The following is a 72089-nucleotide window of genomic DNA, read 5'->3' as shown; positions in this document are numbered from 1 at the left end:
TTATACACAACAAGGGGATCCATCAACAAAACAAAAAGGCAACCTAGTGAGTGGAAGAGGATATTTGTGAATGATATATCTGATAAGGGATTAATATCCAAAATATATAAAGAACTTACACAACTCAACACCAAAAAATAAACAATCTGATTGAAAAATGGGCAGAAGACATGAATAGACATTTTTCCAAAGAAAACATACAGATAGCCAACAGAAACATGAAAAGATGCTCAGCATCACTCATCATCAGGCAAATGTAAATCAAAACCACAGTAAGATACCACCTCACACTAGTCAGAATGGCTAATATCAAACAGGCAAGAAATAATGAGTGTTGATGAGGAGATGGAGAAAAGGAAACTCTTGCTCACTGTTGGTGAGAATGTAAATTGGAGTAATCACAGTGGAAAACACTATGGAAGTTCCTCAAGAAACTAAAAACAGAAATACCGTATGATCCAGTAATTCCATTCCTGGTTATTTACCCGAAGAATATAAAAACAGTAATTTGAAAAGATATATGCACTCCTATATTTATTGCAGCATTATTTATAATAGCCAAGATAAGAAAGTAACCTAAATGTCCATCGATAGATGAATGAATAAAGAAGATACATATATATATATATATATGTACATGTGTGTACATATATGTATGTATATATACATATACACACCATGAAATATTACTCAGCCACAAAAAGAATGAAATCTTGCCATTTGCAACAACATCATGGACCTAGAGGGTATTGTGCTAAGTGAAATAAGTAAGACAGAGAAAGACCAATATCATATGATTTCACTTATATGTGAAATCTTAAAAAACAATCAAAAAACATACTCTTGAATACAGAGAAGAAACTGGTGGTTGCCAGAGAGGAGGTGCAGAGGGGTGGACAGAATAGATGAAAGGGGATTAAGAGGTACAAACTTCCAGTTATAAAACAAATAAGTCAGGGAGACAAAAAGTACAACATAGAGAATATAGTCAAAAACATTCTAACATACTGTTTGATAGCAGACTGTGACTACTCTTACAATGGTGAGCACTAAGTAATGTATTCACTGTCAAATCAGTCTGTTGTGCACCTAAAACTAATATAACATTGTATGTCAATTATATTTCCATAATAAAAAATTAAAACCTAATGTTTGTAAGAAATAAAACATTAATTAAAGCAATAGATGTGATAGTCAAAGAAAAGTTGCACTTTCTACAGTAAATTCTGTCACAGGGACACGATCAATGTGTACACTCCACAAATGTGAACAATTTAAAAATATATCTAAATATATAGCAGGGAGCACCCAGTGAGTTACCAAGGACTATTCTGAATTTCTGAAATATGTCTTCTACCTTGTGGTTATATGGATATGTTTGCAGGTTACCCTATGTTGGCAACAGTAGCTCCTCCCCTAAGGACAACTTTGATTAGCCAAAGAACAATGGTATAGGTATTCAAGGTTTGAATGACTCCCTTGAAGTTTAAGTCTCTTTCTAAATTTTTTAAAACTCTATTCATATGCTCTCTTATATTAAACATATAATATAAACAATATCATTATTCCTTGATGTTTCGTGGCCCAACAGTCCAGAGCACCATTAACAACATTTATCACTGACTATGCTACAGATGTAGTTGTGCAATATATACTACTGAATTAAAATCATGCTGAGAATTTGAGGTATATGGCATCTATTTTCCTATTTCTTTTTTTACTCATAAACTGGGGAAAATTATACCAAATATGCTTACTGGAATGCTCTAGTTCACCCAAATTTTTCTTTGCAGGATGTGGATTTTATGGGATCCTAAATATGAAATAAACAATGGAGACTGAACCAGAACAGGCCTCACTAACTTCCCCATAAATTTGGGTTGTTCAACAGGGCTGACTTTGTATTCATTGTAGATGGTATGGTAAAACACTGACTTTTGCGTGTTTGTTGTTTTTTAAAAGAAGACTATTAGTATGGGTGTTCATCTGGCAGAAAATGCCATTCTAAGCCAAGAGTCAGTTGGTATAAGAAACAAAAGTGCAGTGTTAGGAAAACAGTGACTCTCTTCTGAGGAAACTAAGAACGACGAAGTTGAGAACTTCTTCAAAACTATTCTTGGGGCACCTGGGCGCAGTTAGACATCTGACTCTTGATTTAGGCTCAGGTTCTGATCTCACAGTTTGTGAGTTTGAGCTCTGCATAGGGCTCTGCACTGTCAGTGCTGTCCTGCTTCAGACTCTCTCTCTCTCCTTCTCTCTGCCCCTACCTCACTTGCTCTCTCCCTCCCTCTCTCTCTCTCTCTCAAAATAAATCAAAAACTTAAGAAAAAAACACTATTTTTGACAAAGTCTATGTTTTCCTTTGATATGTGTATCCAAGTCCATTCCTAGTTGTGAGGTGCTCTGGACAAATACTTTTGTAGGGTCTCTGTCTATATAAACAATTAGATTTAAAAAGTGTTACCAAATGTATGGGTCTGTATGAGGTAGAAATAAAGACTTAGAATAATGGGTAAAGAAGAAGTAGTTACACATTTGTTGTCCAATCAATAGATATGAAGATTCATCTTAGTTTCCAGGTATCATTTCTTCCTATGCACGTTAAGGAACGATCTCTTCATGTTATTTATCGTCTAATAGGTCATTTTTTAAATAATTTCATGCCTCACACTACATGAAAAAAGTAGTAATGCCATTATTATACATAAAGCCATAGCTCTTCAGAATGTACTTGTATCGAAACAAGATAGATCTTTCTGCTACTGAAGTTCCCTCGCTGCATTTATTTGGTTATATCATCACTCATGACACTGCATCACCTAATGGCTTCACTGTGCCATCAAAGGTTTTAGCTGCACTTCATTAACGATGACCACACATAAATGCAAGTCTTATCCCTCGTATGCAGCAAAGCATGAGTTATCATTCGTCTATCATTTTAATCTTACCAGACAGAATTTTATACTTTAAACATAGGATAACACATCTTCTAAATGTGTCTTCCTTCAAAATCTCTAACCAAAATCATTGCATTTGTAGAATGTAATACCTTCCATTGTTGCCCTCCACATGCTGCCACCAGTGGGGAGAATTGGTAAGAGCCCCATGAGCTGAGCAAGAAGAATGGTCCTATTCATCTAAGAAGTGTCCCCCCCGTTTCCAACAAGGCTTACGGCTAACCCAGGAAATATGTCACCGCATCAATCACAGGCAAGAGTGAACTTTGATCAGAAGGGCTATTTGGCAGTGAGAAACAATGTTCTGGAAAACTCTCCAAGGAGACAGGCACAGCCAGTCCCAGAGATGTGTGTGACACCCAGTACAAAGCCTGAGGCAAAAGGAGTAGGGTAACTTTCCTGGACTACAACAATGTAAAGGGTGCTTGCTGCCACCCAGACACCATCTGGTGCTGCAGATCAGAGGAGACACCTGTTCTAAACGTGGACAGGTGAGAACTGACTCTGTGGCCCACATATACAGCTCAGATCTAAGGGTCACAGATGGACTATCAGGAGCCTAGAGCCCTGAACTCATCCTATGTCCAAAGTGAGTAAGATTCACCCAAAACCTATAGGTCAGCACTGTTCTGTTGTTCAATCTCATGTGATCCCATGAAAGAAATATTGTGATCTGAACTCAGGGTACCTGGCCTGAATGACACTCCTGGATCCTGTAGGTCCTAGCCTCTATTCTACCTTTTTTTTTAATGTTTATTTATTTTTAAGAGGGAGAGAGAGAGATTTTGAGCAGGGGAGGGACAGAGAGGGGGGCGGATAGAGGATCCAAAGTGGCTCTGCACTGACAACGAACCCAATGGGGAAGTCAAATTCATGAGCCATGAGATCATGACCTGAGCCAAAGTTGGCCGCTTGACCAACTGAGCCACCCAGGCGCCCCTCTAGAGATGATCTTTAAAATTTGGTAGAAGGCATTTTAAAGTGCAGAGCAACCAAAGACACAGGTTAGAAAAGCAGGGGCTCATACTTGCTGGTACTATATTTTCCTCCAGTTTTTAAAAAAGCCCTTAGATACAAGCTGGGTCTTCCGATAGCATATCCCTTTTCATCTTACTAATCATTGTATTTTCAAACATATTGCCAGAGAGTAGGCTACCCGATAACATTAGAATAGCCTTCCTGGAAACAGTCATGTCTTATATTTCTGCTCTGCTCTGTAAAACCTGGCCCAGGGCTAGTCACAATAAAGTCCACAAATACTTCTTGGTACATAACAGCTATTTACCAAATACAACAAATACAGTTAACAGGAAAACTGTAGAACTGCTAAACAAGAAGTCAAGAGTCACTGATACTATAAAGGTAATTGTTACTGGAAAATAAATTCATAGTCAGAGCAGTCATTCTTCATCATAGAGATTTCAGCCTAAAGAAAATAGTGCCATACACCAATTCTCTGACTGAAATGAAAGGGCTGGGCTGATATTACATTTCCTAAAATTATTCACCAAATGAAGTCCTCTATTATTTCTCTTCCCTTTCTCTATTTTCATTATTGAGAGCATGCACATCTTCTTCTTCCTTTTTTACTACAACAGGTACAATACTTCCTTTTATGTTCAATTTAATACTGACCTTTCTCTATGACTAACCCTACTCCACAGTGACCTTTTAGAATTGAAGTATCACTTTTTATGTATGGTCTATACCACATTGATTCACACCGATATGTCTAGGAATATGCAAGAGCATTGTGGGTATATATGTATATTGCATATTATTTAGATACATGCATATATATATATATATATATATATATATATATATGCATGTGCCATCCCCACAAGAAAATTATATGATTTATGCTAATGAGCACATTGCTTATAAAGCATGAAGCACTTTCCCAGAAAGAGTAGGAGCTGAGAAAAGTCTCCTACATTTGATTAAACTTTGATTTCACCGTTCTATATCTGGCTTTTGAAATCTTTTGAGAACTTTGCTGCTTATTAAAATGCACATGAGATTTAAGAGTGATAGGAATCAATAATTATCAATATCACATTTAAGCAAATCTGTGGTAATAAATGGAGTGAGAAATTGAACTAGTGTAGATTTTCCAGGTGATATATTTTCCTGGGATCCAGGTCCCAGGTGATATATTTTCTTCCCAATAATTCTTCCCCAGCACAAACCAAAATTATCACCAGTCATCACCCACTACCTATCACTACTATAACCAGCACAACCAAAGATGCTCGATTATTAAGTCTTTGGGCACTGAGGCCACATATTAATCATATCTCCATCCTTGAGCAAAGAGCACATAGTAGTGCTCAAGAAATATCAGTTGGGGAATAAATGAAAATCTATATTGTTTTGCCCTCTTAAACTGATCCGGCTGTATCTGAGTCAGCACATCAGAGCTAGCATTGTAATTTCCATTTTTCCAGAAATTTTATCAGAAGTTGTGGGGTCATAATAATTACCTTGCCAAAGCTGTGAACATTACACAGGAAATCTCTTCCATGGTTCTGAGGCTACACAGCTCACTTTACTCATTCTTCTCAAGGGAAATTTAGCAAGAGGATATAGGTGGCTTTTCTTTTCAATCACTGCTGTGGAAAAGATAAAACAATGCAATCATGAGTCACCTTCATTTATGAAAATATTACATCAAGCCCAACTGGAACAAATGACCTTATTACTTAGAAAAAGAGGTGACTGTGACACACTAGAAAATGTGTGGGTCAAAATTAAAAAAAAAAAAGGAACATGCAAAATTTATAGTTTGTGGTAAAATATTAAGTCATTACAAAAATACTCAGCATAACCAACAGTAAGTGGTTAGAAAATGGCCATAAGGTAGTTCAGAGAGTAAGACACTGTCATATGCTTCTTAAAATTTAGAACATCTTCTGAAATGTGGTAGCGTATATCTTACTTTGTGTTTAAGCTATATAAACATGTGGAATATAGAATGCTACAGCTTGTGAGGCACGTTCTGATTATACAAAAATAAAGAGCCACTGAAATGAAAGGATACTTTTCATCCCTATTTCCAGTTCAAAACAAGAAGGTAACCTTCCATACCATCAGGTGGATTCTGGAAGATAATTATTTTGCATGCTCAGTTCAGGTTCTTAATTCCAACGCAGCAGGTTACTACAGGTTTTAGAGGAGAAAAGAGCCAAGATACATAAACTTTATTGTTATTGTTGCCCATTTGACAAGATACTGTCCCAAATGAATGGACATTGGCCATTCAGATGGAAAACAAAAGCCTGTTTATCAGCTGGTTAATTGCTCTCAGATATGAAATAAGATTCCCAGCAGTAAAGCTCCCTCACACTTCCATTCCTCAACTGAATTATAAGCTATCTGCGAACAGAACTGTTTCCAGCAACCAAGTGTTTATCAGGATGAAGCACATCTGCCACAGATGACTGCTGACCTTTCAACTTTGGTCAGCACTTTGGCAGCCGGCATAGTCATAGGAAAGGGGGATGGATGCAAGTTTCCTGGCATTCTCATTTTCATCTTCCCTTGTGTGGCTGAACTCTGAAATGAGGAGGTAACTAAGTAAAACCAGCACGCTGCAAATATCCCTTTCGCAAGATGAGTCTGGTGAATGCACTTACTTCCCATCACATTTTCTAGATTGGGGAGGACAGGGGGTTTTTGCAGTTAACTCATCTTATTAGTTTCTTTTATAACTTACTGTATCAGCTTATCACTGGGAAAGATTATTCATTGTATAATTGTTCAAAAGAATGGTTACTAATACTAATACAATACTTGACAGCTAGATCATCCAAAAATCACCACAGAGGCTCACCATACCAATGGAAAGAGATTTAAATACAGGGCTTTGTGGGGCGCCTGGATGGCTCAGTTGGTTGAGCGTCGACTTCGGCTCAGGCCATGATCTCACAGTTCGTGGGTTTGAGCCCCGGATTGGGCTCTGCGCTGACAGGTCAGAGCCCGGAGCCCGGAGCCCGGAGCCTGCTTCCGATTCTGTGTCTCCCTCTATCTCTCTGCCCCTCCCCCACTCACACTCTGTCTCTCTCTCTCCTTCAAAAATAAATAAACATTAAAAAAAATAATGATAAATAAATAAATAAATATAGGGCTTTGTCTTTCCTCAGTGGAATTTTTGGACAAGCTGGATAATCAGTAAAGGGTAATTTTAAAAAGGTAAATGTAGGAACTCTTATACTAGCGGAGAAGCCTTAACTCTGATAATAAACCACTATTAAAAATAATACCAACAACAACTAACTAAATACCTTTAATAGATCCTGCACTGATAGCATTCTTATATCAATTTTCTGTTAACCTGTGGCTTTTCCCGCTTTTGTATAACCTCAGTGCACATGGAACACAGGTCTTACAAGATAGCCTTCTGGATGGGTCTGCTTACCTGGCTCTGACTTGTTTCATCTACAGAATAATGACTGCATTCATGTGTACATGTAACCCAGGCATACAATTTTAATAAATATTAAATTATCTCTTCTTCCATCTGTCTCTTCCTTCCTATAAGCAAATACCTGGCCATCTACTGGCCAAGGCTTTAGTGGTCCTTTTAACAGATGATGCAGTATAAAGGCAATCCCCTGTGCTTCCAAAACTAATCATTGAATCAGAGGTTAGTAAAGAGATGGCTGCTCCCTAGTGACCCCTCAGTTTTGGAAGTCCCCTCCCTTTCTTTGTGTGTGAATTCCATGCCACTCCCTCCCTTCTACAAAAGTGAGGGGAGTCCAATCATTCTTTTTCCTGGAACACCATTAGACCAGGAAGTTCTATCTAACACCTTAATTCTGTCAATTAGATCTTCACTGCTAAGACATTGGGAGGAACTTGCATGACTCAAGAACAACTGTCCCCGTGATGACACTGTGACCACTTTATCTCAGCTGTTGGAAAGTTACTTTGGTAATCCTGTCCTTCCTGAGTTCTCTTGGATCACGGGCTGAAGCCTGGTCTACAAGTGTCCTGTTAATTGTGTGAGCCTCCATCCTCACCTTCATATTCTTCCAATTAGTTCCCTTTCACTTTTGTTAACCAGAGTTGGTGTCTGTTACTTACAAGGAAGAACCATTACTGACATATAATGCATGTAATCATGAAAGACAGTTTATAAAGTAAGATAATAGACGTGATATTCGGGAATGGCATAGACAAAAATCCCAATGTGTTTTAAGACAGGAAAGTGGCAGTGGCATCAGCTAATCAGGAACGGATAGTAGAGATAGTGACGCAAGGTTTCAGCAGGTGTGGTCAGGTGGATGATAACCAGTGGGCAGGGGGGAAGCGGCAAAATGTGCCTAAGGCACAATCAATAGATAACTTCCATGAAATGGGGATTACCTCAGAGTATTCTTCCTGCCACAAACATTTCTTTAGTATTTTCTAGTGTGGGTGCTGCTGGAACCCAGTGTTAATGTCAGGTACCTGCCCCTGAGTTGCACAAAGTCCAGTCTCTCTTCAAGTAGAGAGGGACACTCTTGGAGTGGGCTAATAAAAGATTTTTGACTGCTGTCCCAAAGCTGTTCTCTGAGGAAGTAGTGTCTTCTCCAAAGTAAATCTTTGATGTCACCAAAGCATTATTTACAGGTGGAAAAGGGAAATAAATGCTAGATTTAAATAAATGCATTTAAAACTGTAATGAGCAGACGTTTGCAACCTTCAAGGGTAGCACTCCATGAAAATTGTGAGAATTTCTAGCTTCAATTGGTTTTCACTTTAACACTTGAAGTAAGTGTAAAAGCATTCATAAAAAAGATATATAACCTATATGTGAAGAAAAATTTAATTTTACCATTGTGATAGCTTTATATAGTTTTCTGAAAAATCCTTACTCATACGTCTGCTTCTTTCTGACAGATATTAGCCAGTTTTTATTATTTTTTTTCCCTTCAGGACCCAGGTAAAGCAAAAGGGATTTCTATGGACCATCCTACTGTGAACACAGTTTATACCTTCTTTCTATATTTTGCTCTAATAATCAGTATTTACAATTTCGTTAAATGTAAAGAGCAACTTCCTACTTGGTAATCAAACTGAACCTTCCCACTGGAGGAACATGGGTGGCAAACAGCCATATGTACCGTAGTGGAACAGCTTCCCTATAGGGCACAGTTGAGGAGATACACGTGATTAATCATCTCATCTAGTGCGAAGTAGGAATACCCACCATAGACTACCTGTGCATAATTCCAAGGGTTGCTGATGAAGAAAACTTCTCCACTTCACCCGAACTTGAAACAATTGTCAAGAGTGATGTTTTTTCATGGCTGGAATTACACAGTGATGGCCATCTGGATATAATATAATTTATTGAGTCAATCTTGTACAGTTCGCATTTAGGTTGATTCTATTTTAATGACCTGGATTATCTGACCATTTGTTTTGGATAAATTCCAAGCAGTAGAATCGTTAGTATATACACATTGTCAAGGTTTTTGACCTATAGGGCATTTAATTTTTTTCCTTCAGAGAAATTATACCGATTTATACTCAACCAGCACTGTGCGAGTCACTGCTCCATTGTCTTCCGAACTGCAGTCCTGGAGCGCAGGTGGAGGAAGAACACGGTTGCGTCATTCCAGTTGTTGCATGAATATCTAACCTGAGTTTCCATCCTCAGACAGAAAAGTGATAAAGTTTAAATTGCTAGGTTTTCAAATCCCTCTTTCCTTATTTCTCAACATTTGTTATATTAAGATAAACATCTCCTTCATAAGTTTTAAATGATATAAATTTTCGATTTATATTTTATTTCATTTTTCTATTTAATAAGCTTCACTAAAATATCACCACAGAGTTTCGCTTCCCAGTGTGAGTTTCTCCATTCAACACCTACCTATTCAACTATCTATCTATCTATCTATCTATCATCATCATCATTTTTCTATTTATGCAAAGGGAAATTCAGAGTTTGGATATTTCCCACCTATACTCATCCTCACATCTGTGTCTGCTCATTTCATTCCTCTTCCAGAAAAGGCCCTTTCTCCTTTCCCAGACCTATTCTAAACTTCCTTTCCTTCAATTTAGAGTACAAGTCCCCTTGTCTGCCATGCCACTTCCCTGGCACCTGGCTCTCAGTAATTATTTGCTCAAATTCTCAACCCTGACACTACATCATTATAAGCTACAGGATGAATATTGGCTAAAATACAGTGAGTAATGCATTTAGGCTGAATAGATTTCAGAAGGAAAGCATTTATCACCTAATATTTAAGAATGACTGTCAGCTGGGTATTTTATCACTTGAACACCTTTCTCTTCATCATCAAAGAAACTAACAGTTTTCATAAGAATAAATAGCACAGAAAATAATCATCATATTCATAAAATAAGTGAACCATTCTTTCATGATGATGATAATCTACATAGATTTTTATATTTTTAAGACCCTGAGTTTTTTCCTTGAACTCTTAACCAGAAATTGTCAAGATAGGGCTGACCTATGGGTCACTATTTTTCAAAATAATTGGAATTCCTCAACTGTATAGTGGGTACCTTATTAAATATAAATGAAATGAAGAATTAAATATCTTCATTTTGAAAAGGCTTTAGTATGAAGTAGTTACTATTCACTACATAATTCTTTCTACTTTCTGACTATCATTAAGAAAAACTTTTCACACAGTTACTGAAGAGTAATCTTTAATTTTGGGCCATTTGAACTCTCCCCGAGAAAAAACTAAAATAAATAAATAAATAAATAAATAAATAAATAAATAATAAATAAGATAGAGATCTGTTCTTTTAACATGCACATATTTAATTTCATGTGTTAAAAGTTAACAGTTGGCCTCTTGTTTCCTCTCACATTCAATCTTTGGCTCATATCAGTGTCCCACATAACTTCCATGCCCTAATAACCAAAAGCAATATTAGATTAATCTTGTATTCTAAAACAATCTTATCTGTGACTTTCAAGTTTCATAGCTATAAACCTATTGGTATCAATTATGACAGGAAGATTTTTAAATGTATTGTTTACCTTAGGAGATTTTTCACGAAGACCATTATCAAAGGCAGTAGAAATATAGCCACTATAAATAAAGACCATACAAAAATACTCTTCAGGTGTTGGATATAATCATTTCTGCTCGACCTTCTAAAATAAATATGCAAATGCTGCAGTTTAAGGTATACCTACTATAAGTAAAAAATGAAAACAGAATTCAACAATCTTGTTCACTTATTTGTGCAATAGATTTCATATGCAACTGGGGAAAACTCTCATATGATCAGTTTGTTAAATAGCCTACACATAGATTTCTTGAAGACTGACTTGAAGTCTACATAAGACGAGTGTTTCCTGTCAAGTATTCTGCATTTCTGAACTTAAAAGTAAAACAAAAGATGGTTCATATTTCATTGTGAAATATACAGCATTCTTTCATGTTCAACCTTTTAAGATTTTTTTTTCCTTCATAGCAGGCAAAAGATAAAAGATGCAACAAGGAAATTAACTTTCTCCTGTTTTTCTTGTTTTATTTCACTTGCACTCTCTTCCTTCTCTCTTCATCTCTCTCTAAAGATTGGAAATGTGTAGTAACACCTGCTGGGGCGGTAACAGCAGTTGAGCTTTGCCTGAATAATGCCCTGTGAGTGCTTAGAGGGACACAGATCACTGTCTCCATACTCCTTCCGCTCATCGCATGGTTACACCTGGCATCAGAAGGTTGGCCACAATGAACTGTCTTCATGCCCACCATGGCAAGACCTCGAAACTTGGGGCTCTGGGCAGTGGTGTCCCTTCCGTAGCCCAGCGGAACTGAGAATAGAATCTTTGTCCTTCCACCACAGATGGTCAACCGACTGGAGTGTGCCAGTAATCTGAGAAGGAGGCCAAGCTTATTTTAATTACAAATTACCCCGTCACTTCACGTTTGTTATCTCTCTGTACCTGTAGTTCATGCAGCAGACAACTTAATACACATTATTTAAATAATCATCAAAACCTTCTCTGTTTCGGCACTTTCCACCTTTCTCTGGAAAGCCTGCACGTTTGTAGGGATTTATAACTGCAAGTGCCTGAAGTCAAGTTTCAGTTCTAGCAAATGTGGGGTAGATGCGACTTTAAAACAAACTGATCAGACATTGGAACAACAAAGACCGGAGGATTAAGGCAGTCTCTGAAGATGAAAGTGTAAAGAGATCTTGGGGGAAAATCGCTTGAGAGAAGCCTTTTAAAAATCAAACAGAAAAACTCTCATCAGTGGGCTCCTGCTCCTTTTTTAGAATTTTAGCAACATGTGCAAGGGGTTTTATTTATCAAGTCAGATCTCCCATTCTTTAAATATAAAAAAAAAAAAAAATTTAAGTGAAAGCCAGGTTCATAACCCTTCAGCAGTTTCCCCAAAGTTACTTAGCACTATTGTCACTAGAAAAACATCTCATAATTTCAGAACATTTTCCAGCAAGAAATACACGGAACTGAAGAGAAACCCATGTGCCCATGTGGAAATACTTAGCTGCTTCTCCTATACTGAACTGTGCACATTCACAGAGAACACATGACATATTTCCTTGTTATGTATACACTTTTTTTTGTTCAACAATGCCAAAAAGTGATAACTTGGAGACTGAGAATTATACTGACAGTCACCTGTCATTCATTGTCCTTTATTCTGACAACCTCAGGCATTCAGGCATGGATTTATGGGTTTTGCCCCCTTTTGCTTTATTTTTAAAGGAGTTGGGGGATGGGGGAAAATATCAGAGGATTCAGTCCTGAATAGACTTTTGTTTTGCTCTTTCTTTTACCTCTTGACTGTGTCAAATGCAGTGTGTCCCTCATGCACTTTCTCTCTTTAGAGAGCCTCGGCTGGGCCAGCTAGTTAGTATTCAGAGACAAGGCAAAGAGGATAAAATTCTTCTCTCTGCTTGCTGAGACTGCAAATAAGCAATTAGACTAAAAGCAATGTATTAGAGAAAGAAGGCCATCGCAGACATCATTGTTGACTGGAACCTGCCAATATAACTTTAAAATTGTAAAAACTTCATGGCAAGGAGAAATAGTCACTTAGAGGCACATAAGTTGGTTAAGACACTAAGTCCGTATTCGCTACAGACATTTCTGCTGTGTAATGTACTCTGTGAACTGTAAGGTTTTCCATTTAATCTTGTTTACTTATTGTAATGAGAAACAAATGGTTGAAATTAGCAATGGTGATAGAAAATTCAACCTTTTATAGTATTGCGTGTTATGAAAACATTTTCTAGATTGGCATGTTACTCCCATTTTCATTTGAGCACACTTTAAAGGACTGTAATGGAGGTCTGAAGGTTACAAACTGTTTTATGTCTAACCGAGTAATATCATAGATCTCTGCTGAAGAGTTAGATGAGAGGTTTAAAACAACATATGCCAGCCTTTTGCTAGGTATCAATGCTAGCATATGAGGTAGTGCTTAAGAATCTTCTTCCTCCCTTTAATATAGAGATTGCATGCTGGGTTCTAGCGATTGATGCATTTCCTGTGCAAATGCTCAAATGCAGCTACTCTGTTAATTACATTGGGATTGCCTAATTCCATTTTGTGATAGACCAATCTCCAGTGAGCCTTCACGATTGTCCAAATGATGGGAGGTAGCAAGTAGACCTTCCTGATTTGATATATTTAATCCATCTCTTTTTCCTTTTTCCTCCCTCATCCTTCCAAGCCACATTTCCCGAAAGTTGAGAAATGCTAGCCTGATGAATTTATTTTTACATTTTCTAAGCCAGGAAAAAGAAAGGAATCTGGATTATTGACATTCTTTACCGGAACTACAGTAGACTAGAGTTAGCAGAAAAAACTGCTAATCATCACAGTTTTCGTGTTGGAAGCAATTTGCCTATAATTAGTAAGTTGATAAATACCAACAAAATGGGTGCTAAAACGAACAACTCTTGTGCTGAGAGACATTTGACTCTACATTACACTTTGCATTTTTATATATGCAGCATTACATTTTGTTACAAAGAGCGACAACTTTAGTGGCAGCTGAAATGCTCTAATCTGTCTTCTGAAGGAAAGCAGACATACATCTTAATATAACGACTTCTTTTATAAAACGTATCTTTTTTGGAGGAGTAAGCAATGCAAGGATAAGGAAAGAAGTTGGTGTTTTATTTATTTTATATAAAATGGTAGAAGACAGAAGACTTGTTTTGCTAGAAAATGAAATGCCATAGCATGGAAGATTAAACGGTACCATTGACTTCAGGTGTATTCTTCATTGGTAATACCAAATGCATACTTGTGTGTAGATATTTCTTTACTACATTTCGTGTTAAATGATCATCATATGATCTTGCGTTTCAACCGCATTTAGAATCAAGCACATGGTCATTCTTGTTCGATCCAAACAAGGAAAAGTGTGTTGTACTAATATGTGAGACAAATGTTTAATTCAAATAAGCAAGACATGGTATATTATATCTTTAAAATCAAATATCTTTATATGTCTGAAATGTTTTAATAGAACGCTGGCTTTTCAAAGGTCTAAATCACAATAGGTATGTTATAAGTAATGAATAAAAGAATATGATAGCTTTATCCATGGTATGCTGAAATTCTGACTCGCATTGTTATCAGAAAACATAATACCACAAAATATTCAATCTATGTGATCTGATAGAACAAAAGAGATTATCCTAAACAAATTGTGAGGGTGTAAATTGAAAAAAAAAAAATTTCTTTATGTGAATGGGATTGGGAAAAAAACTACACCTTGTTAGTGCTTTTTAAAAGTCTGGTGTTTACTGGGGTGCCTGAGTGGCTCAGTTGGTTGAGCATCCAACTTCGGCTCAGGTCATGATCTCATGGTTTGTGAGTTCGAGCCCCGAGAAGGGCTCTGTGCTGTCAGCTCAGAGCCTGGAGCCTGCTTCAGATTCTGTGTCTCCCTCTCTCTGACCCTCCCCTGTTCATGCTCTGTCTCTCCCTGACTCAAAAATAAATAAAACGTTAAAAAAAATTTAAAAAATAAATAAATAAATAAATGTAATAAAAATTTTAAAAATAAATAAATAATAAAAAAATAAAATAAAATCTGGTGTTTACAGACCTAATTTTAAGAGTATCCTTATCTACAGCTAATTAACTTGATTAGTACACGAGATTCTCTGAGATCTTGCAGAATCTTTATACTAACAGACCATGTGGTAAATGGATTGATTTCTAGTTATCAAGCATCTTCTAATATATCCCTTATATTCTTGCATTTAAATACATTTGACTAAGTTTGCTCTTCATTTCCTTTTAACAGTATGCCTTTTGTACTCCTACATACTGAATGAGACAGTAAGAAATGACCACCGGCAAAACAAATACACGTTTTCCTTCCCCTCTTCAGAACATTCTATAGTGGGTGGTAAAATATTTAAGCCATTTCAAAGTCATGTGAACTATCCCAAATATGTCAGGAAAGAAGAGGCTGCAATTCATTATTTTTCTGCAATGAATCCACATGAAAGAAAATAATTTTAAAGGCCTAAGTAGCTTTGTTTTCATTTACAGTTCATGTCATTAATTTCACACCATGAGCATTTTGCTTATTTGAGGTACAGCATACCTTTGATCAGTAGCAGATTGACCATTATGCAATAAAAAGGCAGAGATTTTGAGGAACTGTGTATTGCAGTTATTTGTGAAGTACATCTTCCATCTCATTTATTATTATTGATATCATTATTACTTTTATTATCATTATTGTTTTCCTTCATATCCATCCCGGTTGAAGCCTGGGCTTGAATTCGTTGGGCACATATGGTTTTAATGATGATTTATTATATGATGGGCTCAAAATTAATTTTGCAAATGTAAATTTTTCATGGTATGTTATTTGGTAAAAAAGGTAAATATTTTCATATTTAAATTTAACTTTATAACTCCTTTTTAAAAGCCTTTCTCTTACCTATTTTCCAAATTCAAGAGCAAGAGAGTTCGAGATTAAAGAGTGAAGCTATGCAGTTTGGATCTGGTCAATTTTGCTGCCATTTTTTCTTCACCAATATTATTTGATTCATGGTAGGTCCTCTTCCTTCCACATACGACTCCATTTAAGAGACAGCAAGTGCTGTTTAGCCTATCTTGGTGGAGTATTTATTCCTTTCTAAAACAAAGTTACCTATAGTGAGCTGCAAGTGTCTTTCTTTGTGCTTGGTTTCTTCCCAACCTTTTTTTGCCATTCAAAAACAATGCTGACACATGCATGAAATGACAAATAGCATTAGTGTAATAAAGGAGTTAAACCAAACCCAAAGCACGGTCATATATTAAATTGTTTTTAAAAATACTGACCTAAGCACCTCTATGAGATGTTATTAGTAAAATGTGAAGAAGAAGAAAAAAGACATTTGGAAGTGAGATGTGCTCTCCTTTGTCGCCTGTATAATTGCTGATTTGCCATCATGTTTGCTTGCGATGCCTTTGTCAGATATTATTTCATGTCTCTTTGTCAAAGGAGAGGTTTTGAAGCCTTTTTTCTGCATCTGGGCAACTGCTGTTCAGGGCTCAGACCAAGCCTCCCAGGGTTACAGCAATGTGTCCAAAAAGCTTTGGGTAAAAAAATCTTTTAAGCAGCCCCTCATTTCCACTCACCAGGCCAATGCATATGTTTTACCAAAAGAAAACTTCTAACATTTCCACATCGGCTTCAAACACCGTAAGTGTAACGTAGTGTCGAATTTTCATTAAGACCTAGTGTTGAATAATAACTTGCTCACCCCCCTACCGAAGGAACGCAATCAAATGCAACTGTTATGTCATCTTCCCTGGTAAGTGGTGATTTTCGAGAATTTGATGATTTATAAGGCTTTTCTAAAAATACTTCGCATTTGTAAGTAGATACTTCCCAACACATAGTAAGTCCATACAGAGTCAGATGAGTAAAAAGAAGTTTCTTTTTCACCCATTTACTTCATCCTGGGGAGTTCAGCAAAAAAAAAAAAACAACACTATGGTAAAGCTTTTCATATCAGCAAGCAAAAACAGGAAACGAAATAATTGTAGAATATACAATAATAGGACTATTTTCTGCACAAATCCAACTAGGAGGAGAACTATTCAATTAGGCCTCACGGTTACTTTTAATGAGGGTTGTTGTGGAATAAGTGGAAACATCTGTTACCATGAACCACCACAGTGGCTACACAAGAGAAAAACAGTTCTCTTTTCTATTGATTGGGACTGGTCTTCACGGAACATTCTTATTAGTATGCTTAGAACAACCATGCAAATCTCTAAACCAAATTAATTATTCTTGGCATTCCCAAGAGATAATCCCACGGTCATTTTTTACCAAAGTCAGGGAGCAGGGGAACCCTTTTTCTGTACATATTTTACTATGGTTAGTGATGCCTAATTGTCCTACTGTATGCTGCCTTATTTTACCAGCTACAGACTGAATTCATTCCCATTCTCTCCTTAAAAGTTTGAAACCCCCTAGTGACAGGAATATTAATGTGCCAACACTGTCATATCTATTTCAGCTCATACATATGCAATGTCTTTGTTTTCAAAGATTTATGTCAGACTTTGCTGAAGTGAGGTATTCTACCATTTTAGATAATAGCATGCCAAAGTGATGTTATCAGCCACATTCAGCACTCACTCAAGCAAACGGGAGGAGCATCCATTCCTTCATGGCTTAAACTCATAGAAACTGTTATTTATCCTTATTTGATGAGAAAGTCTTTCAGGGGGAAATGGTGTATTTTTAGAAGAAGATTATGGCCATCCTGTGGATTATCTTTTAATTAAGAATGGATGATTTGTGCCCACTCTGCTGTAGCAAACGTCTTGCTGCTAATGAAGTTTAAAAAGACTTACTTTATTTAATTACAGCTAATCACCAGGGTAAAATGTGGAATTTTCTTTGATCCTACATGTATTGTGGTAATCCCTTTGGCAGATAGCATCTCCTCAAAATATTTTTGAGTTTTTTTGGCGGTCACATCTTAGCAGAAGGTGGAACCACCTTACACTGAAGAATTTCTTTCATTCCCCTCTGTAGTCGCCTACCCTGGCAGAAAAATTCCATGAAATTTTCTTACAAGTAGAGATGGTCCTTTAGACAGAGAGTGTGGAAGTCTTCAAGTATTTGAATCCTTTACTTTGTCTGATATCCAGAATGGGGTTCTTTTCTCTTGTTCAATGATTTAATTCAACTCACATCATCGGCCAGTGTTAATGTGCCCAACACTGGGCCGAGCACTGGGACTAGAAACATACAGAGAACACAGACCGACAATAAGCCAACCTTTACAGATGAATCGTGTTCACTTTCTGCTGCATCCGTTCCATGTGGACATAAATATGTAAATGTGCTGTAAACCCAGGGGTGGCTTTGTCTTTGGTTTAAAACCAGGAATGGCTTTGTCTTTGGTTTGGTTTGTTTCTAATCACCAGAATACCATTATTTTGCTCTCTTGAAACTTCTAAGGTAAAGCAGGGCTCTACTTTTTATTTTCCTCCTCTATCACTACCCTCTGGAATCAAGTACGGTATATACGTTAACCCCCTTTAGTCCTTCCTGAATCTCAAAGAAAATTCTTTTCAAGAATATTTCTTAAGCCAGTTCTGATTCTGGGTGATAGCTGTCCCTGATTTTTCATCTTTATAAACACCAGACTTAATCACTCCCACTAAAAGTAAAAATAAAATCTTGGGTATGCTTCTTACATTTACTCTTTTGATTATAAATTACTTTTTTTTTAAGTGCAAGCCCATCCCCAAAAAAACTAATAAGCATGGTTTATGTTTTTAATCTCAAAGATGTCATCCTGTTTTTTCAAAAAATTACCTTTTTCTCCTTTTTCTGTGTTTTTATTCTGTAATCTTCCATCCTTTTGATCCAGACAATGTAGGCTTGTTTGGCATAAAGGCCCTGAAGGGCAAGGTTGGCTCCCTGAGGAAGAGAAGAAAAACTGCCAGTGGGTGGCAGAACAGGGTACCAACCTGCCCTACTCCACCCCAACCGCCCACACTCACTTAGAGATGGGGTCAAAAACAGCATCTGAACAGAATAAATGGACTGTTTTTTTTTTTTTAAACTTTCCTGGAAAATGACTACATCTAAACTAATCAAAATGAAAGAAATATAGGTCTTGGTACAACTTTTTCATGACTTGACATTTGGCTGGTTTCGAGAATATAAAAAAAGAATACCCAGCATTCCCCCAAACAGAATTCACACCAAGGCAAATAATTTCTTTCGAAATAGTGTAAAATAATCTATTAAATCATTACTCTATCATTTTTAACTTCAGAAGAAGAAGTCATCTGGGCAGAACTATTTGCTACGCATCTCCAAATATTTTCTGCTCTGTTTAACAAATGTGAGTTTCTATGAATTCTTTTGGTTTGCCAGGACTCCAGCAGATTTAAAGCAGGTTTGTTGTGAAATCAGTGCGAGGTCTCTATCTCACACCTAGGGTTCCACTATCACACAACGAGAACTCTCTCCTCATGCCTGCATATGAGGACTTACACAAATCCCTCCAGGCATCCTTCACACTGCCCCGCACCCAGGGAGGGGGAATCTCTGGACCACTTCACCCAGAACTCGCCTCGTCCTAGCAGTGGGCATTTAGACTTACGAAGTAATTAAGTTGAGAGGAAGTTCTTCTAAAGTGCAATTCACATCGTAAAAAAATTAAACATTATAAAGTTGGAGAAGCAAAACAGAATTTGTGGTTAGTTCCTGTAATATATTAAACATCTGCAGTTTTGTCTCCTTATCAGGATGTGGGGTTGTGCTGAAGTCACATCCTGATAACATCTGCACATTACGGATAGTTTTTGCTTTATTCTTTGTGGTCCGTTGATGAGAGATTCTTTAACATCCCTTCAGTCATCAAGACCCCAGTTGAATTTCTTTGCTTGTGACAGCCTTAAAGGTGGTCTCATTTACATTTGCGAAAATGTCACAATATAGAAAGATATTTTCAGTTTGATGTTTCATCCCTTCCTTTTTTTATCCGGATGCTAGTTTTAGCTTTTCAAATGAATGTCGATCTCAAAATAGATTTTCCATGAAATATATTTTGTCTGATTTTTGAAACACCATGTCTACAGCAGAAGATTTTTTTTTTTTCCCCAAAAAAGTTTCAGCGATGGATGGCGCCTCTGCTTCTGCTTTGCGCTGTGGGAACAGCTGCGCGCCATGTAAGGGCTGGCTGGTGTGAGGCCCAGTAACACAGCGTGCACCCTTTATTGGAAAAGGTCAGGTATTGACCGGATCCCTAATGACCCCAATTACATCTGAGCTGAGTAAACAGTCAATAAACAATGACATTAACATCTGTAGAAAAAGCATTTACTTTAAATTTCCACGATGATTGGCAACACCCTCTGCAGCTCCAGGAAGTCTTTGAGATTCTAGAGGTTTTAAAAGAAGATGGAACCATGAAAAGTAACATACAGCATCTATCTCAATAATCTTAAGATAGCTAAAAGGCTCGTTCATAATGCTGAATACATCTTTTTTGATGCAGCCAGCCTAGGGTTAATGGCAAAGGCAACCTTACTGAGCCCTATTACTTACACATTTAAAAAGGATTATTTGCTTTTGAGTGGTCATTTTCTTGATCAATTTAGTGGATACTTTTCTTTACCTACCTGGAATTCAGAGAGTTGGATAAGTTGTTTTCCCGGCACTCATTTTAAGGGTTGAGATCATATTCATAAAGCATACCCTTTTATAAATTTCCAAATATTTGGAGATTTTTCTCTATATTATTGACTTCTAATATAAATCTGTTGTGGTTAGAGAATATACTCTGTGCAATTTCCCTTTTTGTAAAAATAAATCATTTATTTTTTTCACCTGTGCCATTGTCTCTCTTGGTCAACTTCCCATATGTACTTGAAAAGAATGTGTATTCTGCCGTGTTGGGTGGAATGTTCTATAAAATACTGTTTGGGCCAAGAGTTTTGACAGAACTGTCCGAATTTTCTATATCTTTACTGATATATTTTGTCTATATGTTCTATCAGTTACTGAGAGTGGAGTATTAAAAATGTCCAGCTGTGATTGTGGATTTAAGTGCATCTTCTTTGCTTCACAGATTTTGAGACTCTTTTATTAGACGAATACACATTTAAGATGTCTTCTTGATAAACTGACCCTTTTATCATTATGAAATGCCCTCTTTATTTCTGGCAATACTCCTTCTCTTGAAGTCACTTAGTCTGATATTAATATAACCACACAGCTAGGAAACACAGATTTTATTTTTAAGCGTCTGGCTACATTTGTGGGTCAGATATTTAGAAAGAGTGCATCAGCTTACCTGTCACCTTGCATTCCCATAAATATCAACCACAGGGGCGAATTTATCCTTTCTCATTGGTTAAGACATAGCCTTCTGAGACAGGAGCCACTAGAGAAGGAGAAATTAAACTAAATGAAAAATGAGTGAGAATATGATACAAAATAAATCCAAATAAAATCTTCATTACTTAGAAAGCTTCAATCTGTAATTTTTATAGTTATTTTAATATTCTCTAAAATTTGTAACTCAATTATGAGCTTCTGTGGGTTGACTAGTACCCACCCCCCAAATTCATATCCATTCAGAGCCTCAGAATGTGACCTTCTTTGGAAAGGGGGCATATATATACCTGGTTTTTCCCTCCCCCCTTACATAACATTCTTCTTGCCTTTAAGCTCACGCAGAGAAATATTTTTATGAATTTTAAAAAAAATACTACTATGCAGTGTGTTCATACTCTGATAGTAATTCCACTTTAAGTTTGGCCAAAGAAGTATATTAAATGTCAAGTGACCTTGCTACATGTAAGAGAGAAATCATAAAACTGTAATATTGACAACAATACTAATAAAATGCAAGTCACTTCTAGGGATCTCCCAATTTTGTAGGGGAAATCTCTTCAAAGTAGATTATCAAGGTAATATATCCAGAATATGTAGAACACAAGTTCCCAAATCTCAGGAGAATCACCTGGCCCAATTCTCCAGTTTCTAGTAAATTCTGGTTTTTCATGTGTAATTAAGGGACATAGCAACCTTCTCAATATAACTTTGCCTTGTCAATTTTTCATTGCACCTAGTGGGAAACAGAAAGGCCAGAGTTGCCCTATTAATGCCGCTGCTGCAGTGTGGATTCTAGCTGCTCAGCATGGCATAACCTCCTGAATGATGAGAAAGCTGACGAAGCCTGCCGTCCAGTTTCCTTCCAAATCCATTTTCTGTCACAACCCTTATCAAATAAAGCTCACACTTCAGTTATGAGTATGTGTCTGTGTTAGGTATGTCGTCCACATGTCTTTCACTTTGTAATCACTCGGATTAACTCTTGGATTTTGCTCTCATGTGAGTAATTGAGATCTCCTAATACCAGAACTTGCCAACTACAATCACCATTCCTGGACTTGATTTTGAGGTATTGGGAAAATTCTTTCAAGGACTCAGAATCTACAGCCTGTATTTGTGGTTTTTGTCAAGACAGTCTAAATGCAATCCCCTAGAGTTTAATCAGGGTTCTAAACAAACCTACAGATATTCTGGAAGATAAATTACTTGTGTGTTCCCAATTCTTCTATGAGAACATGTACGTCATATGCTCTATCTTTTACTGTGTTCTGTGGCGATTTGTTCTAATCTAAATGCTAATTTTTCCCCTTTAGGTTACTTGTTTCAAACACAATACAGATTTTGATTGCAAATTCTCCATCTCTATTGACAATGTCCTATTTGACATTTTCTCTTTCCCAGGTTCCTATCACCCCATCCGTAGTCTCCTGATCTCTTCCCACTTCTTTGATTACTCTTGATTCTTTCTTTGCATTTCCTTTTTTTCCCTTTTCTCTAAGATTAGGTTTCCTCTCATAGATCTCTCTAGGCTATTTTCTCCCTTTTATAGTTTTTACAGTGACTTTGGGGACACCTCAATGCAGATGACTCTCAAATCTATACAACAGTCAAAAACTCAACTGTTCTTCCTCATAAATCTTTTCTACTTGTGCTTCATATTTCTCCTAAGTATATATTTCAACAAGCCTCAAAACCTCATACATCTCTTTACCACTGCTCATTCCCTTCCCTATAGCTTTCACATTGTGTAACGTATCCTCCAAATACTTTTTGAAAGCATTCTTTTCTCCTCATTTTTACTGCTAAGGTCATATTGCCAGCAGTATACAATATGTCATTCACCCCGTCCAAAAAATGTGTGTATATATAGATAGATAGAAATATAGATATAGATATAGTTAGACAGATGCAAGAAAAAATACATAAATTTAATATAAATGTTATTAATATAAAAGGTGTGTAGCACACAATTTAAAAATTATCATAAAATCTATATTATTCTTTGCTGTAAATTTCACAGATCCAATTCATTCTCACATGATGCATTTGTTGATCTTCACCAAACTCTCATACCTACAGTCAATCAACCCATGGTTGCAATTGATGAACGCATGAAGTTCTGATGTAAAGATCCTAAAAAAAATAAAGGCGTAAGTTGAAACTTTACTCATTCAGTAATCACATGGGCACCTTTGGATAATTCTATTTTATTGGAAAAAATATTCCACGGGGGTGCCTGGGTTGTTTAGGTGTCTGACTCTTGATTTTGGCTCAGGTCATCATCTCATGGTTCATGGAATGAGGTCCTCCATCGGGTTCTGCACTGACAGTGCGGAGCCTACTTGGGATTCTCTCTCTCTCCCTCTCTCTCTGCCCCTCACCCACTTGTGCTTTCTCTCTCTCAAAATAAATAAATCTTTAAAAAAAAGAAAAAAATGTTCTATGAACTTTTGTGGTATTCACAATGGAACTACTATAGACATAATTTTAAGTTTAATCTGCATTATGATAATCGTCTTCATTACTTTCTTAAATCTAGACAATAAACACGCCAAACACTCAAGTCATGATTGCAGCATTTGCCAATCACTGTAGTGTAAATGCTCTGTCATGACTAATTTCAAGCTACTACCGTAATGTCACTAAAATTAAGTTGGGAAGAGATATGCAATAGTACATAATTTTATCTCATGTGCACAATGTAGATATGTGTAAACCTCAAATGCATAGATAATAGTAAACTAAGCATGAAGTGAATAATTTTGAGTATTTAGTACTTTACTTTTAATATAAATTATTTTAATTGTAAGTTTACATAATTTAACCTTTAATATAATGATTGTATATAAAAACTGCCTCACAAAATTCCTGAAAACAGCAACTGGCCCTCACTAGCAGATACAAGCTGGCTCCAGAATAGCACTACTTATGGTTCATCTAGCCTATGCAATGATTTCCTAACTAGTTTTCTTTTCCTTCTGTGAAGCCTTCTCACATATAGTTTTCAGACGACGTGTAGCTATAGATGCATGATTCCTATTCAAACACTCAGAGTATTTTCCATTCTTAAGAGAATAAAGCCTGAACTTTAGACTGACATCGGGAATCTAGATCCGGACCTTGCAAATATCCCTCACCACTCAACTTCCTGTTCTAATTCACTCTACCCACACCAAATTCTCACTGTGTCCAAGATTCTTTTTATATTCTTCAGCTGTACTTTTTGCCTGCAATTGTTTTCTCTCCATCTCTGCATGTGCAAATCCTATACATACCACAAGATTAATTAAAACTTCAGATTCTGTGTGCATTCTCCCCTCTTTCTCTCTATCTGGAAATCATTTATCCCTTTGCCCTCTCATTACAACACTCATTTTTTCTACCTTGTATTCACTTTTACTGCATTTTTTATGTGTAAGGGAGTGTTTTCATTACCGGGAATATTAAAGGAAATACAGTCTCTCTGTTTTAATGAAACTCAGTTTACAAAGGAAGATAGAAAATCCACAATTAGGGGTGCCTGGGTGGCTCAGTCGGTTAAGCGTCCGACTTCAGCTCAGGTCAGGATCTCGCGGTCCGCAAGTTCGAGCCCCGCGTGGGCTCTGGGCTGATGGCTCAGAGCCTGGAGCCTGCTTCCGATTCTGTGTCTCCCTCTCTCTGACCCTCCCCCGTTCATGCTCTGTCTCTCTCTGTCTCAAAAATAAATAAACGTTAAAAAAAAATTAAAAAAAAGAAAAAAGAAAATCCACAATTACAATAGATTATGTGTGCTGCTGTGGTAAAGGAATGTACCTTAGGCTAAGAGCCAAGCAGAAAAAAGGGAAAAAGATTGTAAGAGGCTCAACAAATTTTGTCTGTCTCATGTCCTGAAGGAATACAGTATATTTGATGCACAGATGTGGAAGGAACAAAGAGTACATGGAGGTAAGAGGCAAGAAGTGAAATAGGAAAGCTAGGCATAAACTTTCTATGACAACAAGCTTGAACTTCATTCTGTAGGAAACTGAGAAGTTTCAAATGATTTTAAGTAACTATCACTTTGACAACAGTATGGAGGATGGATTGAAATGATGAAAGATGGGGAAGGGAAGACCAGACAGAAGTCTTTTGAAGAAATTTGGGAGACAAACATGAAAGCACTGAATTCAGATAGTGACAGAGAAGTGGGAACTTAGTTTAAAATATGATTATTTAATGACTGGATGTTTGAGTGAGAAGGAAGAGTCAAATGACCTCCCGGTTTATGTCTTTGTTCAATGGATAGGCAGGGATCTCTTTTATTTAAAAGGTAGGATAATCATATAATAGATCATCCACACCAGGATAGATTTAAGAGCTGAAGAGGATGCTGAAAATAATGGAAGTTGTAGAATTTTAAAATTATTTTGCTTTGGCCAACTAACTGTTCTTGTTTTATTGGTGGTACTATGTAGTAGATCTACTCAAAAAAATAAATTTCTGAAATAAATGATTTCTAAAACAATAACACTTCTATTTTGATGCGTAGAATACATCAGTTTGTTTGGAAATAGCTATGAGTTATATGTGTGGACAACCAAATCTGCATATATATCCGCTTCATAACTTTCTTAGTTTGTTAAAAACATTGTTTTTAGTATGATTCCACACTACTCCAAAATTTCTTATGATCAATGTAAGAAAAAACAATTTTATCCTCAGTGTTGCCCTTTGTAAAGAATTTACAATTCCATTTCCAGGAATGTCATGCATTTCATCTATGACAAAATACACTTTCAAAAGTTTTACTTGGATTCTGTAAATTAGATGGGAAAAAAATTAAACCACTTTTGGAATTAATTTTCTACTTGAAGTATCTGATGACATTGATGTAACATTGACATCATCTAACACTTCATGGAGTTTCTTTTTTCCTACTAATGGGTCAAAAATAAAAGCAATAACCTCATTTTTTGTATGTAAAAGAAATCTTGGAATCAAAACAAGTGAAATTAACTGAGATGAGCTGTCATCTGATCTAAATGAAAACTCATGTCTCAAAGAGTGATATATAAACACACTGACTATATACACGTGTTAAATAGTTTACTTTGGACTCAGCCTCCAAAAGACATTTCTTTTGTAGTATATATTGATGGTGCTTAGCAAATTGTCACCTTCTATTTACACGTACAGCTATGTCCCCTGAGGATAGGGGATAGTAAATGTCACCTAACCTCTTGTGCAGGTTATATAGTCAATGTCAAAATATATTTGAGGTATGGTAAACCAATATTTAATTGTTCAACAAGCATGCACTTTTGCTTAAAAGGAAATATATTAGGAAACATAAAGGTATTACCAAAAATAAAACTATTGAATAGTGAGAGATTTGCACCATATAATAAATACCAAAATCATTCTAGCAAGACTGTTTAAATTATTCTTTGTGTTTCCCATGGCAGGCTATGCTCAACCTTTACTAACTGCTTATGTTTCATGTATACACAACCTGTCATTTCCCATTTTCTCATCGAATTCACTGATTGACAACTCTGTGCATCTCACAGACTACTCTATGGACCCTGGCACAACTGGTTAGTATACCAAGTACCATCACGGGCATCAGAGGAGAATACCCCTCCCGTTACCCCATGGGTACCACATGGAGTTAGCTTCTTTGGATGAAATGAGAGGTTAGACACACTGTGCCTGGACAAAACTAGGAATAGTGATAGAATATAAATTCTGTTCACCTTACATATGACTCACACATTACTGGATGAGAACATGACAGAAGCTAGTGGAGTTCTAAGTTCATGTAAGACTAGTTTAATTCAACTGTTAATAATATGATTTTCAAATATAATATAATTATTACAATATATAATAATATAAAAAATAAAACAATGGAAACAAATATAAAACAAGACAGGATGCTGGGTGAAGAGGAAAAAATTGTAACTTTTCCAGGAACTCTGGGCTATAGAGTCACCCTAATACTAAGCCTTCCTCCGATAGCCAAATAAACTGATTTGAATTCCCAAATTACATCTTGTTTTCAGACTATGTGTGGGCAAACATTTTATTAATGTGTGATATTGCTGGCAGCTTTCAGATTTTAATTTTCTATTCCAAATTCCAAGATGTCCTTTTTGTATCCATGTTTTTGACTCTAATGATGCTAATTTGCCAATATTCACCATAGCCTTTACTGTGTATTTGAAAAAAAAAATCCACCTTTACATGTTAAAGAATACTGGAAGAGGTACAGATTTTGGAGGGAAGTCGATTCCAGTTTTGAGCATACCAAAGTGAAGTGTCTGAGAGACAACCATGGAAAATTAAGTAAGAAGACAGATATATGGATCTGGAGCTCAGGAAAGAGCTGTATGCTAAAAATATAGATTTTGGAATCATACTTACAGGAGGTTATTTGAAAACACAGGTGTAAGTAGCCTGTTTCCAGGGAGACTGAATGGAGATGGCTCAATGTAGAACACTGAGAAACAATATACATTTATATACATATTGAAAGGCCCTATTACTGCAGGATCCAGTTTTGGCTTCGTTAGTTACCAATTCTGCAATAAAAGTCACTCAGAACTGTTCTCTTTAGGTGCGCCCCCTGAACATGTTTTACCACATAATTTCAGTCCTGGTCATGAGGACAAAGCCACCTCTTGGGACGAAGCATCTATTTTGATCCAGTTAGAATCACGAACAGTTAATAAGTGTAATTGGATTGTAATATCTACATTCCAGGATGGTGGACCAGCAACATTCTCTGTCAAGTGAGCGGAGAGAACACAAGTGCAAAGGCAAAGACATAACACATGGAAATTGACCACTTTCTGGGTTTCCTGCTACAGTATCTTCTACTTTTTTGTTTGGTCTTCAATCAAGTATCTTCTACAATTGTTAATCAAGCACTATTAGTCATGTGCCAGGTACTGAGATGGCAGTCATGGCCCCAGGAATAAAGGAATACGTTCCATGGCCTCCTGAAGCATCTTTCCCTGAGGTTTGGTATCCTCGCTGGCTTAGAATGCCATACCTCCTTATAATAAATCTCCCCTGGATTCAATGTTAACTTTAGCTGGTTTCTGTCAACAGAAAGCCATAAGCATTTATATGGCTAATATTTGTTTCATCATCAGAACAAATCATGGTATCTTATACTACATCTCTCATTGATCCTCAATAAATGTGCAATTAGTTACTGAATTAATTAATTAATTGCTATCTATTTTTAAGAACTCCCTAACGCCACCATAACTCTAGTGTTAGCTTCTAGGAGCAAGGAGCAAGGCATCCTTTGACAAAAATATTGCTTCCCCCAGCATCCTAACAGGTGTCTGTCCTCCTTTTTTATTTTTTTCTTTTTTGAGAGAGAGAAAGAGAGAGAGTTCGCTCACATGGGGTGGAGGGGCAGAGGGAGAGAGAGAATCCCAGGCAGGCTCCATGCTTTCAAGTGCTGTCAGCACAGGGCCTGACTCAGGGATCCATCTCATAACTGTGAGATCATGACCTGAGCCAAAATCGAGTCAGACGCTCAACCAACTGAGCCACCCAAGCACTCCAGCCTACTTCTAATCAGAGCCTTCTAGCTTGTTTACTTTAGGAAGAACTAAATCCTTTAACCCAAGAAATCCTGAAAAACAGATTGACATCAAACTTGTTTGCAAGTTCCAAAGTAGGCATTTCAAGTGGGTGGCTCTGCTTTTCCTATGGGAAAGTCATATTCTGTTTCTTACTATATTAATTTATTGCTAACTATCTTTGAGGATAGCTTTGTACGACAGTCCCAATCCTGTGCTTTGATTTGAGATTTACCCTGGACTCCACACAACATGAGAAGCTGCTTCGTATCTGTGCATTCAGGTGTCAAAATGTAAATTGAAGATAGCTATTATCTCTTCTCTGCAGAATCTGTAGTGTAATACTTTGTTCTTCAAACATAATCACATCACTGATTAATCATTTGTAGATTATATTCTTTGAATCCAATTCCAGTGGAATTGAATCAAGACTGAATTCTACATTCCATCTGGCAATGAGAAGGTAATTGAATCCACGAAATTTTCAATGCTGCCTTCTAGGTTCCCAACCTTCTGTTCATTTCCTCTTTCCCCATCTCAATGGTAAGTCCATCCACATTGCAGAAGCACTGAGTTTTCTAAGTTTCTTTCTACTATCTTTCCCACCACATACACTCATCAAAAAGGAAGAGATCTAATATCTGCCATTTATAGATGTTAACTGATTGATTGATGACACTTGAGTGTGAATGCGTTTCTGTAAATGCCTAACCATAGTCAGCCTTGTGTATTTTAAGCCTTTTGTCGCTAATTATGGAATGAGAGACTGTATTCCCATTAAAGCAATTTCAGGCATTTGCAAGAAGAAAGGCTAGGATGCTTCTGCAAGGTAGGGCCTACAGTAAAGGTAAATCTGCTTGACTCCCTTTAAGATAATTGTACATACATTCAAAAAGGACATGAGGCCCACCTTGAAATGGTCTCTTAATCACTTAACAAGAATGGCTGTAAGATGTTTGTTCCTGGGTGACTGGTAGCAACTGTCTTCTGACTTCTCTACAAGCCTGCAGCCATCCTGCCCAGGACAAGTGTGTATGTTGGCATTTCTTCTATAGGAGCTTCGCTTGATTCCAAATCAGGTAAGACAATGAGGCTAGAAGGTAAGCCTACTAGAGCACAACAGGTAATCAGAAAAAGGAGCCAGATGTAGCCTATGGTGTGAGTTAAGACCAGCAGTCAGCCCCATGATCGTACCCAAAACAATCTTCCAATTATAAAATAAACAAGGCCCAGGGATTAAAAGTACAGCACAGGGAATGTAGTGAATAATATTGTAATAACATTGTATGGTAACAGATGGTGACACTTATCATGGTGGGCACTGAGTAATGTATAGAATTGTCAAATTGCTATATTGTATACCTAAAACTAATGTAACTCTGTATGTCAACCATACTTTAATAATACATTTTTTAAAAGGATGCTGAGTGGAGATTTCAACTCTCTGGATTCATAAGATGCTCAAGAAGCTTGGAGCAAACATCAGGCAGAAATCCAAGTCATCAGCAGAAGGAAGTGAAGGTATTATCTTAAAGATCAGAGTGCCAGGCAAAACTGTGGTCTTTGGGAAGAACAGGGCAAATAAAACTGCTGGTTTGGGAACCAAGACTAGATGAATCACCAAGATTCTAGTTCCAAGAAATAGTTATTACCCTTGGACTAACAAGAAAAGTTCCCCCACTCTGACTCCTGTACTTTGGAGAACACTTCTGGGGCCTTTCTCCAGCCATGCTACCTCCTATGGAACAGTACACAATGCTAAGAAGACATGCCCATCTAAAGGCTGCGCCCAACCTTCTAAACTCTGCTCAAATGACCCTGAGCTTGCTTCTAAGACCTGAAGAGGCCCTTTCCGTATTCATTTCTTGGTAACTAACAGCACCAACTATGAGACTACAAGGTAGCTCCGGGGAAAGATGGACATAACTGGTATTTGAACGTGTGGCTATAACACCTGCATAGGTGTGCACAAGACCCCCTGCAGGTACAGAATGAAGCTGGAAGTGAAAAGAGAAGGGAAATGGCCAGGGGACTTCCATTTGTACAAGGAGCTTGGTGCTCCTTGAACCACCCTGACCAAAGAAAGAATTGACCCCAAAGCATGAGTTCTCTTTGAACTTCCAGTTAAGAATTAAGAGGTTATGGTTCACAAGGTGAGTGGACTCCAAAGGTAAAACATTCAATAAATCATTCCATTACTCTTCCTATCAGAGCTGAAGAATAAATCCTCTACTCTACTTTTTTTCTAATCATAGCCCTTTCTTAAACAAATAGCTGTAATTCTCAAATGTGTAGGGTTTTATTTAATTAGTGCTGAATGTGTTTGAAAAATTCCAGTTTGGAGTTTGCAAATTCAAATACCTTAGGGCTCAGGAGTGGGATGAGCCTGTGGTAGCTTCAGGGTATGGGAATTACCCCATGGCATTTACATTTTGAAGACAAAAATAAAAGACAATTTGAAGACAGAAAAAAAAATTTTTTTCAGTGAATAGGAAGAATTTAGGCCAACTAGTTTGCCACCTCTAGATAAAATTTCTCCTTCTTGACTTCCTAAAATATAGCTCTATGCTTTCTTTGGTACTTATAGAAATAAACTTTCTGTCCAAAAAAAAAGAGTGTTATTAGAACATTTCTATTAATTAGCATAATGTATGATATGTGTTCCTAGTTTACTGTGCTTCTCATTACTAAATCTACCAGAAAAAGAATATATGTTTAACAAAAATGTTCCCAATCCTATATCTATTCATGAGATACTATGTTCTATATGTCCTAGAATTAGTCTGGATAAAACATACACACACACACACACACACACACACACACACACACACCTCCTTGCTTTGATATAAATGATTTTCCCCACAAGTAGATGGGTATTTTGAAATCACACCAGATATATTTAATATATAAGATTAGTCACTTAGCAAGTTGGTTCTTAGAGAAAATATAAGAAACACAATCATTAAATAATAAAACCAAAATTTAAAATCCCAACAATACAAAATTAGTGCTGCCAATTTCAAATTAATCACTTTAGGAGGACATTTAATCCACTGCTAAGAATATTTTTGGAAATCCTCTTTTGGGAATTTTTGGGTACCTTTGGTACAAATCCTTTGAAATATCCTTAGTGATGGTGAATTTTCACCAATTGAGGTCAGATTTTATTTTTAGAGAGAGCAAAAAGTCAATCAAAGCCAAGTCTGCTGTATGAAATAAGTGATCAAGCTGAGTTGTTCCACTTCTAATCAAAATCAAAGTATGCTTATAAATCTCAGAGCAGTGTGTTTATGTGGCTTTACAAGTATCTACTGGCATTGAAAATAATTTTAGATAAAAGTTACAAATATGTTTAGAGTATCATTAGAATATGTGATTAGGATGTATAGCTTTTAATATATGTGTTTTTTAAAAGTAGAAAGACATTTTTCCTCACACGAAACATCAAAATGAATTCTAGGTGAATTAAAAATGTGCTTTTTAAATTAAACCATAAAAATCTAGGAGAAATTATAGGTGATCAGCCGACATTATAGTAACAAAGTATGAACCTATAAGGAATATATTGATATAATTGATGGTTAAAAAACCAATACATTCAAAAAAAAAGAAAAAAGAAAAACTAATAACATTCAAAAAATAGTGTAAAAAGACAACAAATGGAAATGGAATAATGACACTTAGCAAATTCACACTTTTAGAAAATGGGTTCTTTCTTCACATTAGAAAAAAAAAACAAACTTACATTGCTATACTAACTGAAAAGAGAGAAGCACTCTCCCAGGCTTTGGAAGCATAGAGTGGCACAACTTTGCTCTAGGGAAAATTGGTCATACGTAAAAAATGCCTGAAAAACAAGTATACTCTTTGACCTAATAAGTTAATTTGTAAGAATTTATCTTAAGAAAATTGTTATAAATCTGCACAAAATTTATACCCAAGTAAGTTCTCTGTACTAGTGAAAGAGAAGAAAATAATCTGATATCTACTTAAAAGAAGATTAAATTAGTAAATCTGGGTATTTCTGTATAATAGAACAAAAATGACAAGAAAATGTTTATAACATACAGGTTGTCAAACAATGACACATCGATATCCATTTTACTTCTTTAGACAGACATTTACTCTATTTTCCAATAATCTTAATTCAATCATTTAATGAGGAACAGACCATTGGCTCTGTGTGTGTGTGTGTGTGTGTGTGTGTGTGTGTGTGTCACAGATTTCTGATTTTGAAACACTCCTATGCTGGCTATTTTGTAAGCTCTTCATTTCTGGGGAAAATGTCATCTCTGTTCATGGAGTTTTTCTTACCAGCTATGCCATACACTTTACGCCATGTTGGAACAAAGATGCCTAAGAACATTGCTGCTCACACAGATCTACTCTTTCATGGGCACATTGTGTTGTTTTACTTTTTCCTTTTAAGAGATGGGGTTTTTGCTTTCTGAGACACTCAGAGTGTGTGATTTAAAGCTTGGGTTTATCACTTCAGGATTGAGTGTTTTTAATGACAATTTAAATCATAGAGAACACCACCGAATCTACTCATACCTCTTCTATACCAGATGACCACTTAAACCCTGTCTTTCTACAGATCTTTGCACCTTTTCACATGTGTTTTCTTTTAGTTAAATCTAAGGATATGATTTTGATTATTCATTTATTTTTGTATGTTAAAGCTCAAGCTCCTTCATCATATTTCAGGCTTGTTTAATAGCTTATAGAGATTAAAATATCTCCAGTGAAATAACTAATCCTGGATTCAGCTACATAACAGAGGGTATTTTCTGAGTTCTTGAGAAGAAAATCCCCCGGAGAGTACCTTTTAGAAATGTTGGTATGTCTCATTTGGGAAAAACATGGATTTTTTAAGCTAAAAAGAGGCTACTGAAAAAGGGATGATACTGAAATATTGGGGATTTTTTTAAGTTCTATTTTAAAAAAAAACACATTTTAAATGATTTTTCAAAAATACTGATAAAATGATTGTTTTCAAAGATAAAATAATTTTAATCACTATGTTTATATTGTGAACTCAAGAGGAGTTAAAATACACGCACGCTTGATTTACTTACTAAAGCTCTAGAAAATTAAAGAAATTATTTTGAATTTTGTTAATATGCTATAGGTATAATACAGTTATATTTTTCACTTTAGTGAAAAGTGATTTCAGACGAGAAGTATAGAACGAGCATTGGAGCCATGGTTTTACCATACACTATCTGTGTTACATCAGGCAAACTGTTCTGTTTCTTCCCATGTACAAAGGTATAGTGATACATATCCTGAAAGTTAATTAAAAGATAAATGAAATAAAATAGAAAAGCCTCTGTAGAGTTCTTGGCTCATATGAAGCACTAAGTTCATGGTGATTATTGTTTCTACTACTAATACCAGTTAGTATTAGTTTCTAATACCAGTTTTAACATTTGCTAAATATCACAGTGGTCTCTTCTCCTGAGCTGCTCCCTTACTAAGTTATGTCTTCTCTCCAAGATCCATTCAATTCTAACTTTTTCCTAAGTCTTCCTTGACTCTTCTGGCTTTCATTGATCTAATTGCTTCATGAGTGACTCTTACCCATTAACCCAGATGAATTTCAAACTCATAGAGATCAGGACAATGTCTTCTATTGTTTCTGAATTGCTTAAATTTTATTTATTGTATCCTTGTTCTGGTTATTTATTGCTGTATAATAAACGCCAAAACTAAGTGAATTAAAACAACAATCTTATGATGTCTTGTGATTTTTCTGGGTCAAATATTTGGATGGTGTTTGGCCATGTGTTTCTTCTAGTTCATGGCATGTTGACAGTCACTCTGTGGTATTTAGCTGGTAAGGATTGGTATGTAGGATCAAAGATGACTTTGCTCCTATTTTGGTGCTTTGGCGGGGCTAATGGGAAGATTGGGCCCAGCAGGACTGTTAAAAGGAATGTCAATACATGCGGAGTATGCACGTTGTCTTTTACATGTTGGTCTCATGGTAATTGTTGGGCTTCTCATATGTCAGCCGAGGTCACCAAGTGCATGAACATATAGGGATAAAAAGTCTTGTGGCATCACCATTATTGGCTGAAACAGTCACAAGCCTACCCAGATTACTGGGAAGGGGTCACAGATCCCAAATTTTGAAGAGAAGAGTGTCAAAGAATTTGCAGCCATGTTTTAAAACTGCCACAATCTCCTTTGACACAAGAGTTCTCTAAGAATACATTCTATGTTCTGGTCATATTTATATCATCAGTGATGTCTTATAGGTCAGGATATATTCAGTAAAGAAAAGGAACAGGGCGCCTGCGTGGCTCAGTCGGTTGAGCGTCCGACTTCAGCTCAGGTCATGATCTCATGATTCGTGGGTTTGAGCCCCGCGTCGGGCTCTGTGCTGACAGCTCAGAGCCTGGAGTCTGCTTCAGATTTTGTGTCTTCCTCTCTCTCTCTGCCCTTCCCCTGCTCACACTCTGTCAATCTCTCTCTTGAAAAATAAATAAACATTAAAAAAAAAATTTTTTTTAAAGAAAAGCAACTACAGGAAATAAACTTTAAAAAAAATGATTGAAAACTTAGCCTTTGCTCATATTTTCTATAGTTAAGAAAAATCAAAGTAATTATTTTGAAGTTTTTCATACCAGAAGCTAAATATTACTCAAATTTACTATATTTTACCACCATGAAATGATTTAAAGTCAGAAGATGCGATGTTTTCCACTAACAACTCTGTGTAAGCCACTTCTTTTCTTCAGAACCATATTTTCTCTTTTGTAAGAATAATGACGATGACAACAATAATATTAAAGTAGACAGTATTTAAGATTTCGTAACTTAAATTTCGTAACTGCAACTGTTGGTTTGCGATTTTTATAACAATAACAGAAGAGAGGCAGAGAGTGGTAGAAAGATGGCTGGTATGGAGACAATAGGATATAGACCTGCCATCTGCTACTGGTGTAAACTTGGAGGATAATAATAGTTTTTTTAATAAGTTTTCAAGGTCATGGTGAATTTGGTAGGACCATGTAATGAAAAATCTTGAGAAACTATCAAGAGTTGCAGGGTTGGGAAACATTTCTCAGCCTTCCTAAGTGGATAGAGTGAAAGGAGCAGGTCTTACCAGATTTTGGATAGGTTCTGTCCTTACACTAAACAGTTCGGAGCATGTCTATGAACAGGCAGCTATACTGGAATATCTCCAGCTCCAGAATCTGCAACTAAGTGCAGCCCATGTAAATATGCACCCCCTCTTCTTACTTGGGAGGCTGCATTTCTAATCATTGAAAACATGCATATTGCCAAGGGAAAGGCACTGATAATTCAGCCGCTGAGCCAGTATAGAGAAGTTATTCATTACTGGGTTCAATCCAAGGTCAAAAACATCAAACTCCAACCATTAAGCAAAATGGTGACAGGCATGGTAGTGATGACCCAGAGTGAATATATTGCCCAGAGGAAGCAAGGTCAGGAATACAGCAGGCCTGAAAAAGGTTGCCAAGTCAAAGTCAGGAACAACCAGCCTACGGTCCAGAGGTACATGGGACGCAGCATGTTCCAGCTGGAGTACCGGAGGGCAGCAAAGGGTAGGCCAGCCACCAACAGGACAGGCTAGGACGTCTTCAACATCTAACTACATTTACAAGTTTTGTTTCTGAGCTTCAAATCTCCCTCTCCCCCCCATTTAGATCTCACTTTGACAAATCTGGTGAAGACAAGGAGAGAGGTACTTACTATCTTTCCTGTTGCAGACTGCAGTTTGTTTGGGCCTCCAAGGCTCAAAGCAGGGCCTGGGCTTCTCAAAATCTATCTCCTCAATCAGCCTCAGCCTCACTACTGTTTAGACAGATTGTACTTTAACGTTCCCTTTAAAAGGATGCTGAATCTAGTAGTTCTAAGGACTATTGAAGTTTTTAGAAGTTAGTGTTTGTGTTCTCAGCAATGACAATTGTTTCCTAACTTGTTTCTTTGTCTAGGCTTAACAAAAAAAGCATCGCTTGTATCAGGGCAGCATCTAAAACGCAAAGCTCTGTGTCTAGTGCCTACTCTGAATAGAACTGGAATGGTTTTGGTTGTGGGGCTACGATGTGCCACAAAGCATGAAAATACAGAAAGGAGTGGCTGACTTCTTCATCCTACTCTCCATGGAGGTGGCTACAGACACCCACCCAGATATGAAAGTCAAGAAAGGGTCATGCTCCGCCTTGCCTTTGTTTAAGACAACTTCTTGAAGCCCAGTTCTTGCTGGCCACTGCAGAGAACTGCCCCACAGCTCTGGGTGTCTGGGAAATGCCTGTTTCATTAAGGCTCCTGAACCCTATCATGTTACACTTCAGAAGTAGTGACCAGCTTACTTAAAACAAAGAAGCTTTGACCTTTCTCCCCTTCTGAAACCAAAAACAGATGAAGTTAAAGTGACTCATTTCCGGCTTTAAATATGCTCTAAAAAACATTTTTTCAAGTAGTTTTTGGCCTCAGGGTTTGGGGTTTTTTGGGGCGGGGGGGAGGGAGGTTGTTTTTTTGTCTTATTTTTACATAAATATATCTCGTATCCTTCTTGTCAAGGTCAACACATTTATTATTTATATTCATGGTGTAGTCCACCATACTTTTTTCTGTTTAGCTTTCTTACTTTTTTCCTTTTTTTTTTTTTTTTTTTTTTAATCTGCGTTGTTTATAACCATGACCCTTGATCCTCTAAGTCTTAAAACAGCTTGGCTTTCAGCAGCTAAATCTGACAAGGTCAGCATTTTTCTGTTTATTCTGAGAATACTATTTACCCTCTGGGGTTTTTAAAAGCAATTCTGTAAAACATCACTTGGAAAAAGTTTGTAGCATTCATAGAGACTTCCATAAAGTCAGATGACCATAAATGACAACTTCCTGCTCTGATTTTTGAACTCTGGGGCAACCATCACTATCTATTTGGTGCCTAAGTAGCTTCACTAACCAAATTTTTAAAAACAAAATGATGGATTTAAAATAATCTCAGTATAATTTATTTCACTTGAGGCACTTGCCACCTTGAATCAAAAACTACTCAAATAATTCTTGTGTTTTGCTCTTTAGAAAAATATTTTCCATTAGGAATCAATGATACATTATATTATTTATTTTAAGTTATAAATTAGGATAAAGAGAGGAAGAAGACTTTTTCAGTAGTCAAGCTATAGAACAAATCTACTTTTGATCCGAAGGTAAATTGTGAAGCAGTTGGGGATCATAACTTGTGCTTAAGGAGACAAAAGCTATTTCTGAACTGGGAAAATTGAAAATGTTATTTGAAAAGAGACTAGCATATTTGTCCAAGGTTCAAAGATAATCCATCAGGCCTGGATACAGTTTTTTATTCACTAGAGCTACGGCAGATCCCTTTGCTTCACCATGAGCCCATCAGATCCCAACAGCTCTCAGGATCAAGCTGCAAACACAACTTCTTACCTATGAAGTTTCAGTAAAGAACACATCTCTGCTGCACATGGACCTCCCCACCAAAAGGCTTGATGGTAAAACCAAAGTATGTAATACATTCAGATCTCATTAAGAAGTTTATTCACTAGACTGTGAGAAGAAACATTTAACTCTAGCAAATATACTGCTAGTTACAATGCACTGCGCTAGCAAAAAGACCTCTTTTTGGTGGTAGATGAGCGTTGGAAGGGGGTGAGAGGGCACTCATGCCATTGGGAATGTTTTGTGGTTTCTTCAGGAAGAGTAAGGATGCTTGAATCTCTGGCTCAGGATAATCAAGAAGCAGGTGGTGCCTGGGAGGATAAACAGTGCTAAGTCTGCATTTATTCCTTTAGCCCTAACTGTACATTAATTCAATAAGATGGTCTAATAAAATAATGCAGTTTTCAAAATGCTTAGCTGGCATTTCGGGCGGGGGTGGGCAATTTTTATTATTTACCAAGGAATGCATCTTGAAGGAACTGGTGAATAAAGCAAGTTCGCGCTGTAGGCTGCTCTGGCCTCCAGGGGTCACCCTTCCCTTTAATGACTATACAACAATAGTCTGAGACCCCACCCTGAGGGACTTTGGTCTTTTTAGCAATTTCTTGTGCCCTAGTAACTCTGAGAATCCCAGAGATTGCTTTTATGTTCAAGAATGTGCTGGTTGTCACTTTCGCCCTCAGCCAGCCATCTGTCTCTGTCTGCTGCCACACCCTTCTGCCTGCAACCTCTTGCTGCCTGAATGTGACTTCTGCCATTTCTGCTCCCCTCATGCCATTTTGTGCCAAGTGTAGACATGGGCTTATCTCGTTTTTCCCCAGAGCACAGTCAATAGCAAGCTGAGATATTTAGCAAAACTTCGCTGAAGGCTTAGGGATAACAGAAGGAAAGAAATTACAAGGAAAAAAGAAAAAGAAAAAGAAGAAATATAGGATACTAGATTTGTATGACTTTCCCCAGAATGTGCATACCTCCACAGGGATTCCCTACCAAAGGCTCTTTTTTAACATACATACATACATACACACACACACACACACACACACACACACCCTTCTTACTTCATGTTGCTATGGCTAGCTTACTTCTCTCTCATCTGGAATTGAGACCCTCAAATCCTCTGTGATTGCCACAGAGAGGAATATTTATTTTCCTAAAAGGAAACTTGATGTGATCTTCAAGGCATATAATCCTTTATATTATCATATATGCCAGCTTCTCTCTGAACATTCTCATACTTTCCAATGGCTCATACTTTCTCAGAATAAAATCTTTGCTTTATCTTATTTTATTTATTTCAGTCAAGAAGTGGGGGGCAGAGAGTTGCATGTTTAAAAGGCAGGATGTTTCTGGATTCTACGCATTCATTTTCAATCAAATATTGGCACCCACCGGGAGACCCTGTTATACCTGTTCCACCAGGGAGTTAGCAACTAAAATTAAGCACCCAGTGTGATTTAAGGAGAAGTCCTGGTGTCTTGAGATCACCCAGAATCAAAAGAAGAGTCACAAGTATAAGGGGATAAGCAACAACTGGATTCTGGAGGCTGACAGATTAATCAGTCAAGACCTTAGACTGTATAGACTGAGGAACTGTTAGGAATTAGAAAGACGGTGACAGTTCTGGGGGGGAAAGTGAAGACTACAGGGATTGTGTACCGAGAGGCCAGGGATAGAAAAGAAAACTGTAAAATTAACCTCAAACTAGGATTTTGAATGTACTGTATCTCCTCAGTGAAATGGACATCCTTGTTAAATTTAGGCTAGAGAGTGATTAGAAAACCCAGGATGAGTAACTCTGGGCTAGCCATGGGCAAAGACCAGAGACATGAAATAAAAATTCCTCTGAGGTCTGCCACTGTGCTTTCACCTGCCCTCTTCTCCAGGGACTTGAATCAGGAGTGTGGGCAGGGAGATCATTTGGTGCCCCTGCAAACCATTATAGCTAAAATATTTGTTCACATTTATTCAAAGGAGGATCTCACGAGGGAAAGATTAATAAGGAGGATTCCTACTGGTAGCAGCTTTCACCTCTGACCCTAATTTGAATACTTCACTCAGTAAATCAAAGACATTTCTGAGAAGATATTCTGGTGACTACCTATTGCTATTTGACTAGCTCATCCCCACTCCAAGTCGCCTTTCAAAGTATTTCTCCCAACAGTACGTAACTTTTCTGGGAACTTTTCTAATAAATTGAATTCTTCCATCTTGTTAATTTCTCAGTGTCCTTTAGAGATAGGGGCCCTGGGTACCATCTAGCTGGCCCACCTCTCAATATAAATTGTCATGGCACTGCCACCTGGAGCTACTGACATCAGCACCACTGAACACATGACTCATTCCCTGCTTATCCACATGACAGAAAACTGACAGTGCATTTCAGAGCACGAGATCTTTTTTCATGAGGATTCCCACTAGATGCTGTTAAATTGAAATGAATGGAAGTGGTGGGTATCAGGGCACAAAGAACAGTAGAAATGGAGGCCAAAATGTAGAAGATATAAATACAAAATTCTCAGCATCAGTAATCTGGGTGTGATATGTCAAATGAAGTTTGGAGCCACTTCTTTGTCATAAGAAAACATTTAAGAAATTTTCCTGAGAAACATGCTCCATTGTAGCTTAGACAGGAAATAGAACTTTGGACTTCTCAACCTTGCCATTCCATTAATATGTTTTGTATGTAAACTTCCAATTGGCTTCTTTATATTCACTTTTAAAATGAATATATTCTTCCGCATTAACATTTTATATAAAATCATGATCTAGACATGTACATGTACTGCTAAAATTAAATCATCAATAATCACTATCTAAAATGAATTACATTCCAAAAGCTCTGGCTAATGATTTATCTCTTCTTCATGGAACCGATCTCTATCAGATTGATTTATGTAGCAGCCAATCATGTTTCAGTAAACTGCAGCATGCACATGCATCTTTAAGTGATGATAAGCTGTGACTGTCCATTTATTTGTACAACACCAGCAACAAAAAAAAAAAAAGAAGGAGAAAGAAAGTCCCAACCTCTTTCAAAAGCTTCACATGATGACCAAATCCTAAGTGATAATAGCGAATTCTGTATAAGATTTCAGAATAACTGACACAGTAACAAGCATATATAAAAATATTCACAAAAATAGTCAACATTAAAATGGTGACATTTGATATAGAGAATTCTTAGCTTTTGCATGTTTACATTATTTGCTTTGATAGCAAGGTACCTTTTTGCACATTTACATTATTTGCTTTGATAGTAGATGCTTTTGTTAGTTGTTGAAGTGATTGACAACCTCATGCTGTTCTATTTAATTGCCTTTTCTGCAATGCAAGGTTCTGTGTTTAGAAGACGCTGTTTCATAAATAAATCCAAAGTGTGTGTGTGTGTGTGTGTGTGTGTGTGTGTGTGTGTTTGTGTCTACTACAGAGGTTTCATTTCTCAAGCCAATTCTGTAACTATTCAGCTACAGCTGTCGCCATATTTATCTGTATTTACATTAAGGTTCATTCTCATCCTTCATGTTTTTTGCCTTTTCTATGGTTATGGAGATTAATGGATCTCCTTAAGAGAATAAAAACCTTTTCATATAGCTCTTCACATTTAAGGGAAGAGTGAGGTATTAGACATAGAATGCTTTAGCAAAATATGCAAAAAGTTCAAACTTCCAAGGCTTAAATAATTATTTCCCATAAGACTATTTGAAATATTTAAAACCTGTAGGAATTTTGCATTCTGCCTGAATTTACATTCTAGCCCTTGCATTTGTTCTCTCAATTAGTAAAGTCCAAGTAGCAAACTTTTTCCAGTTAATAAAATCTAATATAGAAATTCTACTGATAAAAGGTTTGTTACATGATGATTTCAAAAATCTTCTCTCATTGAAAGTTTGCTTAATATTGTTGTGGTAGGCAATATATATATGTAGCTCAGTATTGTAAAATCTTGAGCACTTTTCTTACTTAACCTGAAAATTAAGTTCAAACAATTCTTAAAAGTAAGTTATTACTATTATAATATCTTGGTAGATATATATTATCTTCAAGATATATTTCAAGATAGTCTTTTTTTTTTAATTTAGTCGTTCTTTATTATTTGTTATTTGTCATAGGTCTAGATGATTTTTAACAAAGTTGATAAGTTCTGCAGGGATTCTACAGGTCAATACAGATGAGTATAAATACTATGATGACTTTCCCCAATCTTCTGTTGTAAGCATAAGTCAAAGAGACAGTAATTTTAGAGGCAAAGACATGGAAAAATGAAGCTCAGACTAATGCTTTCAGCTGGCCTGAGAAATAAAAGCTGGATGAAGTGAGTGTTTCAATTGTTAAATGAGGCAGAGTGATATAGAGAAAATGCTCAGTTTTAAATCCTGACACAACCACTTGTAGCTGTGTAATTGTGTAAATCTCTTAACCATTCTGAGTTGTTTCTTCATCTGTAAAATGGAAATATACAGTATCCATTTTACAAGAAACAGCCAACACTGGATGACCTGGAAGAGAGGCAGACAGGGGAGACATCTCCCTACTATCTGAGTCTCACCTCTCATTGGCCAAACCCAACCCAAATCCAGAGAGCAGGAAGCCCAATGATTCAGTTCACAATGCAAGTCTCCAGGGGAGAGAATGGTCGACAATGGTGAAAAGTAAATTATGAGAGATAAATGGAAATATCAGTATAGATATGAAAGAAAAGAATATGGCCTTAAAATAAAAGAGAACTCAGAGAGAATCATATTTTGATGAGATAGTCAGAGCAAGACTGTAAAGAAGATAACACATAGATGGAACTCTAAAGAATGAGAAGTAGCTAACCATATAAAAAAAGATAGGCAGAGAGAATTCTTGGCAGAAAAAATAGTATTGGCAATAGCCCTAAGGCAGGAAAGAGCTCAATGTATTATGTGATTTGAAAAACCCTTGTGGCTTCATAAGTCAAGGTTAGGAATTTAGACCTAATTGGCTGTGCAATGGATTTTAAACAGGAGAGTGACATTTAGAAGGATCCTTCTGGATGGCGTGTGAAGAATAAATTGAACAAGAAAAATGGAGGGGGGAAGATGGAAATAAAGAAAAAAAGAAAAAGAACAATTAAAAGAAACTAAACACACAATAGATTAGATGTCACACGACAAAACCAAATGATTAAAAACAAAGTCATACAGACTCCAAAGCTCATATGTGTTCAGAAAAAGGACAGTGCCTTTCAACTTGAGTTACTAATGAAGGTGTTATGGAAGACAGGGCTTAAGCTATAAAGGTTTAATACAGCTATTAAAGGCTAATATAGAATTAGAACAAATAGAGAGAAAAGAGGTATCAGTTCTAGAATAGGAAGGAATGGAAGTCAAGTAGTTACAGGAATATTTAGGAAGGAATGAAGGAGGCATTTTGAGAGGAGCAGAGGGAGATGGGACTGGATGCAGGAATGAAGAGAATGTACATGTTTCTGGACATTAGTGAATTAATTTTCTGCTCTTCCAAGATAAGATTTGAATCCTTAACCAGGTCTTTTGATAAGTTTGGTGATATTTTCAGGTACTTCGAAAACAAATACTTTTGGATTTGTCCCCTGAAGTTGTATCACATAACTAAGAAACCAGCTACTGATCTAAATTATGCAAGGCTGGTTCTGATGAATAATTTCCCCTTGAATCAGAAATACCTGAATTAAAATGTACTTAAAAGGAGGTTTGCCAAGCTAGTGACATAAGCATTGCTTACATTACCTACTATTTTAAAGTATCCACATCATTGCTTTGTTGATGCAGAAATTGAGAAAGAACGTTATATTTATTTGTTCTATTTTTTAACTAGGAACTCTGATATTGTTCATGATGGAAAATGAGTTACCTTATTTTACCTTGAAAAATACCAGGAAAAGTAGAAATGGCTTTTATACAAGTTTCTACGAATATAATTTTAGTTTTAAAAGAAGATTATTGAAAGCTATTATGGGGGACCTCATTCTTGTAGTGTGCATGCATATTTCACGTTGAACTGTTTGGTTATTTTTTTCCCTAGAAAATGGCAAAGAATTCTCAAATTGTTGTGGTTTCTAATTCCAGAACACATTTATTTCTCTTAGTGTAAGGGAGGTAATTGGGAGTATACTCAATTCTACAAACAATTTGTAATCTATTATATCCAAATATATATATCAAATAATCAATGGTATAAATATGACATAGTCACATGTGGATTTGAAGAACCAGAGCATCTAAAATATTTTCTCAAGGTCACATAACAAGTAAAAGGTACAACCGAAACTTGAATTGAGAAACAACTAGGGAAAATCATTTTCTCACATCTCTTCTTTGCAATACTTTGAACCTCCCTCTGAGGGCATCAGAGTCATTAATAAAACACACGATAGTCTTAATTCCCCTATGAGGAATCTGAAAAGTTGTGCCTATGTTAGTTTTCCACAATAATTCTAGTAATAACCGAATTAAATTCAAGCAAAGATAAAGTAAACTGGAAACCTTTATCAAGACTTATGTTACAAAGTGGCTAACTCCTAGGACCCAAACATTCTTCATAGCTTGTAATGCTACTGTCTCTGTGATTGATTGTTTGATGCGTGGCTCTTGCAATACATTATAAGAAAATGAATGATTGGATATTAGTAATGCAAACCGATCCGTCCTTGAAATGCTCTTGGCTCCTTTTATATCTATCTGAAACCCACACTTTATTTAAGGCTATGCTAAATATCCACCTATTCCACGCAGGCTTCTTCACTATAGATATCATTATCTATCCCTTTTTGTTGACCACATTCCATATTATTCTTAGGCAGAAATTTTCCCCAAATGAGTGCAGTCTTAGGGTGATAAAATCAGGTGCTTATCTTACCTCTAAGAGGTAGAAGGAGTTTTGGCTCCTTCTGTCAAAACTTTGCTCTCACCACCATACTGCAGCTCTCCACTTAAGTCTTGCCAACTGGATTCTCTCTTCCAGGACTTTCGGTCTTGAGCAGAGTAACACAAGAACAGAACACAAGAATGGAAGACTAGATGAAGTCATTTTAAAAGACCACCTCAGAAGCGTATATAGGAATTCAATCAATATCTACCGAATTAACTTGAATGAGCAGAGTACATAAGAAAATAATCATTGAATAACAAAACTATTCATTGAGTTAGGCTCTCTTAATAAAATCTGAAGACATCAAAACGCAGACTATTCATTAACCACAAAATCTTCTATAAAGTGAAGTCTCATTCATGTTGAAATTCTACCACTTTGTGTTAAACACTAGACTGAAGACTTTTATCTCATTGTTAAAGTTCATTAATAAGACCAACAGAAGAAAGAGGAATTTGGAGTTAATAGTCAAAGGACAGTGAAATAATAAAATAGAATTCACTATGTCCCATGGCCTTTTCTGCAATATTTTAGTGCATTCCTTTGATAAGCAAATACCAAGATCACATTGCATTCATAACACACTAGGAACTTGCACAAATAGAGATTGATTTCATTTTTTATTATTCAGAAATTCTAAATGATTCCCTCAGATTGCTTGTGAACAGCATAGCTTGTGGTATGATTTTCAATGATTTTTCACAAATAAAAGAATACATAAAATGCAGAAAGCAGTGTATGGGGGTATAAATAAACCATAGAAGTAATAATAATAATACAGCCTACTGATATAGAACTTTACTGTTTAAAAGCACTTTAATGACTGTGGTTGGAATGATTTATATTATATGAAAGGAGCTACATGGAAGAATTAAATAAATGGTGTTTAAATACCACTCACACATACAACATTCAGAGACAATACTTTTAGAAAAATATTCACCTTATTCACAATATGCAGTATATTATATATATATATATATATATATATATATATATATATATATATATAATATACAAACAGAATATATTACATATGTATAAAAGCTTTTTACAATAACCTTGGCATAAGGATATATTTCATTTTCCCCAGGGTAAGTAAATAGTGGCTTTTTATACACAAAGGAGGCTAAGGATAATGCTGAATTATTTCTTTTCATAGGAATGCTTAAAGCATGCGACTTTCCTAAATAATTCGTGTAATTTTTCCTCTGTTAATACCCATTTGTATAACTGTATCTGATGAAAGTTAAGAAGTGCCCCATCAGGAGGGGGATGAAAGGCTGGCAACACTTGAAAAATTATAAACTAAACAGAAGTGATGATTATAGTCCCCCTTTCACATAAAAAATCATAAAGTATTTCCTGTTCTGTCCCATTTCTCAGTTGGAACATACTCTCACAGAGGGAACATGAATAGATTAAAATCTCACTTGTTTCTTCTTTAAGAAAACATAAGCATAATCACTTTTGATTTCTTTTAAGTTGGTTCAATAAACAATGAGTACTATTTTAAAACTAGAGGCATTCCATGGGAATCTCTCTGGAAAGAAATAACTTATATTGAATGTCATTTTATGAGTTAAGTTTATGGAAAGCTATAATCTTTTTGCAATATAGAGTATAGTAAAAACTAATTCACACATATCCCTTTTCATCCAGTATATACAGGAGACCCAAATTATATCTGTTGAAAATGACCTAAGGTGATTTTTTTTCTGTAAGAAATCAAGGGATGTTAAAATTGCAGGTATTTGTAAGAAGTTTCCCCAATTGACAAAGGATCTGCTCGATGCTGAACACACTGGTTGTCTTAGTTTTGTCCTAACAGGATTCTCAGATCATCATCCAAAATGAGAAGGTTTCATACCACAGACAAAAAGGGTAAGGGGACAGGGATTGGAGAGGAAACAGGAAGTTACTCAAACCGAGCTCTTCAAGAACTGGAAAACTTTTACCAAAATCTTAGGAAGTCCTACCAAGAGATAAAGATATAAAATACCAAGGGTATTAAAACATTCCCAGTACCTTGTAAAGTTAAAAGAGAATGAGATATTGTAAAGGGCTAGACACAATGAAAAATTGTGAAAGGCTAGACACACATACACTTCAGTATACTCCAGGGCCAGATATGTCAAAAATACACTGATGTATCTTGAGAATTAGTAACTTCTCTAACGTGCTATTTTTGTTCTTGGTGTTTATTTCCAGGTAGCTCTTAGCAATAAAACCCTAAAAAGAAAGGGGTTGTGGGTATTTGTTTCAGGACTATGTAGGAAGAGAACTAGGGAGGTTATATCGTAGCTGGAGGTATGGGGGGAGAAGCTAGAGATCTAAATGTGTTGGGGAAGCTAGAGAAAATAAAGATAAATGATCTTTGTGATCTTCCAGAAGAAGTAATAAAGGGGAAGAGAGTAAAAAGCACAGAATGGATACTCTTCCTTTATCTATAATATTTATTAGCATCTGTTTTATTCTATCTCTACCTTTCTAGGATTCTAGTGTCCATAATGAATTCTTAGACTATATGGACAATAAGCAATTAATAATTTCATGCTGAAATAGTATTTTGCTTTTGTACTGCACACTTTTGTACATGTCAGCTTATTTGATATTCATATTCATCAACCACATCTTATGAGTAATAAAAATGGGTCTTAGACATACTAGTTTATAGACATGCATCGTAGAAACAAAGACTAGAAACTGAGTTTCTAATTCTCTATTTTACTTTGAATGGTATAAATGTGTTTGCATTTAACTCTTTTCTTCTGAAAAGAGAACAGAAGTGATTTCCAAAACCAATGCCAAATCTGAAATATTATAGTCAGTATGTATTACATTATGGATATTTTAGCATAAATAATTATGGCTGCTGTGTAGTGACCTGCTTTTGCTCATCCAATACAGCAATCAAAAATCCTTAAAAAATAATGTTGACATGTATTTTGTTTTTTTTTTTAATAACAAAGGGGGTGCACATATGTAGGTGTTGCTTCACCCTAAAAACATTGCCAAGATCTCTCTATCTCTCTCTCTCTCTCTCATTTCTACCCTTCAGCACCATATTGCTCCTCCCTTGACTTCCTCCTTCTAGACCCTTGTTGCTCATACCCTACCCTCCTACGACCCCGCTTTTCCTATAGGCTATCCTCTCTGCTTTTCATGTCTTCAGAAATTATACCCTCATTCTGCACTCTAACCTCTTTCAGCTTTGGGAAAATGTCCCCAGAACTCTGGTGGATAAAATTCCCCTCCTCATTATATATACTATGAAACTTCTTTCTATTTTTTTAATCCCTAATCAATCTTAAGGGTGTAGTACATTCTTTTGGGGGGGGGGGGGCAGGTGCATGATTCATGATGGTTCTCCCTTTCCAAAAAGAGTTTCTTGATTCATGGTTATAAATCAATCTCTTCCTTTAGAATATAAATTATTGGTTTAGGAGAGGTGATTGATTCAAGGGTAGCTGATTCAGCTTCTCCTTTCCAGAAACTTGAAACATAAACTCTAGAGACAGATTGTGACTACTCTTATCATGATGAGCACTGAGTAATGTATAGAATTGTCAAATCACCATGTTGTATACCTGAAACTAATAGATCATGGTATGTCAACTACATTTCAGTAATTAACAAAAATACTAAAATAAAATAAAATCTAGAGACACAGACTTAAATGTGCTAGTGCTCACATGAGCAAGGATGAAGTGAGAATAATCACATACCAAACTTCTGCTTCTGAGCTTTCCTGCTTCCTTCTTTTCCAGCATCATGATTCAACTCATCGTTGGATTCAATGATATACCCCGTATTATTCTAGTATATCTGCTAGGCATAGTCAGCTTTTGTTACGGGAGAAATCTGTTTTCCAAAAGAAGGTAAACCAAGAAATAGTTGGTTAATTGAAAAAGCTGTTCAAGTGAGAAATCATAAATGTGATGGATAATTTAACTTGAAATATATAAAAAATGTATATACCTTCTCCTAATTATTTTATACCTTTACTTGGAGTCTCTACTATTATTCTTATATAAACCACAGCTGAAAAATAATAACCATGATTTCTAATTGAATCTTCTTCAGAGTGAAATAGATTTTTAAGCCAAACATAAAGCAATCCAGGTACAGAAATCTTCCAAATTTTAAAGATATTTTTTCTGGATTCATAGTTGTCTTACTCATACCTGATTCTTGAACAATATTTTTAAAAATGTTTACTTTAATTCCAGTTTGCTAACATATAGTGTTATATTAGTTCAGTAATTGAACACTTCCATACATTACCCTGTCTGAGCAATAGTGTTTTAATGATTTGCCCTTACCAAATTTTCCTAAGTATTGCTTTTGATTTCAACTGACAACTACTCTCTCCTTTCCACACTAATTCATCAGAACACAGGTAATAAATTGCATAATTATAATACTACAATAAACATAAACAAGTTTGGAAGCAAACGTAGTTTACTCCTAAAAGCATTCAGCTTACATGTAGAAAAAAGGGTGCATAAAAATGATAGAGAATAACTTATATCTGCATTTGAGAGGCTGTGGGCTTTGGTGCATTTTATAGGGGAAAGAGAAGGCATCTATCAACCTAGAGAATTAGTTAAGTGAAGGTAACTTGGTTAAATGAGTAGCCACTGGACTTAAAACCAAGAGTCCTGACTCATGTAAGTAAGGCATTTAATATCAGGTGAAAGGAAAAACTTCAAGTAGATGAGAATACTGCATATTTAGCCTTCTTCACAATCTTACTTATGTCAATAGTTTGATACTAAAGACATGGCATGGCTCATTGAAATAAATCAAAAGTTGGCATTTGGGGCTAACATACCTTAACAGACAAAACAAATTCATGTCAGCACCAAACAACTACTTCATCCACTTCATTGAGTTGAGGTAGAAAAAAGTTGAGGTAGATTCTCTGGAAAATTGTATAGTGCTAATCTTTAAAATTGAAGACTACACTTCCTAGCAATAATCCTTATCTGCTTCTCATTATGACTGAAAATAGCTTTAATCAGTAAGTGGTCATTGGGAATTACAGAATGATATTTTAATTTAAAGAAAGAATATATATATAATATATGTGTAAATATATATAAACATATATATTATATACAATGGCATATAAATTATATATAATATATAAATATCTAATATATTGATACATTATATTAAACACATATTGATATATTTCTAAATAATAAGTATTATAGTATTGGCTGAAATTTATATATATATATATATATATATATATATATATATATATACACACACATATATAGCCAATGTTACTAGACACTCTGGCTATTAGTGGTTTCGTGTTGCTGACTTAGATTTAGTGTGACCCCTAAGTTTGATGTCGAAATGACACTAGAAAGTGAAGTATGCCATTACTTGGCTGTTGTAGAAGATGTGATAAAGAAGGTGGAAATGCCGCTTGAAAATTTATCCGATGATCTTTCATAGCGTTAGGTTGTGATTTTTCTAAAGTTCTATGGCCATCTATATATTAGTTAATCCCCGGAAACAGAAGATCAGCAATTACGGATTATTTGTGAAGTTTACATGGGGCTGTTCATCATAAATCCAAAGGAGATAATATATCATGCATATGCAGCAGAGGAGAAACACATATTCAGAATACCTATACACAATTCAGAGCTAATGAGATCCTTTCAAAAGATGTATTGACACACAGGGTACCAAACTACTAACTCCTCACAAATGGAATCACCCCAAATTTCTTGACTGAACCAGCCCTGCCGAGAATGGCACTTCCAAGTCACTTAGTTCAGGATCTTAGTTCAGGATCTCTTGTGTTTATTTTGTCAGTAATGGCTGTGTGACATCAAATGACAAGAAGGGGTCACCAGCACTGAGTTCCTACTCTGCAAGCCAACTGGCATCAAAGCCAAGCCTACTGCCACCAAGGACTGCTGAGCTGAGAGTGTGAGGAGAACCAACAGAGACAGATGTTAAAGCAACAGAGGAAAGGGGAGCTAAAGCCATTGATCACAAGTGAGAGGGATGCTGTGAGTCACCACCAGAGGTAATGTGGAAAAGCTGTCATTTTCTGGGTAGCAACAGGAGTGCATGCTGGCATGTAGCATTCAGATGGGGTGGCTCGCACTAGAGGAATAATGTCACACTGGCCAAGAGTAAATGCACAAGTGGGATGCTAACAGCAAAAGGATTGCCCGCCAGCAGCGCCTAGGCTAGGAAAGGACTAAGTCATTCATACTGTGCCTATGGAACTGTCTGCAGGGCTCCATTGATCTTATGGTCTGCACTCATGCACATGGCTTGAAATACCTTGAGCTCTGTCATCTATAAACACAAGCAAAGATCACTCCCTCTTTCTGTTTTAAGAAGGATGGTGACAATGACTGCATAGGTGCAATAGGTAGGTGCAAGTTGGGGCAGTGATTAAACATTGTCTTTTGCTTATCTCTCTTCCACCCTATGAGATATTTCAGGGATGGAAACGTGAAACCATAATTTTAGAATGCATCGGGATAAAGAGGGGATATTTCAATCTGATCAAGTCTCTGTACATGTGATATAAATTTTTAGTGGCTATCTTGAATGACCCATTCACTAATGCCCACCCTAAAATACAAGATGCCTATCTTTGAATCCTTGTGCTTTATAGGTGTTTCTTTCATAATAATTACCTTACTCTACTTTGATATATAATAGAGTAAAACCTCAAATTTGAGGAACTTGTTCTGTGAATGTTCTGCAAGATGAGCAAACATTTCTAATAAATTTTAACTGGATAAGCAAGCGATATCTTGCAATACAAGTAGTATGTGACACTGACCGTCACATGATCACAACTGAGACAATGGTTCTTCTCTCTCTCTCTCTCTCTCACTGCACCATTGTGTGTGATTGTCTCCCATGCTTGGATGCTCAGTCTCAGGCTGTGGTGTTTGGCAGCAGTCAGTGATCTTTCAGAACGTGGGAAGGTGCCCACAACTGGCACTAGTGTATTTTTTGTCACTTCAAAGCACCTCTGGGCAGTCCGTTGCTTTTCCATAGAAGAATAAGCTTAGGAATGCTTTGCTTCATTCTAGGTCAGGATGCCTGCAGATATAGACCCTTTCCTCTGCTTCCAGTTACATTAAATACAGTATTTGACAAGAGTTTATTAATATTGTACTGTAGTCAACATCCGTCCGAGTGAATATAATGGCCCCCATGCAGAAAAAGATTCCATTAAGCCAACAGAGAGCAGTGATTCCATTAGTGAGAGTCAAAGTCATCTTACACAATAACCCTCCTCTCTCTTGTCTCCCTAGCACCAGCCATGAAGGTTTTGAAAGGTAACTGCAGGTTGTTTATTTTTCTTTATATTTTGAATTTTCTTTAGTATCTTTAGTATTTTGTATTATATTACAGTATTATAATCATCCTTACATGAATAGTTTTGGGTTGTAGAATGAATCATCTGAATTTCCATTATTTCTTACAGGGAAATCTGCTTTGATATACAAGTGCTTTGGATGACAAGCATGTTTCCAGAACGAATTATGCTTGCAAGCCAAGGTTTTACTGTATTTTGGTCATCTACTTATTCAACCATTCAGCAAGCATTTTCTGAACAGCTATAATGTGGCAGTCACTGTGCTAGGTGTTATCTTGTTAATAAACAAGACAGAAAAAGTCCTTGCCTTTATGGAGTCACAGCTCATGATGATAGATATTTTAAAAATTAAACAAATTATTGTGAAAATCACAATTCAGGTAAGTGTTAGGAAGAGATGTCAGTTGCCTAGGTTTTAGTCCCCCTGTCTAGACAGACTTTTCTAGTCTATTAGTCCCCCTGTCTAGACAGACTTTTCTAGTCTATGTATGTCCAGGAGTGATCAGGACAATGCCTAGCACAGAGCAAATGCAAGTAACAATAGTTCATTACACTGAGCTAATGAGTATAAGAACAATTTCTGGTAAGGTTGTAAGAACAATTTGATCTGTGAAATTTTAGAAGTAATATCTTTTCTTTCACATCAGCATATTTGCTTTTCATTCCCTAAATAAATAGTAATGGAAAGTTTTTAAAAAGCATTTCTGATACAGGCTATTTTTAATGTGCTAGATTTTCAGATTTGAGCTATATTTTTGGAAATTGAGAGCAAACATTTGGTGTAGTTTACTGTAACATTTGAACCTGATTCAGAGGTTTCACCCTTTTTGATGCATAGGTTAAAATCCTATCCTACTTCCCTCATTTTAGGTGAGTGCTTATGAAACCTGCATTAGCTATTTAAAACTTTCAAATATTGGGGCGCCTGGGTGGCTCAGTCAGTTAAGCATCCGACTTCAGCTCAGGTCACGATCTCACAGTCCATGAGTTCGAGCCCCGCGTCGGGCTCTGGGCTGATGGCTCAGAGCCTGGAGCCTGCTTCCCATTCTGTGTCTCCCTCTCTCTCTGCCCCTCCCCCGTTCATGCTCTGTCTCTCTCTGTCTCAAAAATAAATAAACGTTAAAAAAAATTTTTTTAAAACTTTCAAATATACTTTTGAATAGGGTATAGGAGAAAATGAGAGTGAAAATGAGAGTGAAAAATGAGGATGCCTGTTGACCAGCCCTGACATCCATAAGATTCTACTGGCCTGAACGGGTGAGTGACATATCACAAGACTCACTCATAGGGAAATTGGCCCTCCAACATAAGCTAAGTACTGTATCTCTATGCTTTCTTGAAGTTAGCCTCTGCTCATTGTTAAAGAGTTAATGTCTAGCATAGTAGGGGACCCTGAACTCTGTTCCAGCATTAAAGACAATATGCAGTCCATATGCAACTATGATTGTAAAATATTTGAAATATTGTACCCATGGATAAATCTGAAATATCTTAATGCAATCCTAGAAGCATTGAAGAATAATACACATTTTTATTAGACGTTTTCCTTCATGAGTGACTCAGGTTTACACATGCATTGTTATGTAAAAGTCCTCTTCTGGTTGTGTGTATTTCACTTTCTTGTTGCTTACGACCTTCAGAGATAGATGATCTCTGGAAAAAGTAAGGGCCAGAAAGAGATGGTGAATGGTTTCCTAATAAATATTTAAATCTATATTTAAGTCTGTAATTGCCCCCTTTACTCTTCACAAAGGGATGGGATTCAATCTACTGAGGTTTACTCTACTCTGGGGATGCAAATATATATTGCACTTAGACTCTCAAGGAGTTCACATTTCAATGAGAAGAAACACATATTAAGAGGGCACAGAGGATAAAAACTGGGGGCGTGGGATTTGAAGGCAGAGAGATAAGCCCAGCATCGGTAGTCAGGGATGCCCAGTACTGAACTCTGTAAGTTGTGATACCAGAATGAAAGGATGGAGTAAAAGCACTGAAGAGACAGAATCACACATGACGTGTGCACACAGGTGGGGGCAGCAATGAGATAGAGCCCGGATGGCATGAGGCTCTGCAGCAGACACAAAGTTCATCCGCTAGATGTATCTAACCTTTGTAAAGCTGTATCTGCAGGGATTATTTATTTAGTTTAGGTTTGGGACATTATCCTTGTGAGAATCCAGATGCTTTGGTATGTTTTATCTTCAGAATTTAACAGAAAAGTCTATCCTTGCCTAGGGTAGCATTTGCTGCTATAAATCATGACACGCTGGGTTTTAGCTGCGGCTGTAAGCTGAATTATGTCTTTTTTTAACTTCTACTCAGTGGTCCCAGTTCTGCCCTCAGGAACTAACACAGATTAAGTTGAATCCCTCTCTTGTGTGGCAGCCCTGGAACTGTCATCAGCAGGGTCTCCTTTTCTTCACTTGCCCAGGTCCTTAGCAGCTTCAGCCATTCACAGTGATAGGAACTCTGTTCCCAATGCCATCCAGATCACCTTCCTGTGCACATACTCAAATCCGCGGCATTCCTTGCAGGATAGGAAACCTGGCCATGACCCGTTTCCAGAGCTGTCACAGCTAAGAGTACACAGGGCCCGCGGCCCTACTCCTCCTGTGCACTCGATGTTTATGAAGACACCCCCAAATTGCTATCAGCCTTTTTAAGCAACCCCTCCTACTGCTGGTGCCTTCTGATGTACCCACACTTGGAGATTTTATTTTATCGCACGGACTCTGTAAATCTATCGGTTCCCATACAACTTCCTCCTATTTAAACTCGGGGTCAAACTTTACATTCCTCAATACAGTAGCAACAGAGATGTCTATCACATTTCGTGGGGAAAAGAAGCATTTATTATTGCCTTTATGAAAACAGCTGGCATCTATAGAGCTATCATTATGTGCCAGATAATGTGTTAATATTTCTAATGAATTACATCCTTTAAAAAATTTAAACTATGGGTTTTATCGTAAAAATAATATGAACAGACAGCAAGACTTCAAACACTCTAAAAGGACATAATATGAAAAGGAAATCTTTTGCTGGTATCTTACCTTATTACAGATTTCCACGCTTTGTATACCCTACCCAAAGTTTTCCGCGCATATATATTTTATATCATGTTTTTACATAATTGGTATAATACTCTGAGCTTAAATGTTTTAAATTTGAAGAGTTCTGAGTAACCATTTTGTAAAATCACATACAGGGCCATCGAAATCTTTCCAATAGCTACGTGTATTACATTGCATGGAAGTAGCAGACCTGGCATCTCATTTAATTCTAAGAACAATCAATGCATTGAGTCTCACTATCTTCCTTAAACATACAGAAAACCGAGGCTGGAAGAATCAGCTACCTTGCCTGATGCTACACATTGGAAAAGTAACCCAGTAAGGGTTCAAATGCCTATCTGCCTGACTACTGGGTTTGACCCTCTAAAAAACAATCTTCACAGGTTGGTTTGATAATACTTCACAAACAGATTTTTTAAGTGCCTAACAGGTTTTCTTTTATAATTTGCAGTTGGTACAAGAAGATTTAAAATGCGGCTAGAGCATTTCATTATGGCCAGAAATGTTAAAATAGTTCAGACTATCCTGACCTACTTCATCCTCCAGTTCATGGACACTAACGGTGATTTGTCAGATTTTAAATGTAGAAATGAAATGATAGAGTCCATATTCATGAGCATTGTTAATTTCTCTACAATTTCAAATATTTGTTACAGGTGCCTTTTGTTTTGTTTCTTTTTAACAGAAATTGTTACTGCATCCAGAAATATCTCAAGTCGTGTATTTAAAAGCTGTGTTTTATTTGCTGAGATTTTAATATTTTGATTTACCTCGTTTTGGAAAGCCATAGTTGGTCCTCTCTCCTGGACTCATATGCCATCGTTGCCTCTTGAATAAAGCTGCTAATTGCATGCAGGAAATATTAAAACATGATTATGATTTTGCTAAAAGAATAAACATGTCAAGTGTCAACAAAATATTATAAGTCTGTTGTGAGTCAAAATAGATTGCTTAAATTGGTTCCTTTCCGTGCCTGTTTAAGAAAGTGAAGAAGATACACCTGTTATATTAACACATTCACTGTGCACCAAGGCTGTTCATCTTTACCACAAACAAATAAAGGTTTTGGGTCCTCTTGCAATTCTCAGGGCAATCTGACTGACTCTGGCACCTCTCTAATCAAATATATCCACATGATATTATAAGCTGCATTATAGTACATTAATAGCATGTAAAGTAAAATTGATGCAGCATGATGGACTGTATTCCTGAAGCAGTGACAAACTTATCAATGATAGATGCACTAATGGATATGTTGAATTGCAATAAATATAAACGCAGAACAGCAATTGTAGAGCATTAAAAATGTCATCTTGTGAGTTTAGGTATTTATGAGGCTGAGCCAGCTGGAAACACGAGTGGTGCATTCCTACCATGCACTGCAACTCTGAGGTTCCAAGGAAAGCAGAGACCCTTTCATCAGATAGGTCAGGCCGCCGGCAAATTGTTGTCACAGCTGTGCCATTGTCAATTAGGCCTCCAATGACTCAGCCCTTTGTTTTTTCCTGCTTGCACATCTCACCCCACCTTCTCTCCGGGCTTGGGTGCTTCACTCCTGCAACCTTTCCAGCACATTTCCCCTCGGTGACTCTCCTCACATGTTCTGATTCATCTCCCAGGCATTGATCTAAAACTCAGAGCAGTGACATCAGGGAAGCATCTCAGCTACTTCAAAAGGCACTGCTATTCCTTGTGGGCTATTTTGGCATGTCAAACCCAACAGGCCAAGCAGAAACGTTCCACGGTGTTACACATTTGCCTCTGATGTGTCTGCCCAACCTTCCTGAACCCTAAAGATTTTGTTTAATGTCAGCAGAAACCAGCAGGACAGTGGTGTCCAGCGTGCAGTGGGGAACAGAGCTCCTCACATGGTTTTCCATCACGCTCAAGCAAGAACCACAGCACGAGGACTGAGTCACAGACACACTGTGTGTTATAGGCAGGAAGGAAGTGGACTTAGAGGTATGTTTCTTGAGAGCTAGTGGTTGACAATAGAATTTTTTCAAACATACTGGTGTGGTGGATGAAGGAGTTGGCGATATTTTTGTAGGTGCCAATCTCAATTTCAGGTCTGATCATGGAATGTGTTATAGTTACCCAAATATGCTCCTTTCATTTCCTGGGCTTTCATCTGCACCAAATGTTTTCATCAATTGGTGCAGATTTGTTGTCAGCATATTTAAGTAAATTACTCAATACTTTTTGGAATCAGGTGTCACAACATACTCCTGATGTGAATAGAAGATTGTCCAACTGAGGTTATTTTAGAAGATTGCTAGATTTGCAAAACAAATTAAAAAATATTTAACAATTATAATTCAGCTTAATATGAGGATAACTTGGTTGGTTATTATTGATCCTGTTTATCATCACAAAACCACGATAACTAAACTCTGTATTACATTTTAGCAGCACGTCTCTGTCATTGGTTATTCAACAAAGGTAAACAACACCAGTGACAACACTAATGAGAAAAGCAATATACAACATGACAAAATAAAAGTAATGCCATGACATTTTTAATCTGAACATGATATCCCTCATCTAAAAGCCTAGACACATCAAAAAGGAATCATAGAAACCTGACCCTTCCATGTATCTCTGGTTGGTGGCTTAATCAATTGTGAAATATGCAGAAATCATGTCAGCCTTTAAATCAAACTTCAATACAATGCTAAAACTCACTAAAACTTGTATGAATAATTTTGATTTTTTATAAATAGCTAAGACAAAAGATCAAGGCCATTTCACACCAAATTGGCAAATGGAAGGGAAGTGCGAAAGAAAATTGTGAGAGTTAAATAGTTTTATTGGAATTCCTCCCACTATTACTAATCTTCAAATGCAGTTAAACAAGTCTTTATTAAACGTAAGTTAAAATCCAAGCAACTTTTTAACAATAAAAAAGTCATCATCCACTGGGTGAATATTCATTCATTGGATATCTATTATGCGGCAACCGAGGGATAGAAAGAGAACAAGCAAGAACCTGTACTCATAGGATCTTATGCTATGCCAAGGTAATGGAGAAGAGAAAAAAAAACATTTTTAACGTAAACAATAAAAAATATTAGCTGTTGTTGAGTACAATGCAATGCAAAGAATTAAAATAGAGTCATGTCAGGTGAGTAATGAGTTGCCTTCTTTACTGTGGTCGGGAAAAGCCTCTCTGAGGAAGTTGATATTTAAGTTGAAAATTACAAATGATGACAAGAAGTCAGTCATGTGAAAATAGAGAGAGAGCATTTCAAGTAGCAGAATAGTTGGTGCAAAGGTCTTGAGGTAAAGACAAGCATGTCAAAAAGAAGGCCAATTTGACAGAACCATCGATTCTTGGAGTCAAAATAGTTTTACTCTAATTATGCCATTTTTCTTTAAAGAACTTAGTTCTTTATCAAAGATGAATAAGTCACTGCCATAGTATGTCTCAATCTCTTCATAAATGGTGTGTGAGTATGTGTGTGTGTGTGTGTGTGTGTTGCTTTTCCTTCAGCGGCTATCTGTCAAAGTCTTAGTCACTGTCTCTTATACTTGTCTCTGTTTTTTTTTTTTTTCTCTTGAATCGCCTTGAGTCTTGAGCCACGTTGGGAGCTGACTCTACTCAAAGGCCAGTTCTCAGCCTTAAGGACACCTAGAAGGATAAACAGCCGTAAGGACATCTAGATAGGTTAACTTGGGAATATAGAAACTTGATTCAGAATAGACAAGCCAGGATGCTCTGGGCATACTGGCTCCCTAAAAAAGAGGAAATCCTTAAGTCTGTCTTTTCCTGGTCGATTTCTGTAGCTGGAGCTAGCTGAGACAAGAAGCAGCCTTCACTTAGCCATACACTAGAATACATTTACAACATCAGAATTGTCATCAAGGGCATGACAGGAGATATGATCCACATGTTCTTTGAATACAGTTCTGTTCCTTGGATAGAATTTATAGCTTGATGAATTCCTTGTTTGAAAGTCTGATAAGTAAATCTCTGTTAACTTAGTGATAGTATTGCTGCCTTTTATATATCCCTAGATTTTAATGAAGTCATTAAATTCATTTTTAAAGGAAGATAAAGCCAGCTACCAACCCTGACCTTGAGTGCCTCATTGACAACCACTTTTCATATAATAGAAAACATAACTTTGAATGACAATTTTAGTTAATTTTTTCTCTGAAAAAAAAAAAAAAACAAGTTAACTTCAATATGACTTAGAGACAGTCTTTCAAAAGTGACAGTTTGGGAGATCCCACAGTGGGGCCTAAAGGCTCTTTCCTGTGAGGATCCTCCCACTGAAATGTGTCAGAGAAAGCAAATGACCAGAGGATGGTCTCTCCATTATTTTCTGAAGCCAGTTCATTTTTCTTCCTAAAAATGAAATAGAATCTATACAACCTTCTCCAAGTTGCCTACATATACCACGTGGTCTAATTTGTTTAGTATATTCAAGTATTCACAAAGATTAAGCCTCTACTATGTCTCAAGGATTATCCCAGTTCCTGAAATCATAAAGCAGTAATTCACTACGTAGCTTCATTTCCCCAAAGAGTATACTTTAAATTTGAAATATTGGTATATAGTAGACCTTCAGTCAATTTTGTTAAAAATAAAAATAAGCAATCCTTAGTACCTATGTGAGTAGATCATAAAGAATAAAGGAGAGAAGGAAAACTAATACTTTTATCGGAAGGTTGTGTAGTTTTGGGGCACCTGGGTGACTCAGTCGGTTAAGCGTCCAACTTCAGCTCAGGTCATGATCTTGTGGTCCGTGTTCGAGCCCCGGATAGGACTCTGTGCTGACAGCTCAGAGCCCGGAACCTACTAAGAATTCAGTGTCTCGCTCTCTCTCTGCCCTTCCCCCACTCACGCTCTGTCTCTTTCTCTCTCTCAAAAATAAATAAACATTAAAAAATTTTTTTTAAAAGGTGGTATAGTTTTATTCTAATTTGTTCTTATTCTGGTATAACTCACAGCCATAGCAGTTTACTTCGGGGTTGTGATATTTTCATCCCCAACCGGCTTGTGACACAACTGTTTTTCATAGTAAGTATAGGACCAGCAAGGAAAACCGCTGGCAGTAACACAGCTGCCTGACAAGTTGAGGGCTAAAACAAGACTTAGGAAACTAACAGCGCAGAATCTTGGTTCGCTGTGCTGTGCTGAGGATACAGAACCTGAAAAGTGAGGCTCTGAGCAGCCTCACATCTACATGGCTGGCAAGAGAAAGCAGGGGCCAATGAACGGCAGCTAGCCCGGAATGAGCAAAGCAGCAGTGAGTGCAGGCCTGTAATGAGCTGTTTTTCCTCTTCTGTGGTTCTAGTTGTGAGAGCAGGAGCAGAGCCCCTGACGAGTGCCAGAGAGAGGAGAGGGCAGGAAAGAACCTGGAGACAGAGGCCCTTGCTGTAGTTGGCAAACAGTTTTCTTTTTTTTCCCCACAAGGTACAGAAAATTCAAAACTGGAGCTTCTAGAAGCACCAATGGTGCAAAAGGGATCTTACTGTCCTCCGCATTTGCTTATTCAAAATTATGCAAACCACATTAAATCCCAATTCATATTCAAAATGTCAGAGTAATGTGAGAATTTTAAGGAGACTCTTGTAAGGCAGCTTAATTATTTCCATAAACATTTTCAATACCTTTGTAACAACACTAATTGTCTAATAAAATATTTTGTGTAGAAATCTGATATCCTAAGACCGCATCTTCACATTCGGACTGATATAATCATTCTAAAGACCATTATAATCTTGACCTCTGAGCACAAGTTCCAATATAACCTCTAAGAGAAGAGCAAATGGCAAAGATCCAGAAGTGTCTTATCACCACCTCAGTAATTCCTCAGGCCAACTAGTATGATAAAAAACTTCAACAAAAATAATCCATTTCTTTACTGCCAATGTGCGCTTTTTAAAAATGGTGTTTAAAATGAAAAGCACTACAGCTGGTTCACTTACTTCAGCTCAGCAGCATAAAAGATAAAATAAGAATGGCCATGCTTACCTTACCTTTCCTGGGTTCTTGTGTTTATGTCAGTACCTCTGCGTGGCATCAGTACCCAGAAGACAAACACATTCATAAAAGGAGAAGAATCACTACTCCCTGCCTGCTCCCCAGAACATTCATTCAACCTATTAACATTTTTTATGCGCCTTCTATGTGACACAAATTATACTAAATTCTGAGTTAATGAAAAAAAGATATAGCCCCTGTTTTCAAATAGTTCACAGTCTTTTGAAGGAAATGACAAGCTGACAGACTGGAAAACTAGAGCCAAGGCAGACCTATGCACAGTCCTGAGTATGCAGAGGGGGTGAAGGTGGGATCAGAAAAGTCTTCCTGACAGCTTGAGCTAAGTGTTGAAGGTTAAGTTGGAATTAGCCAGGTGGGGAAAAAAGAGGAAGGGTTTTAGGCAGAGGAACAAACGTGTGCCAAGATTCAGAGGTGTGAAACACTGTGAGGAGGGTGAGAGAGGAGATTTGTGGTCCCTGGTAGGAAATGTGGGTCTTCAGCCAAAGGTAATGGAGTGTCACTTTGGGAAAGTAACAAGATCAGATTTCCACTTTCTAAAAGGTGTCTCTGGTGGCTTGCATGGGATGCAATAAAGATGCCCCAAACTGGACAAGCAAGAATCCAGATAAAGCCCTGGAAAAGTCTGAATTTCTGCAGACATTTATCATCATCGTCATCATCACCATCACCATCACTAACATTTGTGAGGGTTTGCAATATGATAAGTACCATATATACATTATCTTACTTGATTCACACAATAATAATAGTGCCATTATTATGTCCATTTATGCCCTAAGGAAAGTGGGTAAGAGACTTGCCCTCACAAAGCAGTAATTGGCAAAGTTATGACTGAAACCAAGGAGGTTTGATATTAGCATCCCATGCTTAACTACAACCCTACATTGCTGCCCGTGATTTACTGAATCTGAACAGTAGTTGAGTTACCAAGTTTTGGGTAGAGATCTATCACCTTTTTTGGATATAAAGCACTCAGGTTCTAGGTAGGCAGGGAGGGGGTTGTGTCCACTCTTAATAATCAGAGAACCTCAAAAATCATGTGTCCTCCATCCCTATATACTCAAGAGACAAAAAAAAAAAAAAAAAGGAAAAAAATATTCAAAACCATGTAGTACAAGAACATGTTTTGTGACCAATATACGAAGGTTAAACACATCGGACTCCCAACTAGAAACCTAATAAAGATTTTATCTGAAAGGAAAACAAAAAAAAAGGCAAGAATAATCAGTTGCTCTCTTTCCTCACAGACCTCTGAACTACTATTTTAACGACCCAGATTTTATTCCTAATAGTTGTATGTTTCTTTAATTCCAACTTGTTCCCTCTGACTAACCCATTCCCTATGAAAAGAATGTTATATTCATACTCCTGTGCATATGTTACATTATCAAAATATTGACTATTGAACTTAGTATTTTATTATTTTGAAAAGATATGATGATAGTGCTCTATAATAAGCACATTTTATTTGAAGTGACAGTTTCCAGACCCATTCATCCAAGCAAGAACTTCATTATTTCTGGCAAAGATCCCAGAGAGAATCTCCATAACTCAAAAACTTGAATATCACTTTTGTTGGGGACCAACCATTGTAATAGTGCCAAAAGTGCTACAAATACACATATTCCCAAATCAATCTTAGGAACAACAATGGATATAGCAGGTAAGAATCTAATTTCTTATTTCAAATACACTCTGTTTAGAGATATACCCTTATAGTCAGGAATAAGACTTTGATCACAAACAAAACACAGTATTTGTAGATCTCCAATAGAATTTAAGTCTACGTTTTACGGCATAGAAATTCTTTGTCCTTTTCTACACGTAAAATTAATCTATTCCGTGTTTTTTAAAGAACCACAAACCTATTTAATGAAAACACCGGAGTAGAGTAAATAATGCTCATTTCAGCCCTTGCTAAATTAAACAAAATTTTCAGATACTAAAGTACAAATAAAATCAATGTACTAAGAGTCCTTAGTTATAATATTAACATGATACTCCCTATTGCTATTACTTGACTTTGTTAAACTTAAATTCATATTGGTGAAATAATATTTAAGTTTTGTTTTTCAAATTATTTTGAAGCCGAAGGGATCAGTTAGATGCCATGTAATGGACTGTAAGCCCTTTGAGAACAGGGACCATGTGCATTGATTATTTCATGGCTAGCCCGATAATGCCCTCCAGCTAAACAGTGCTTGCTAAATATTGGTTGAATGAACAAGTGAATGGAAAAATTAATGAAATAATGAAATAAAAAGAATTTAAACAATATCTTGATAATTCAGACAAAATTGGTTTTTTGTTTCATTTTGTTTCGTTGTAGGGCAGGAAGGAAGATTCAAAAGCCTGGGTTATTGAACTTAATTGTCCATTATAATTGAATTCATAGAATAACTTGACTTAAATTCACAAGATAATTTCTTTCCAATTACAGACACAATCATCTGATATGGGCACAGTGCCAGCATGAACACTGGATCACTGTGATCACTCAGAACTAGCTCTGTTTTATTTGATTTCCTATTCTTTCCCAGCAGATAAAATTATTTCTTGTTTAGAATTGATATGTATGACTCCTCATCTCCAATTCTCCAAGCAATCAATGGGTTAAACAAAATGTCTTTATTTTGATCAAGACAAAATAAAATTGAATTAAACTATGTTTAATCCAATTTCTGATCAACAATTTCTTATCACTGTCATAGGTTTAAAAACATTTGCTAACTTGGGATGAAACATACCTTCTTACATATTTATTTTCCTGACATTTAAAGAGACAACTCTCTTTCTGACTTAAATCTGAAAGAAAAAATGTATAATGTTTATCTTGTAGTCTAGGTAATTAATCTGTGATCATTTTTAATCTGTGATATTTTTATTCTACCTTTATAATCAACATTTTTCTCTTAAGAAGGGAAAAAAATAAGCCAATCACAAAGGAAATGAGGAATAATTACTGTTAATAAACACAAAGTGGTACTATATAGGAACATAGGTCAAGGAATAAACTAATATCTACTTAGAATCTTAAAAATTAAAGTATCTTTTCCTGACATGATTCCAGGAACTTCATGAAATATTTGTCCCTGTCACTAACTCTTGCAACTTTCATGGTTGTGTGGTTGTTAATTAGTTCACAGCATAGCGTGAACTTAATTCTCTACAGGCAAATACTCATGAGTCCACCTTGATCACTTTTTACCCAGCATTTATTTGGAAGAAATAAGTAAAAACAGTGCATTCATAGATTTCCTATAAATAAATATCTTGGGTATTTTCACCAACTCCAAATATTAAAGTTTTCAAAAAAACTTTCCAAAAAACGTAAATTACGTCATCGTCTTTGAATTACGGAAAATTCTCAGAATTCAATGCAACAAAGTTTAACTTACCTTAAAGAGATTTGTTTTCATAAACTCTTTTTCCCCTGACCTCGGTTCTCCAGCTGAAGGCAATGCAGAGACTTCCTCTCTTCCCTTCCTCTTCCCTGAGACTCAGTGGGTTGAAGGGTCCCTCTCTGTCTGTGATAAGCGCTGCGGAAGACTCTCCGAGTTTGTCTTCACTCCTGATGCCACACACCTTTTCTTGGCACTTCATCTGGTCCCAAGGGAAAATTCCTGCAGAAATTTCCTTCTCCATAATCTCTTGACAGATGGCTGTGCTGGCAAGAGCCTTAACTCTTAGGAGCACTTTAATAGGCTTTTATTCTCCGGCACTGCTTCCTCACAGGTTTTATTTTTTAATGGCACATTGGTTGATGCCTCAATGTCCCAAAGGGCCAGAGCATCACTGTCCCCTTGTAGGACTTTCAGCTACTCTGCTTTTCTGTTCTTGATTTCCATAAATTTGCAAAGCTAGTCTCCTTTTAATATTTCATTATTTTTCTGCCTCTATACCTTGAGGCAATGGGAAAAAAGACTCAATTGTTTAAAGTGCAAACTGAGTAAATATTGAGCTGTTTAAATACAAATAAAGTGATTTTGTATGGGCATTGATAAGGTTGTAAACCAGAAAAAACAAAATCGTCCAATTATCAGTGTTCTTGACATGACACATATTCCTCTGATAAATGCCTTTCGTGTGTAATTTCTCTCTCCCTCTCTCTGACTCTCTCTCTCTCTCTCTCTCTCCCTCCCTCCCTCCCTCCTTCCTTCCCTCCCTCCATTTTTTTCTCTCTTCAGTCTTTCTGGGGAAATAAAAAAGAAACATACTCTGAAATTAGAAGGTCAGTTGTCACCTAGAGGATGTCATGTAAGATAGTAAACAGAATACTTATTTCTCAATTCTATCATCCTTATCCTTGAACATGATGAAAATAGAGATGATTCAAAATAGGATAGCAGACTAAAATGCCTGTAACTTTAGGCAAGGAATTTGAGCTAGGTATAAGATAAGGAAGGAGTGGTGTAGACTGTCGCAAACTGGAGCAAGTGTGTCCATTTCCAAAGGACAGTGGCCACTCATCTCCAGCCAGTCACTGTCTGGTGGGAACTTGAACTGCATTATGAGAGTTATCTGTTTTTCAAGAGAATCCCCATATCTGGATTTTTATGTGGAAAACCTCATGCTTTTTAAATGTTACAGGATACAATGGGAACTAACCCCCACACCTGTGGCCCAGCCACAGCGTGAGTATTGCTATATAATGTCTTCTGATGTAGAATAAACTGAAATGAAATGCAATGCATTTTGCAAAGCACTGCCCTTTATTAATTATGAACTCTTTTCTCATATGTGAAAGTGATGATAACAATGTAGACTAGTTAATTCAAGCAAGAAAGAACCCTATAATTATCTTTATTAAAGACCTTCGGAAGGACAATTAGCCAAAGAACCAATAAGTGGTGTGGGCGAAAAGTAGCTCAAATCTGGATGAGAAGGACAAGGTTTACTAAAAATAATAATAAAAAGTAATTTAATGAAGACAGAGTGAGAAATTTGATTTTATTCTGTTTTATCTGGATCTCTTTCTCATTACCTAGTACTAATATGTGTAATAATTTTTTTTTCTAATTGTACAATTCATGTCAATGAAAGCTCAGGCAGAAAAAAGAGGTTTTTTTTTTTTAATTCTTGCAATTCTATCACTAGTAAAATATTAGTTTAAACCTTCCAGAAATTGTCTATATATACATATATACATATTCATATGCGTACAGATTTTATATACATGTATTTCTGCCTTACATATATATTTGCCTCTCTTTATAAAAATTACATATTGACTATATTATTTGCTACATACTAACAATATACTAATATATTATCAGTCTGTTTTTTCATGTAATACTAAATATAGTATTGACTTTTCCCTGTTTTGATAAATAATCTTCCACAGTGTGATATTTAACTGGCTACATTGTCTGGATATAACATAACTTACTTGGCTTACCCCCTATTACGGGGTAAATTTTCTGATTTTTTCTTTACAATAAAGTATCTCTAATTAACAACTGTTCCCTTAACTTTGTGTGTATCTATTATATCTTATCATGTCAAAATATATGCATATTTCCCTCGCAAAGGTTGTACCAATTTACAATCCTACAACTATGATAAGTGAATTCTTTTTCCCTCCTCATCAAAATTGGGTATAATCTATTTTAGGCAGAAAATAGATCACATAATATTCGAAAACTTATAAAAGAAGTCTTAATTTCAGACATACCAGCTGAATTACTATTTTCCTTAATGTTTTTTCTTGTGATTAACTGGAACAATAAATTTATCCAGAGCTCCACAGAGTCAGAAAAAACTAACACAAGGCAATGGGAACCAACCAGAAAGATGTCTGTGGCCTGATAGCTAAAGTACTTGGACACCTGCCAGCAGCAAAGGGCCTCTCCCTTTTTGGGTCTCTGGTACCTGGTGATAAACGATGCTTCATGCATTGGCACTTGGGAGGGTTAATTTCATGTGTCAATTTGACTGGGTCACTGGGTGCCCAGATATTTAATTAAACATTATTTCTGGGTGTGTTTGTGAGGGTGTGGCCCAAAGAGACTAGCATTTGACTCAATAGACTGAGTAAAGCAGCTTGTCTTCCCCAGTGTGGGTGGGTATCAGCCAATCCACCAAAAGCCAGAATAGAACAAAAAGGAAGAGGAAGGGAGAATTCATTCTTTGTGCCTGACTGTTGAGCTGGAACATCAGTCTTCTCCTGTCCTTGGACTAGACCTTCAGTCTTGGACTGGAACTATACTATTGGCTTGCAGCTTACAGGTGGCAGACTGTGGGACTTCTCAGTCTCCACAGTCATGTAGTCAATCGCTCATGCTAAATAAATCTATCCATCTCTGTCCCTGCAGATGGACGATGATAGAAATCCTATTGGATACCTGACCAATACAGTATTGATTAAATTGGGAAAGTGGGGGAGTTTGTGAGCTGTTAAACCCTTTTCAATAAATAGACTTTTAAAATCAAGGACTGATTGTGACATACATATGTCTGGGAAGACAAATGTAATGCTAACACTAGCAGACATTGCAGCTTTATTCAGAGTGCAAGAAACATAGAATAAAACATTCTAGATATTCTAGATGGAAACATCCTTTTATAGGATGTGATTTTGGAAGGACCTACTTGGCTCAGTAGTTGCCATGCACTGTGTCCTTTATAACTGTTCTCAGGAGCTCATCTATCCCTGCTCTGAGAGAGCTCAATCATCCCTCTGTGAGACATGATTCCTCTCAGTGGACCCAAAATCAGTGAGTGGCACTGGGCAAATAACCTCCTGTACTTCAGTTTCCAATCTGTAAGATGAGAATGATAATTGTAGGACTCACTTCATACTTGTTATCATAAAGATTAAATATAAAATACTTAGATGATTGTCTGGCACAGATAGGACCTTATAATTGTTTCTTACCATTACTTGTCTTTGTACTGTATGTACTTTGTCACTGTACTTTGTGGTTTTTCCTTTCATTTTTTTAAGTACATTTATTTATTTTGAGAGAGAAAGAGAGTGAGTGCACTCACATAAATGGAATAGAAGCAGAGAGAAAGAGAGGGAGAGAGAATCCCAAGCAGGCTCCACACTATCAGCACAGAGCCCAAAGCAGAGTTCGAGATCACAAAATGTGAGATCATGACCAGAGCTGAAATTAAGAGTTGGAGGCTTACCCACTGAGGCACCCAAGCACCCCACCTCTGTACTTTGTAATATGTTTCTCTAGTTTTACACACCCAAGTATATTAAAATAATGTATATCTTTGATGTATTCCCAAAAGGTAAATTCCTTGAGATGGAGGTCTGTTTTCCTTCATTTTTATGCCACCAAAATTAATACTTTGTCTAGAAAATATTAGGCCCTGAATAAATATTTCTTTAATGGTGGGTAGGGAAGTAAATGGAAAAACAAATGAATACATTTGTGGCCAAAACATCAGGTTGGATATTTCCTATTACAGTTCCTCTTTCTGGTTCCTAGCTTCATTCTTTAATTAGTTGTAATGTCTTTAAGAAGTATATACACTCGAGTTAAATTAGAACCAACCAAGATTATACCTCAGGTCAACAAAAAATATATTGAAACCCAATCATAAACAAGGCTCTTATTATTTCAGGGCAGTTTCCTCATTAATGACATGTTTGTCACAGAAGACCTAAAGCATGGAAACTGATGCTATAATTAGGACAGGCAGAATATTGGTCTTAACCTTAAGGGGAATATATTTAGTTTTGTGTGAAGGATCATGATTTAGTGTCTAAGTAAGAGCATTATCAAAATGTGATCACTAGGGACAAAAGCCGCTGTCTGTAAAACAGGTTATCAGTGCAAAGGTGGAAGCACATGACCTAAACAATTTAGCTGTTGTGCTTCTGAGACCCGTGGAAATGCCAAAGGCTAAGGGAATTCTCATATGTGATCCAGATTAATTTCAGAGCGGTTTTTAAAGTTTACGAAGAAATTACCTTTTCTTGATTCCTCCTTTTAATCAAGCTATGGACTGTTTATACCACCGATTAATAGTTCTGACTTACTATACAGGTGTCATTAATGTGAAAAACAGCTCCTTCTGCATGATTCTGAAGGTGACAAACGCAATCTCAATAATGAACTTTCACAAAGTTCAACCGCTTTCAATTGAAATAAACATTGAAAATTACATCTTCCATATAAGCAGGGAGAAGAATTTAGGATAACTGTACGCTCGTTGCAGAAAGGCTATAGTGATATTTCAGCATGCAATTAAATGCTAAATATACAGAGAAAGACAATGTATTTTATGTAATCATTGCTTGATTTTGTATTCAAATTAAAGGACAAAAAAAAGATTTTAGTCAGATAGTCTTTAAACATGGTTGTGTGTGGGGGAAAAAAAAATGAGTACAGAATTATCAAGGATGGTTTATATGCCCAGAAGTTGGTCATACTTTTTCTTTACCTACACACCCTAAAAGATGAATTGAATTTTACTCAATCTTCTATTAAAGTGTCAGGTAAGGGGCGCCTGGGTGGCTCAGTCGGTTCAGCGTCCGACTTCAGCTCAGGTCACGATCTCACTGTCCGTGAGTTCGAGCCCCGCATCGGGCTCTGGGCTGATGGCTCAGAGCCTGGAGCCTGTTTCAGATTCTGTGTCTCCCTCTCCCTGCCCCTCCCCCGTTCATGCTCTGTCTCCCTCTGTCTCAAAAATAAATAAACGTTAAAAAAAATTTTTAAAGTGTCAGGCAAAATAATTTTCATATTGTTATTTAAATAAAAGTAGAGAATGCTAGATCTTAAAGGGATCTTATAGCTCATCAATTCAATTCCCTTCTTTTTACTGAAAAGGAAGGGGGGATGAAATCAGTTATTAATAGATTTCCCCAAAATTACAGTTAATAACTGGTACAAAAAACCTCAATCCCAAGTTCAGTGCCTTTGAAATATAAAACTTTCTTCTGCAGACAAAGGTAGGCTTTGATTACCATAGAGTTGAGAACTTCAATTTAAAAAGATCTAACCTTGATGTGAACACATTTCACTAGGAACCACCATGGGAAATCATACGCCATCCCAATACTCCCCTCTGTGAGTCACACTGTATAAAATGGAAGGGGATGGCAATACCTGAATAAAAATAAATCAACTGTGAGCACGCTCTCACCCAAGACTAACATGTGTCCACCTATTAAAGTATGAGAATAATTCCATACTAACTTAAGTCCCTCATGTGCACACCCTGATGCCCTCCACTGGGACCTCAGCCTCCCAATAATTCAGCAACCAAGGTATTCAGTACTAGCATGATAGGAATCTCTAAGACCCAACTCTGAAACTGGCTTCCATTCATTCATTGGTGTTCACAGTTGTTAAATATGTTTGTATTACCCCTGATCCACCTCCTCCCTCTCTCTTCTATATGTGTAAAATGGCAGCCTTCAATTCAGGAATCCCAATACGTCCCTATTTACCTGAAGATAAACTAGGCATAATAAATAAGTGCTATTCAACGCATTAGTAAGAATCAGATGTTTCAATGTCTAATGTTCCATTGAAAAGTCTGCTAACGTGTTACTCTGAAAAAGTCTAGGATAACTGTTAAAGATTAAAAGACACTTACATTGAGAAATAAGACTCAAAGCAGATAGTCTAAGGCTTCCACCACAAATTATTTTCTTGTGGTATGACACTGTGCCCTGAAGCAGTGCTATCAACGTACATTGTTCCTGCTTCAATCCAATAGCATCGTGGACAAGTTAAGAGTCTTCAAAGGTAGAGGAAAAGTCTAATTCCTACCTCCAGGATTGCCCCTAAATCCTTTGAAAACTTAGACCATCAAACTGATGAAACATTTATTTTAAAAAGTATTCAAAAATTTGTAGGGGAAAGTAGTCAATGAATATCTCCCCCTGTAAAAAAGAAAGATAACCGTGGAACCAAGTTGGGGCTTGAAATAAAACAGAAAGAGGAAATGAGGACTATAACACAATATTACATAAAAGGCAAACCAGCACAGAAGAGAGAAAATAATGTGTAACAGGGAGGGATCCAAACCAATGTAAACAACTGCAAAGGGTCTTACTGGCAGATTGTCAGACACAGAATTTGAGAATGACAGAAATATTTAATTGTAGAGTAATACTTAAATGATGTTTTACCTCAAGAAAATCATCCCAGTGAAGAATGTGAAAATGGTTGGGCAGCTGTGTCCACCCCTTCTAACAAAAGCCCAGCTGCAGGAAGAAAAGCCAGAAACAGAGAGGAGACAAAGAATAATGAATGAGAGGATGAAATCTAGAAAGAAAGAGAGAAATTAAAATGAGACAGTGAAAAATTAAGCTGCAACTCAGAAAGATAGGCCAGAAAAAAAGCTTTAAACACACTGTAGTAAATGTAATTTAGAATGTTTTTAAACTCAACTACTGAAAATAAGTCTTTCTGGAAACTAATTTGTAAGACTGGCAAATACTTGGAATTCTTGTCCCACTGTAGAATAACCG

At 36.6% G+C, this 72089-nt stretch overlaps 2 long non-coding RNA genes across 2 annotated transcripts; both read right to left on the bottom strand.

Moving 5' to 3' along the window:
- Positions 1–14958: 14958 nt before the first annotated feature.
- LOC109254674 (uncharacterized) lies at positions 14959–18919 on the bottom strand. Its single transcript, XR_002074920.2, has 3 exons — positions 18767–18919; positions 18018–18183; positions 14959–16887 (listed from the first exon to the last, which is right to left on the bottom strand). It is a non-coding gene; the product is annotated as an uncharacterized LOC109254674 (long non-coding RNA).
- Positions 18920–23262: 4343 nt separating this feature from the next.
- Positions 23263–58441, bottom strand: LOC109254675 (uncharacterized). The gene is made up of 4 exons (XR_002074921.2): positions 56409–58441; positions 48912–49047; positions 45172–45286; positions 23263–23434 (listed from the first exon to the last, which is right to left on the bottom strand). It is a non-coding gene; the product is annotated as an uncharacterized LOC109254675 (long non-coding RNA).
- Positions 58442–72089: the final 13648 nt, after the last annotated feature.

This window comes from Panthera pardus, unplaced genomic scaffold (genome assembly GCF_024362965.1).
Source record: "Panthera pardus isolate Hobbes unplaced genomic scaffold, ASM2436296v1 HiC_scaffold_2, whole genome shotgun sequence".
Taxonomy (NCBI): domain Eukaryota; kingdom Metazoa; phylum Chordata; class Mammalia; order Carnivora; family Felidae; genus Panthera; species Panthera pardus.
This window is presented reverse-complemented; position numbering and strand designations above follow the sequence as displayed.